Genomic DNA, 72,089 nt, shown 5'->3' with positions numbered 1-72,089 from the left:
TCCACATTGTTTACTTTAGTTGCTTGTTCATTTTGATTGATGTATTAATTGTATAATTTACTCCATCCCTCCTTTTTTGTGATCTACATTTCTATTCTATTTCGTTGGGTTTTCTATTTCATGCATGGTGAATAAAATCTATATTTTTAGTATGTCAGTTTCTGGCTCCAGTTTATTCTGGGTCTTGTGCATTGAGCATCACGGGACCACATACATGTATATATCATTACATTGTGTCAACTGGGCACCAGGTAATGGAATTCCGAGTGCATGAAATCAAGGAATCAGAGAAGCTACAAAGTATCAAATTAAATTAATATCGGATAATGTCGCATAATGTACAAGTAAATAAAAACAGTTGGCGAAAACTGTGAATCTGCACAGAACATTAAGATATGAGTAGATGAGTTGATGGAATCAAGGATTGACTGGACAGGTGAGGTGAATGAGTAGTATAAGGAGGGATCTGGGAGGAGATGAGCTAGGAGATGAGCTAGGAGCAGCTAGCGGCCGAGGGCTCGCTCTTCAACTGGACTTATTCTTCTGAGTGTGTTTTTGTGTGTGTGGCGGGGTGTGTGTGGTGAAGACATGTTTGTGCAACACACACACACACACACACCAACACGCGCATACACACACACACACACACACACACACACACACTGCGCTTCACTGCAAGCTTTGACAATAAAATTATAGCTATCTCAACACCCTCCCATCCCCCACTTCGAAACACCACTGTTTACCGTTCCCCAGATGCCTGCATTCCCGCACGATAAAACATGACGGGTGGGTGGTATTACAGTACTTGAGCTGTAACAGTAAATTATTCAAAAAGGCATTGATCAATACCTTCACATTAATGTGTATGAGCATAAAGAGTACCAGGGAGGAACTTCTGTCTCATCTCAATATGATCCTGTAGATGTTTACTGAGCGGAAACCTGTAGATGTTTACTGAGCGGAAACCTCCGACATTTTATATCTGCCAAAAATAAATATGCTACGTGAGTGTGTGTTCTCTGGATCCTCCTGTGACTGTTAAGTCATATAATTCTGTATCCTCTCGCCTGTGAGTGGGTGAGCGTGTGTGTATGTGTGTGCCTGCGACCATGTTCATATCTCACTTGCTCTTAATTAGAGGAAGCGGTGAGCGTCGCGGCTCCGGGGGGGATTTTATGGCTATATGTAAACATCATATATCATGATTCAGCCCTGTGAAAGGCGAGCAAGCGCACGTCCCCCCGGCCCTCCTCTCCCCGGAGGCTGCCAAGTCTCGCTCAGATCGCTGTCGAGATGGTACGCAGCTCGCTGTGGGAAGTGGTGGCTGATTTGCTTGCTGGGTCAGGACACACACACAGGAGGGGGGTGGGAGAGGTTTGTCGGTATAACATATGCTGAAAATCAAATCAAACAAATGAGTCACATGTTTAATCTTAAAATATGCTAATTTCTTACAGCGGCAGCAGAAGATATAGTGCCAGTCAATACAATCTCAGATCATCGTGACCAAGGAAATACAACTGATCAACATATTACTGTCAAAACAATGATGTCTGAGACTGTGTTGAGACTACGTAGCCTTTATTTCACCACTCTTGTTTTCTTTTTATCTTGACCATGAGGGATAAACCGTTTTTTCGTTTTTTTTCCCATCATCATTCCAGTCCTTTCACTATCAGTCACCGGCACAGACTCTCAAAGCTGTACTTCCGTTTTTTATGGATTATTGTTTTTTTCTTCTTCCTGTTTTTTGCGATACAACAAATGTACAACAGCCGCCACTGTTATTGTGGATGCTGTAACAAGCTTTGACGCTACCTGTATTTATAGAAGCAAAAATCTATTTAGTTTTACGGCATACAGTAAAGCTCCCATTTGTTTCCAGCAATCCCACGATTTCCACTCTAGGCTGTTCATTTCACAGCGAGCGGAGACCCATTCAACCCGCCGTGGCACATGATGGATGTGTTGTGCGTTTGCTATGTATCTGAGGTTGTGCATGCTCTCGTTCGAGAGTGATGGCGAAGATGCAGTATGCATCTGCCGTATCACAAAGTGCTAATTTATCTCACATTACAGAAGAGTTTACTCAGTTTTCCAGCCTACTCTTTCAAGAGGGGAAATTGCTTCTTGTTGTCGGCGAAGTTATCAGTCTTCGCGATGAGCAACCGCTGCTACTGGAAGTATGTAAGGGACAGTCCTTACACCCTCCCACATTGCACCATTGCATTATTAAATGCTTGTGTTCTTTTCATGTGCACGTCTCCCACAAACTACGTTCCCACGCTGCTCTGATCAGTGTGATCTAAGAGCCCAACCTGACATGCCTCGGTGTTGTCAACGCTTGCTCAGCAACGCACCCTCCAAGTGTGAAGGAGAGCCGATGAGCACTTCTCGAGATATTACATTACATTACATTACATGTCATTTAGCTGACGCTTTTATCCAAAGCGACTTACAATAAGTGCATTAAACCATGAGTCCAAACTTAGAACAACAAGAATCAAGCAAGTACAATTTCTTCAATAACGTTAAACTACAGAGTACCATCCGTAAGTGCCATTTAAGTGCTACTAAAGTGCTAAACAACAAAGTGCTATCGGTAAGGGAAATTTAAGTGCTACTAGAGTGCTACTATGGCTCTACCTTCCCTATTCAAGGTATAGTCGAAAAAGATGTGTTTTTAGTTTGCGACGGAAGATGTAGAGACTTTCTGCTGTCCTGATGTCAATGGGAAGCTCGTTCCACCAATGAGGAGCCAGCACAGCAAAGGACATGATATGCGAAGGACACACCTCGTAATCAACGTTGAATATATCGTCACAGTCCATAACTGTTGTTACAATCTAGAAATCGTTTAGATTATTTTCCTTGCCCCACACTGATGCAAAAATACATCGGATTATCTTAATATAGCATTAGTCCAGGGATTAGATCAACCCACACCACAACCATTTCAAGTTTTAAATCAAGTATTTAAGTTAAAATACGGAATCTCCAGTCCAGGGAAATAGTTGCCGTCAAGTACAGTGATTCTATTAATCTGTGTCGAATCGATTAAAGGCCTTTTATTTATTGTTGGTCAAATTCATCTAAAAGGGAGTGGGGAGTGACTTATTTATAGCCTTAATTACATTGAATGTGCTCCAAGTTGGCCATTGGTGAAAAGTGGTGACCCCTCTAACACCCAAACTGTCCAGTCTGCCAAAAACTTGAGTGTTGAGTGTTGAGTGTTGAGTGTTGAGTGTTGAGTGTTTCCTTTGGAATCTTCATATTCATCACAGAATATTCTGGGTTCCAGCAAGCCTTCTAGACACTTTGGAACAGAAGAACGGAACCCAGCAGGCACATAAGGAAAAAGCTCAGTCAGAAATCACTTCAGTGTCATCTGCACAGGAGACACAGAAAGACACATTGCTCTTTGCAACAACAACAACAACAACAACAACTTGACACAACAACATGTCGCTTCCATCTCTGAGAGAGAGAAACCTTCAGTCGACTGGGACCTCCAGTCAAACAGGTGAGAGAGACTAAACACGAAAAGTCCAGATCTTACTGTAAATGTTAAGCTACTTTTTTTGTGATGAAGTTCATGCTAGTTATGGTTAATGTGGTTGAGCCAGCTGGCTTTTGTATAGTGAACTGTAACCTATAGAGGGAGGAGTCTGCAGTATTAAATAGGGACTGATTCATTTGCTCAAACAAATACCAGGAAAGCTGTGAGATTAGATCAGTTTGAGACCCGAAGAAAATACAAATAAGTGCATGGAGCATTTGAGCTGAATGCAGTTGAAGGTCTTGTGTTTGAGCCTGTTTTATCAACAAACAAAAAGAATTACAGCAAGAAACTTGATCTTAACAAAACAATGTACAGTTCTGTGGGAACAATAGACTTGGAGCAATACGTACAATAAAATACTGAAGTATCAGTAATGTACTTTGAGTGCATGGTCGCAGATTCTCATTACATGCTTTTGAATAATGATTTGGAGGATCTTGAAAACCTGTGGATTGTTACTTATCCGATAGTTGGACTATCCTCATACAAAATGTTATTTTACATTTTTCCATGCGTTTCTCTTACGGATGTCCAGCAACACGTGAGATCACCGCGTCAGATTTAATAATTTCTAAATGATATACAAATTATAGTGCATTACCTTTTGTAGTTTTAGGCACAAGCGGTGAATGAGAACGTGCAAAGACGTCGTGGCTGTTAATATCTTCAAGAAGAGGGCCACCGGTTCCCTTGAGCCCGACAGAGAGTTACGTTATTTTTGTCTTTGATTAACTTGATGATGAAAAGGCCTTCTACTAAGAGCATTAACTGCCACGAAGCCGTTGTCTTGTGTTGTCTCCCCAGCTGGCCATGCTGGAAAAGATCCGTGGTCTCGATCCAGAAAACATTGTTAGGTTCTTCGAGGACTTCAAGCACAAGGGACAGACGCATCTCTCTCTTCTAGAAATCAGACCCATCGTGCAACAGGTACCTGAATCCGAGCACCGATACTAACATGTTGCATATCTAATGCTCATCAATGCGTCTCTATTTCTGCTTCCACCTCTGCAGCTGCTCACCGCGCTCGAGTTTTTGAAGACTGCCGGTTTCGTTCATACGAATATCAAACCGCAAAAAATCATGTTGAGGCGTAATGATACAGCCTTTCTCTTACAGGTGGGTTTTTAATTTGTAATGTCTGTCTGTCTGACCTCGTGCCACCATGGTTATCGTTCTAATAATAGATGCTTGTCTCCTGCCCTCTGGTCTCTGAATGTAATTCTGGGCCTTCCTGTCTCAGAAGCAGTAGCCGTGTGGTCTCTGGGTGACATTTTGGCGACCATGTTCCTTGGCTGACTGCCATTCCCTCAGCGGTGCCAGTATTACCAGGTATGTCATCTTCTACGCTTCGGTTGAATACAGCTTTGTGTCGAAAAACCCAAATGGAAACTCAATCTCTTTTTTACATGTACATATATTCTTTATCCAGGTGAGAACTATGGTGGAGACTCTAGCCGGAGGACACACGCACGAGTAGATCCAATGCAAAGTCAATGCACAGACGTGAATGGTCGCGAATGATGCAAATTTTCGCCGGACGGCGCAAATGGGGTGGCACAAAAAATTCGCCAGAGTTGAAATATGTCAACTTTCGCAACGCTTTTGGTGTGAACGCAGCATAAGTGGCGAACCAGGACTCCACAATGCCGGCATAGAGGCTCAACGTACGTTACACTATATTGCACCACACCAAGCTGAGCACATGGTCATTATAACACACAATAATGTCTTATGACATATTTATATTTATATATATTTACGAGTGCATGTCATTATTATTTTATATAATTATAATTATACAGTGCACTTTTAATATGCATAATAGACATTGTTTTATAGAAAGTGTTACTGATTTATGTCTCAAATATATTCTCTGCGGTTTTAGATGGCTGAGGAGTACAAGGCTTCCCGGCACAAAAACACAGAGGCAGCTGAACCTGGTTCAACTGTCTGAATGACTTGGTGATGGTTGGTGGCCCCTTCTTTTCCTGCACGTAGGTAAAAGTGACACTCTGCAGTGCATTCATTTGAACCATGTTTGACCTTCTTTCCAAATGCCGCCAAACCCAGAAGAGAACATTGTGTATAAGAGGAGATGAGTCAGCCTCCTGAGTGCAATGCTGCGCCTGAATCCCCAGAAGAGAATAACGCCCAGTGATGCTCTGCGCCACCTGTTTATAACCCTGACTGAGCCTTAAGGTGAGGAAATCGTAGCCCCTACTCTGATGTCGAAGACGTACCTGCTGTTTGCTCCAATGACGCCTCAGTTGGTTCAGCTGTTTCAGCGCAAGGCCATTCAGGCGATGACTGGCGTTAATGACATTTCAGCTGGTTATGAGGCCTCGGAGAGCACTCCCTCTGAACGTGAAACTTTAACAAGCCAGTCTGTGAGAGCAGTTTCAGCTCCCGCTGGCGGAGACCCAGACGCCATTGCCTCGTACGACCAATCCACATATGCCGCCGCTGGTTCAGCTGGTGATGACGATGAAGCTGTGGTCTCCCCTGCTGCTACGGAGGCTTCGGCCGCCCCTGTGGCGACTGACCTGTGTGACACCGTTTCAGCTGACAAAGCTTCGACCGCACCGCCCGTGACCATATCGGACGAGGGCGCAGTTACAGTCCCTCTGCCTCCGCTGACGCCCGCATCGGCTCTGATGGAGTCTCAGCCACCGGGTCCAGAAACTGCCGGGCAAAAAGGGTCAGTAGATTCTTCGCCAGGATGTTTAAGGTGCTGTTGCTGCTATAACACGAATGTCAAGCTGTCTTTTTTGATATATAGATTTTTTTCTTCCTGTTATTAATCCTGTCTGTAAACAGGTGGTAATACTCACAAAATGTCATTAATTTGTTGATTTACTGTTTTTATAATCTGGTGGTTTATTTTAATCCAGGATATATGGTTCAACACCTCTCTTAACACAAATGTTAACCCACAGTATTGTAAATTAAGTACGTTTTATCAAGTAGTTCATAATAATGTCCCACTGACTGAACCTGCCAGCGCTTACTGTACTGTTACTTTTCACTTATAATATGTTTGTACTTTTACAGAAGTAAAACTTTGAAAGCAGAAGTTTTACTCACACTTTAATTAGTTGTTTTATTTGGTTCCCCCACTGTTCTTTGTTGGCAGGTCACCCACACACACACACACCCCCACCAACACACCCCATGCAATCATAGATTTAATGTATGCATATAAAGTCACCATGTGGATAATCGTTGCTTCTTTTTTATAAAGGATATGAAGGGGATATGATTCCCCTGCACGTCTGTGTTCTATTAATATGGTAATGGTTTCTAGATGCAAAAAGTGCACACATCACAACTATTTTTTTCCAGCCTGAATACTAGATGACAGCAGCTATTTTTACAGTAAAGTCTGCCAAATTGTAAAACTAAATTTAAAGTACGTGTAGGGTGAGGGTTAGGCGATATAGAAATCCCCCGACTGACGATGATGATAGACAAGATTATCGTCCCAAAGAAGCTGAAGAGAGAGACGCGCTATGGACTGGAGGCGCGTGTGTTACATTACATATAAGTAAGTAAGTAAGTTAAGTGCCACGTTACACCAAGGCATGCTGAGATCAATACATGAGATCAATCAACTAGTAGGAGCTGACCACGGACGGTCTCGCCACCGTTGAATTGCCACGTTTATATGTTGATGCCTTTGCTGAAGCCCTGATGATCGAGGGTTGACTGCTTACCGTGGGAGGAACGTTGGTCTGGCTGCTCGTTGTGGATGGAGTCTCTGGCAGACTTGTGTCTTCTGTCGGAGGAGTTTTAAAATGGGAGAGGAGACGGGATACGTGGCGTTTCTATCTTTAGTCCCGACTTGTTTATCGCACTCTTTATAAATCACTTCGTTCTGGCTCTCTGTTTTTTTTCCTACGGTTTCAAACCAAAGAATGGCCAAATAGGGAGAGAGCGGACATCTTTTCTGCTAGATTTAGGGCTACATGGGTGATTAGGAGGGCTGTGACGAATAGTTCAAAGCTTTATTCATAACATTGACATTTTAATTAGTATGAATAACTTCTAGAAAGATTGCATCAATCCATATTTGTTTGTGTTTAGCCTTTAAAAAAATACCACTGTGGTCAAGAACGGATTCCTCCCCCGCACAAACCTTTATTGACAGGGTGGTCGAGCAGCAATCTAACAACACCATAAATTACATTTATATAACCACAGTAACACTAAAGCAGACGACACGATATAACAATGTGGTGAAGCATAGAGAAAGCAAGCAAAAGAGAGAGAGAGAGACTAAATACTTATGCATCCTTCTTACAAGGACACGAGAGGAGCATTATGGTGGCCAACCAGTATTGCGTTGAACCATAATCTTGTCATATTGCCCACGTTTATGTAGGGTTGTGTCAGGTGAATGTATTGGAGACCGTCAAGGCTTTTTATTATATTCTTAACAGGCAGTCTTCCTGTGTCTTGTGTGTCCATCATGTCCATTACACTGCAGGAAGGGGGTTTATTCTTCTTCCTTCGGGACTCGGTGTCCTCTAACGCAATTTAATTAAAAAAATAGATAACAAAAATAAAGACAAATGTAGCTCTAGCGCAAGTTCAGACAGGAAGACCATACCCCTCAGCTCGCCATCTATTCCTCACATTCCTGCCAATCATTCCTCACGCATGCTCACTCATTGTTTACTTGCCGTCATCGTTCCACGCCGTCAATCATCTCTATCCAATAAGCACACGGAAACAATGACACGGCTAGCCAATCATCTTGCTGCTGTCTCATTTAAATGTGACTGTCTCTCTACCTTCAGTTCTTTCATGCTGCTGTTACGCACCCCTCCACCTCCCCATCTCCGCCCAGTCTCCACGGATCCATCAGCTTCATTAACTCATCATTCCATCAGCTCATCAGCCACCACCAGGTCCGGACTCCACGGGGGGATCTATCTCGTTGCTGATCGGGGCAGTCGGCCCTCAATTGCAAATCTCCCCGCAGAGTCCAAGCGCCAAAGACTCTGAGACTTCATCATTTCATATCATCTGTTAACAATAAACATGCATCCTTTCTTTATCTAACTGGTCTGTCCCTGATTGAAATAGTCCGAGGAAGCATCTAAAACCAACCATACAAGTGTTGCTTCCAATCTCAGAGTGGTCTACTCTTTTTCATTTGCTCGACTTGTGCTGTTGCCGTCCCAAAACAGAGGATTTAGACCCATCATGAGCGTCACTGAAAACCAAATCTTAGCATTTATGGCCGTGTTATATGAGCGCCCTGGATATGGGGCCAACATTATCCCATGGGGTCGACTGTAGCTCATGGGGAGAGTGGTCGTCCCGTAACCACAAGGAAGCTGGTTTGATCCCTGCTCTCGCCATAGTTGCATGTCGAAGTGTCCTTGAGCAAGACACTGAACCCCCAGTGCTTCACTGCAGCCCACTGCTCTTTAATAACTAAGGATGGGTCAAATGCAGAGAAGAATTTCCACACAGGTGTAAATTTTTTTCTTCTTTTCTTTCTTTCTTTCTAAAAACCTAGGAGGAGCATTAACGTTTGATTGCGGCACCGTATTAACGAGCAGCACAGGGTCACACATCGAGTCCACGGGGAGACAGGAGACAGACGACAGAGACAGGAGACAGACATCTTCACTTTATTATTTTGTTAAGTACGCAGCCCCGAGCCCCGAGCCACACCACCTCTCTTTCCGGGGCAAGCAAGGTGGTTAATCAGCTGCTGATGTGTTACTTCTGATCGGTAGGGGAATGAAACTTTGTAATTTAACCCTCGCCCCAGCCTCCCTCATCCCTCTCAGTAGTGAGCTGTGTGCAGCTCCTGACCCTCATCCCCAAACCGCTGCTGTCACTTCTTCTTAGCCACTGCCTCTGATGCCTCCTCCAGGGGTATGCCGTAAAAACCCACATTCTCCATTTTCTCCAGCTCAACACATGGAGCGGACTGCCAGCGAAATGTGATATCAGAGATTTCAGGAACATAGACGTTCCTTCCGTCGCTGCTGCTGACACTCTTTGCCCTTACCCCCCTCGTGGGCTGCATTCACTGACAATTTCAACAGCATCTGTGGGGCAACAAAGACACCATATGAATTCCACAGGTGTGGAATTGCTTTCTGTGTTGTTCGGGGGGCTTTTTCTTTTTTTCTTCTTCTCCGTCTCTTGACATTTCACACCTTTCTATGGAAGGAGCCATTTTAAAAGGTTCTTTATGAAAAAATTACATAGGCATGAAAGTTACTGTCACCTCCAGCAACCTTGAATATGTTTTTGAATAGTATGAAGAGTTGTGAATAAAGAATTCCACGAAAACACTCCTCTCTTAAAACGTGTTGCCTTGATCTCCATCATGGCACCATGTCTCGCTACCACAGTTTCCCTTTATGCAGAAAAGCTTTTAAATTAAATAGAAGCTGGGGAAATTACATATTTGTTGGGGCCTTCAAGTTCCTTCTCAACTCCTTTAAAAGGGTCTTCTTAGTTAAACATAATCAAACTTTAAGAGTTTGATGATGCTGGGGGATCCAACAGATCAGAATATGTTCAGTAACCATTCAAGAGGAAGTTACCACAGAGTGGACTGAAAGCTACTCATATGGAGGACTGTTTTTATCCCTTCCGTTTGCCTCTGATAAATCATGGGAAACAACACTTAGAGGCAGAAAATAGAAGCCAATGACTGCATGTGCCATATGGGAAGTAATAATAATAATACATTTATTTATATAGCACCTTTAAAAACAGGGTTTACAAAGTGCTCTACATAGAAGCAAGGTAAAAACACAACATCAATACAAGTAAACATTTCAGAAAATACATGAGGCAAGCGAGACAATGCCATATAGGCAATGAACACAATAGAGGAATAGAACATTGTGGAAGATGTTCCAGATCTAGTTTTTGCAAAAATGCAAAGCGTGGAGGAATCCACTGGAAACAGGATACCATGTCGCCAAAATAATATATGAACGCCAGCTTCGAAATAATAGAGCCGTGAAGCTTTATGAAGGCAACACAGTTTAAGTCCTGTGAAGAAACATGTGTTTAAGGGCTCCCTTTTAAAAGTCTGAGTGTCTTTGATTGGTGCGATAACATCACAGCACCATGTTCATTTAACATTAAGCGATTAGGTTATCTCCAACGTCACGATCCAAATCATATCTGACCTTAACTAGGGCTAAGCAAATAGTCCCAAGCTTCATTAATAATGTAGACATTGCAATAACTGTTAATAACTTACAGAAACTCTCTTCAATCTCTCTCATCTCAAACACACAGCGACTGACGTATCCATAAAATCGTGTTTCTTCCATTGAGAGAAGACATCATTCATGCCGGGGCGTTTCAACAACATAATTGATAACAAAAAGATGCTGATTTGATGAACATCAACCGCAAGAACACTGCGCCTGGAGGAAGCACGTATTCCGGCGGAGAACAAGCTGCAGCCCCCATGTTCAAAGTAATTTTTGCACCTCTGGTGATATCGTAACGTAACGTTACACCATCCAACGCCTCTAGTCGGTTTGCTATAACGGCCGTGTGTGAGTAAGAACTCTGACGTTACAAACTGTTTCAATCTAGAAATTCTTTTGCTCCATTTTCTTGCCTCACACGGATGATGAAATACATTTGATTATCTTAGCTGTCATGACCTTTTTAAGTTTTATGTCAAGTACTTCATTAAAATACGGATTCTCCAGACCATGGAAAGAGTTGCCATAACGTACAGTGATTGAATTAATTCACATTGATCCTTTTAAATTGGAGGTCCAGTCGTTTTTTCTGATCATACATTTAATTTTTTTAAGAGGAGATGATGTTGATATTTATTTCAGAGTTAATGAATTGAAAAATCTTTTTTGAGAAAAATTGATGAATTATTTAATAGATTAACGGAGTCATGAAATGAATAATTAATCATTAATAATGAATAATTAATCGATAAAAAACAAATCGTTTGGTGCAGCCTAAGACAAAAAGGACAAGCGCTTCTGAGACTCTCCATACTGGAACTGAAAGTGAGGATATTTCGGTCTCTGCTGCTTCAATTTAGTCTGTTCTATTTTAAATCTCTCGCGCTCTCTCGCTCTCTCTCTCTCTCTCGCTCTCTCTCTCTCTCTCTCTCATCCCACAACAAGTGCAAATTGCTGAAGCACTTTAAAACCCTAAAGCCACATTTTTGTCTGAGGTTGTAACTTGGTCCTCAGGTGTAGGTGTGTGTGTGTATGTGTGTGTGTGTGTGTGTGTGTGTGTGTGTGTGTGTGCGTGTGTGCGTATGTGTGTGTGTGTTAAGGTGCTAAGAGAGGCGCAGGCTGAAATCCAAGGAGCTTTAAGCTTATTGCTTTCCCCCTACAGTTCACGAAGAAGTGAACTGTATGTTTCTGTATGTTATCCTTGCATGTTCAAAGAAAGTTGTTTACATGCAACCGAGAGTCGACCGCCCGACATTATTGGTGGACGGCATTGTGTTTTGTGCGGGACCGGAAGGAGCCCCGGCTCCTCTACGCCTTTAGTCGCTGGAGGCCGCGTGCAATCAAACTCCCAGGGAGGCTCACATGTTTGCACTCCTTTATTCACCACTTCTGAATATAGTATCACAGAGCTCAAACTCAAGTCATTGATCAGGGGAGCGGCAGGAAACTTGTTTAAGCAGAAAAAAAGAGTCTCACCGCCGCAGAAGCTCCCCGGCTAAACAGTTTCCAGGGTCGTTGTCACGACTACACAGCCGCCGCGAGAGGAAGAGTGGGTGAAAATAAAATAAAAGAGTGTGTGGTGGTGGGGGGGGGGGGGGTTTAAGAAAGGGTTTGCTGAGGGAAGTAGCTGAAAGATACATCACAGCATGCTGTGCTTTTGAGATCCCACTGCAGTTTTGGGAGGTGCAGGGTTGTGTGGGAGAATGGAAAACACACTCTTTAGTCTCAAAGAGACACAACTCAAATGCTGCCGCGGAGAGCGATGGCGAGGGGCGTATATATACCGCAGCGGAAACGGTGATAATGTGGTGGTGGCGCCGGGCATTTTCGTTCACAGCGCCGAATGAAACGATTCAGGCATGTGGAGGGCTCTTGACGATTCCCGGCATCAAAAAGAAAAAGTGCATAAGATCACAGGAACGTCACAGTGCCGCATATTACAGGGATCAGGGTGCGACAATGAGATAATCTGCTGCCGGAGACAATCGCATTATTATGAATAACAATGTCTGTGAGTATGCGTGAGCGCGGGACTGCCAATGAATATTCTCTTTTGTTAATTGGGAGGTGATGCTCGTCTGCTTTCACCTTGTCGAATAGGTTCGCCTTTGAAAACACTCCTTCTGTTGAGATGCTTCTCTAGCTCTCACACACACACACACACACACACACACACACACACACACAGACACACGCACACTTGACTATCGTGTTACTTGTGAATCTCTCCTCCAATCAGCTTCCCCGCTTTCCTGTCTCCCGCATGTGTGCACGTGTTGCTAAAAACCTCCGGAACTGCTCTGTATTCCCGGCTCCCCGCTGTGTTGCAGAGGCTCCAGGCTGAGCTATGACTCATCACGGGGCGCTCAGCGAGATCTCCGAGGTCAGACACAAAAGGAATACAGTCAGACTGATAGACACGGCGAGTGGAATAGGCTTAACGAGCGCGTAAACTGAAACCCACCACCAGGGTCGTGGCCGCCACGCTAACACAACCTCAAACACTATATTCCACTGAAAGGGCAAAGACGCAGAGAATGGAAGAGACAGAGAGAGAGAGAGAGAGAAAAAAGGGCATTTACAGGGAAGTAAAGCTCGCAGCATCGAGGGTCAAAGGTACAATTCATTGCGGCCAACGTCAAAAAACGTGGCCGCTACTGCTGCATCGGAGCCCCCCTAGTGGAGGGAGACAGAACAAAACAACAGAGAGACGAACACTGTTGGTCGCTATCGCACGAAATGCATGTTACATAAACAAGCTTCCAATTTGAGCCCATTTACACAGAGCTCACGGGCCAAGGGGAGAAAGGCAGATCTCAGGGACGGATTAGGGATCTCAGTAGACGGTGAACGCCGCCCTAATGCTGTCGTCTCGCAGATGGGCAAAGTGTGTTTGTGTGCGTGTGTGTGCAGGTGGAAGAGGTTCATCCACCTTCCGAGGCTGCACATGACGACGAGCGAGGGAACGTGCATTCGATAATGTTCTGTGCCGTAAAGCCACATCGGATAAGGCTGTTGTGGTTGATCAGAAATGAGATCCAAACGCATGAAACTGCAAGGCAACGTGAAATATATTTTCCTGAATTTAATTCATATAATACATACTATCATATAGTAAAACTTGACATGCACTAAATTAGTAAATAGGTTTTGTCATTACCAGCTGACTGTTCACGCGGAAGTGAACCCAAACAACACGTCTTCTCTACACGTAATTATCTTCTCTACACGTGATATGTTAATGAGCAAGGCGCTACTTCCTACTACTGCTTTTCCTACTACGGCAAGTCTAAATGATCACATGACTGTATCTGATCACCACGTTATCGCTCTCTCAGCTACCGTGATGTGAGGAAATTGTCGACCGCAAATGTAAGGCAACGTTAACTCTCCCACTCAATGTTATATTTTATAGTATTATTTGAAGGGAAATTAAATGTATTAAAGCGACCCCTTGGTGTCTTGCTTCCTGAACTTCCTCTCAACTGCAAGCAACACAAATAACAACATGCTACCTCACTCGCTCTGCCAATCCCAGGTACACTCATGTGTGCCACCCACCCCCATAGGTAGCGAGGATGATCGACAGGTTGTACAGCATCACAGGTCATGAGACCTTTACTGACCTCTTCTCTTCTTCAACGTCTTCCTGTCAACACAATAACACTTATAACATTAGGCTAACATTACATGGCCCTCAGTCTTAAATGTGTTGCCTTCATAGTTAGGCATCTCGCAGGCCACGATCTGACCTGACGCCGACCATTTTGCATAATTGTGTGAATTACTGTGTATTCATCCGCTTGGTAAATAAAGTGTCGACCAGAGCATCGGGTAAAAATTAACATGGAAAAAGAGAGCTTTGCCGTGTCGATCTTAGTGCTGTCGGACAGTTTCATATGAAGCCGAGACTGATTTTCAGCTTCATGTGAGACTGCGTTGATGAAGACAGAGAGGCACCTTTCACTGTGTCTCTTAATTTATAGCGAAGAGTGTCCCATGTGGGTGCAGCGGTGCGTTCGACAGCTCTGGGGAATGTTGGAAGTTGTCTCTTCCATCCAGCTTTTCTAATCAAGTAATTCATATTAAAATGCTTGGATGGAAACATGCATGTGGTCGAGCGAGAGAGAGAGAGAGAGAGAGAGAGCGAGATGGTGGATGAACTGAGAGCAGACAGGTGGAGGTGATGTTAACAGTAAAGTAACAATTAATAAATGTACAGTGCGAAACCCGGAGTGAGCTTCAGCGTCGGACCTGGAGACAAAATACAACGTCTCCCCCTTGCCTCCTAAAATAAAATAAAATCCCCCCCGCCCCTTTACATTCATTAACTGTCTTGGACGTTACATTAGGTCGGCTTACTCAACACTTTTAGAGCAAGTTATTTCTCAATAAATCTGTGCAGTAGAGCGATCGCATTATTCTAATGAGCGGCCATTTAAATCCACAACATGGATTTAGGATCAGTAGCGAAGGCAAACACAAAGGCCGGCGGCCCTCAGATGTGAGGTGATGCATCTTGTGCACTTTCAATCCTTCAACCAATGGAAATTTAGAGAAAATGGTGTCAAACATGTTACCGCAAAGAAAGTTTTTCACAACCAATTTGTTTACAATTCACAGTAGGATAATAATGAGTTAATAATAAAACATATATATAGCCTTTTAAGTTTCCAGGTCCTGGACTGTGGTCCATCCTATGTCTTTTCCTGACAACTTTTCCTTGACCTTGATGGGAAACGTCACACGGTCAAGGTCAGAGGTGAAGGAGAATTCCTTAGGACTTAGGAAAAGACACCCTGCGGGGTCAGAGAATCCGACTGCACCAACACTAGGCTACGTAATTACATAACATCAGATGTTGACGCAAGAAGCTACTTCCTACTACTGTTGGTCCTATTGCAAGTCTTAAGGACTCTCCTCTCTTGATTGATTGCCTCAGTAAACATTGTAAAAATGACTTTATGGTCTAAGTCGCTAGTTTCAAGTCTTCTTCAATACAGCATGATGGTCATGCTTGATTTAGTAAATGATGGTCCCATTTAGAGTCAAATAGGCCATAAAGTAGGGTATGCTTTAGGGCGGGCTTGTGACAGACAGGTCGCTACCAGAGCTGTATACTGACGGAGTCTGCGTCACTCCTCCGGCAGTCCAAATGTGGACACTTCTGGTCACTGGTTGCAAAAAAACAAGATGGCGACGGACAAAATGCCGAACTCAAGGCTTCAAAAGTGCAGTGCACAAACCAATGGGTGACGCCACAGCGACTACGTCCACTTCTTTTTCACAGTCTGTGGGTGAAACATAGGCTGACAATTTGAAACACAGCTGATACTTTCAAGTAGAAGATGAATATCCTTTTCAATCCATATTAGAATATTGCAAAACAGGTTCCTCGAATCTGTCTCTTCGGCTATTTGAACCAAACTGGAACATTTATATGCAGCAACCTAAACTCAGGTTATATAATGATTCATTGATATTGGTAGGGAGCCTTGGAAAGTTTCTCAAGACAAAATTGGGGAGGGTGTTAAACAGAGTGTGCTAAATGCCGAGTGATTAAAAGGTTTGATTGAAATTAAATTTGCAGGCTCCCAATGGTCCACATTTGCAAAAAAACAGGCAATCTGATTGACAGGGAAAGAGCCGTAAGAAGTGGGTAACGTTATTATTGGCTGAGAGCAGTTTTACTTTCAAGTTTGAACCTAAATTAAAATAATTTCACTGATTAGGAGTAAGTAGCACCGTGTCAACTTTCTCTCATGCTGCTATGTTTTCTAAACTTCCTTTTACAATTTGGTCTTATACGATTAGCGAGTAACGGTAAACATTAAACTAAAATTAAACTGATTTGATCGTATGTCATTTCAAATCTAGAGGAATTAGCACTTGTGCTACTGATTAGAATGATTTTGTAATGTCCGCTTCAAACAGCAATAATGCAATTGTAAAAATATCTTGAACATATCTTTAGAATTTCCTGTTGTAAACCACACCATGGAACAGCTCCCATTGTATTGGTGCTGGAGACATGTGTAATTCTAGGCCCGGGGACTAGTTAGTCTAGTAAGTGGCAAATCTGATTTGGGCTACTGCTTGTGAAGGTGATCTTTTGACACTATTTTTATCAGCAACAATGCAACAGTTTAAATGTCTCCATCTGTAAAACGGGGCACACAAATGAAAAACAGTTCATGTCTATATTTAACTCAACACTCCCTGTTCATTTGAATAATAAGAGCCCCACTAGCATCTTTGTGTGGACAGAGACAAAGGTTGGTAAGTTACAGGTGTACAGAAGAATGAGTGCCATCACACCAATTACAACGTTTCTAATGTAATCAGATATTGTTAAAAAATACAGTAAATGAAACGTGACTTTCTTTAAGGGTACAATTTTATAGTGTTCTTCTTTTGCATTAATCAGTAATGGGTTAGTTTTTTTTCTGTATAACAACCGTAAATATTAGAGTGAGAAATAAATAAATCACTCAGTTTAACAACCTTTTGGACCACTGAGTTGCTTGTCAACACAGCTGCTATAATCTGTCTTTACTTGAACAATCCAAGCAGAACCCTCATTTTGAAGAGCACCGTCTTTGTCCACGTTTCTAATCACATGCAGTGAACGTCCTCGTTGCATCAACATGTGAGGGAAAGTCATCTCTCTCCCCTGCTCTGCTGCACGGTGCAGCTCCTTCGCACTGCGGTGGACTGGGTCGCGTGTACTTGTGGTTCCACACCGCCATCTCGCGGTGACTCGGGGAAGCACAGTGTGCTCCGCGTGGTGCGACACTGAAAGGGTTAAACGGCTGAACGAGTGTTTTACAGAGAGAGACGATTGCGGACAGGTGAAACTTTTTTACCCCGTAATGCTCGTGGGCAGCCACGTGGCACAAAGCAAACAAGTGGGCAACATGGCCAGACACAGAAGTATTCAGATATTTTACTTCAGTAAAAGGAGCAATAGTGAGTGCAGAAATACTTCAAAATCATGCATCTAAAAAATCTTAGTTTAGTAAAGTACAAAAGTGTGTTCAAATATATTTAAAGTACCAGCACGTAAAAGTACTCTTCATGCAAATTGCCCCTTTTTAGAATAATATATATATATATATATATATATATATATATATATATATATATTACATTACTTATAATTAGATCATTCATGTTCATTCATTGATATCACTTTGGAATCATTTCAATTACTTTAAATACTGCCAGGTATAGCTTTAATAAGACATCATCATTTATTAAATTATTTGTATTTTGTATTATTAATCTAAAACTGCAAAGTACCTCAAACTATCAAACAAATATATTGTAGTAAAATGTACAATATTTGCCTCCTAAATTTAGTGTGGTACGAGTATATAGTATATCATAAAGTGGAAAAAGTCACAAATGAACTTTCTTGTGTCACCAGGTCCTCGCATTTTTTTGACAAAGTCTATTCCATGCCAATAATCTCAGCGGGAGAGAAGTTGAACCTCTATACTTTTTGCTTCTGTCCATGTGATTGGACCACTGTTTATATTCCACGGGGATGTGAGAAGAAATGACATGACATTTTCATATTTCCTGAGCGGCAATGCTGTGTCAGAGTAACAGCCTCAGCAATATTACAGTCTGACCAGTTTTCACACAGAAACCATTGAATGGGTGCTTTTGAAAATATATATTCCATATTTTGCAGTAGTTTGACCCTGAAGTAAATCTGATAGTATTTTACACTGTCCATCAATCACTGTATTTGTAACTTTGAACGCAAACTGATCCAAATAAATACTCAGTCCACAGAACAGCATTAGCACACGATGCTAACAGCTCCTTTGCATGTGACATCGCGACTCAGCTCAATGTCCATTGGAGGGCCGGCGACTGGCAGTTTTTGGAAGCAACGACCACCAACACGGCTGCAACGAAGACGTTTTTGCGCCGTTTTTCGGCTTTTCCGTCAAACGCTACTTTATACTCCCTAAAAAAGCAGTACACGAAGAAGACATTACAATTACTCACAGAGAGACGGTGGCAAAACGGAATCAAACACATCCCCAAAGTCGACGACAGCAATTATGATGTCGACTTCCCCATTTTTATTTTAGCCTTTTCTTTAATTAAGGCCATTTCACCAGACTTCTGGATGACCTCATTGGATGGAAGAAAGTAGCTGACGTTGGCTGGCTGGCTAGTACCCGGACACTAGTGGTGCACCTCTGTATATCGTGGAGTGTCTGCAGCCTAGCAATGGTCCAACCCCGCTGCACTTCTCATTCAAACGTTGGACAATTAGCAGATTCTGAAACCTACTTTGTCAAATCGTGATACAAACTATTGTCACAAATGCGTCAGCCAGTAAACACCTTAAACCTCTTTTATTGCTATCATCCATATTTATACACCTAATAAACATGCAAAGTGTTAGTATTCATTTACAACAGGTTAAGCGAAACCAATGCCTATATTAGCATGGCATATAAATACATTTCACATGAACATGTCCCAGGATCTGTGAGGTTGGCAGCCAACGACACCTAAAGGCATTATTAGACACGTAACACAACAGGAAAAAAAAAGGGCAGCTATTTATCTGTTGCCCAAAGTTGGTCCACATTATGCTCTGGCAATGTTGCCCATAATATTTCACATTAAACCTCAAAAGGTCAGTGCTCACCGACTTCCACCAAACATTATCGGACGCCGTCACCGATTGCTCGTCTCTTCGATAAGATTCTGACAACTGGAAATGAGAACAGAAGTTTAACCGTGCTGCACCTCTGGAGACCCCAAATCAATTACAGATTGAATCCTTTCAATAGCCTCAGCTGAGCATTTTATGATTTTTACTCTCCTCTGTCATATTAAACTACAACTAAAATTGAGCAAAGCAGAGTAAACAAAAGTTGCACTTGATAACCATGCGGGAAGAACAGAAACCAAAGTAAATCCTACTTTTCTATTATAATCAGGCAAAGAGAGAAATCAAAATGTTTGTGAGTTAGTTGATGACATGTTCCAAAAGACGTAATCAGTTTAAAAGGCGATGGAATATAAATAGATATTATCAATTTAGCTTATGTTCAATACACATTGAATGGTAGTTCTTGAAATTGAAATGAAGTGAGTGAGTGAGTGTGTGTATGTGATTCTGATGTCACAGTAAGATACAATACAGCAATAAATAAACATGCATCTCTGTTGTTCAAACTGAATCCTGTTTTCTGTCTGAAATGAAAGGTGTCATGTCCATTGACTCCATGCTATTTAAAAATGATCTCATTAATAACAAACATGATATTAACATTTGAAAACTAAAGGGAAACAAAGAGGAATTCAAATTGGAATCTTTGGCTCTTTGGTTCACATCACAGATAGTGAACACACTGTTTGTCCTGAACTGAAATACGTACAGCAAATGATCACATTGGCCTAAAAAGCTGAGGAGGCAAGAAATACCTCAAGCATATCCAGAGATTTCTTTTTCTCCATTTGGATAATGCACAGATGATGGCATCATGTTGAAATATTTTGGCAATTTCATTCATATTCAAATCACTTTACAATGTATAACATCTTGGTCTCACTACTGCTTTATGTTTTTACAAAAGCACAGTGAGAAACACAACCTGGCAGCCCATAAATGGCGCTGCATCACTACTTCATGGTACCTGTTAACCTATTAACAATGTGGCATTACACCTGCCCAATACTGAGACACAAGGTGTTCAATATTAAATAAATAAATACAACATAATGCAATACCCAATAGTGTATAAATAAAGTGAAATGTATCGCCTAAATAGGCCGATAAATTATGAAATTGTTAGATTTTTTAATTTCCGCCGAGCTAGCTTGCTAGCTAGCTCTTTTTAGCTAGAGGAACCAAATAGAACGTTTTTTTTTACTTCTCACTGTGTCTTTTTCAAAGGAACATTGTTAAAACCTTAACACTAATCTAAATCAGCCAACTAGCTAACACTTGCCCCTCAGTTTGAGTCCAAGTAAATAATCAATTTTTACCAACTATCCTAGATAGCTAGCTAACTGGCGAGCATATTAGCGTTACTAAACCAAATAAAAAAGAGAGGTTATCTTCTGTGTCTTTGCACTGTTCACTTGCAGCAGCGGCGAGTTGGTCAATTTAAATATACTTCAGCAGTCGATGCTTACGCTACCAGGAGCTTGCTGGTTTAGGGAATGTTAGGTGTAACTAAGGTTGAAAGTTTGAAAAGTGGTATTCTGAAATTCTTTTTTTTATTAAAATAAAAATAAAGATAAATGATTTCACAATTTGTGATCTATATATTTCACTCTATTTAATCACATGATAATTTTTATATTTCATATTTAATCTTATAATATCATATTTATGCCGTGTAATGTATTCCCTTCCTTGTGAAAGATTTGTGAGATGACAAGCGCCATAATACTGTTCAAGGTGACCAGATATCCAGAATACAACTGAAGGGATAAAAGGCCACTACATTTATAGTGTCTATGAAAAAATAAATGCAAGCAAGGAGACACAGCACTGCTCAGTGAATTAAAAATAACTCGTAGAAGGACACAGAAGAAAGAGAGATTTCAGCTGCGAGCGGAACGTCCGTGGGAGACTGGTTTATAGTTTTAAAACACACTTTCCTTGTAGAGTTATTTTTCCAGCTCCCTGGTCTCTCTCTTTCATCCTTCCTCTCCCCTCCATTATTTCCCTCTAAATGTTGTACCTGGAGGCATAAATTGAAGATGAAGTCCTAAAGTGTCAATAATCATTCCATCACAACAGAGAATTAAAATAGAATTCGCTCTACCTCGGGCCATGACGCTTTAAATCACAGTTCCATCTTCCGCACCTTTGACAGTAACGACCCGCACGCAAAACGAAAACACTACAGCGAAAAAGATGCAGGCTGGATGATATGTTTCTTTAAGCGATGTTCATTTCATCTCAAGGTGTATCAGCGTTATTCGAATCTCACCCAGTCGGTGTCGAATGGGCCTATTATTTACCAGCTGTATAAAACTTGAAGCAATGACTCAGTTTGAGTACACAATATTTAAAAATTGAGCTGTATTTGCAGGCATCACTCCCCACCCCTCCCCCTCTGAAGACAGCCCTACGTGAGCATGCTACTTCGCTCATGAATCCAAATACAGAAATTTTACACACTCATCTCAAAACACACAGAAATAACGCTTACTGTACATACAGTAAAATACACCTCTTGTCAACACACACACACACTCCGTCTCACCCTCTCTCTGGACGCGTGCTGCACTTGAATGGATGCTAGAAGTACAGATAATAAGTCCAGTAGAGCAGGTTGACCATGACAAACGAGAGGGGGAAGGTGACTCTGGAGTAGTTGTCTATGTGGTGGGGGTTCTCCACGTGACAGCAATATAGGGAGCGGAGCACTTTGCGGATGGTGGCTAGAGCGGTGAGGCACCAGTGGGTGCGCTTCGGGGGCGACGCCTCGGGCTTAGGCTCGCTGCCAGAGGGGCTGGACGGGGTGACAGTGAGTTCTAAGGAGGCGGGCGGTGGGGTCGGGGTGGCGGCGGCGGCGGCCTCCTTGCGTCTCTTGGCCCGGTTGTGATTGGAGATTGTGGTGATGATGCCATTCATTTCGTCGTCTAGGTCGTGCATGTGGTGGCCGTACTGCAAGGGACCGGGAGGCAACGAAAAGCTTTAGTTTAGAACAGAGATGAGAACACAAGACACAGTCTTTTACTCACCCCAGAGCTCGTGATGACACGACGATGAAGATGACAATGACAATCAGCACCATTTGTGAGGACAATGACTTTGAGCACAACACTTAACAATAACACAGCACATCCAGCGGGGGGCCTCACCATGAGGATATGTGTGTCGAGGTGAGAGATGGAGCAGAAGTGGGCCACGGCGTACTCGATGAGCGCTCCGAAGATGAAGCTGAAGCAGATGCCCAGGTAAACATCAATGGCCTTGATGAAGCAATTGGCATTGGGCAGTGACGTCCGAGCGCCCATCATCAGAGTGGTCATGGTGAGTACTGTGGTCACTCCTGGCACGAAAGCAAAAGCACACAGAGACACAGGTGAAATAAGGGATTATTTGCCAATTCGTTGGAAATGTAAAAAACAAATGTGACTTGAAATCAAATATAATCAAACACATAAATATGTATAGTGTACGATTTTCTTAAATTAAAATAAACTATTCAGTGAATACAATCTTAAAATCAAACAGACACCAAAAAAAATACTGTATTTTTTTGTGTAACAATAGCGGTTAATGGCATACATGAATAAACTATATTAAGGGATTTGGATAAACAGGCAATTCTTGTTAAAAAGGGCAAAGTCGTGACTGGGTTTTGGTCTTTTCGATGGGATTTGTGGACAATGAGACAAAAACTGCCTTATCCTTTGACATTCACAGAGAACGAATGGAGGTTTGTCACACTGTATGTAACTGTGTTTGAAAAAAATTACGGACAGAGTGGGGTGCTCAAATAGACAGGGTTGCTGAAACAAATCGAAGAATCATTCTAGCCCTTTCTTGCAACCAGAGATGCACTAAATTGCACGGCTTATTCATGATTCCAGTTTGGTCTTTAGTAGTGCAACTTAAGATACCATAGTTCCTGATCCTACATCCACAATTCCCATCAGACATTATCTGAACATCATGTGAAGAGCAAATGTGTGCATAAATGAACGTGTCTAATCATTTTTACTGCCATTTCCACATCAACTTATATTTTCTTGAACAGGTAAACCCACCAGTTTAAAGAGATTTGCATTTAATAAATCCCTACTCTGTTTAATGCCTTCGCTATCGAAACTACCCCTGTTAAATACTTTATAAATGAGACCCATTGAATTCATTTAATTTCTGCAAACTTATTGGGCACCCCAAATGAAATCTCCCTTAGACCCAGTCCTTGTGAATTACTGCTAGAGATGACCAGAAATGAATGCACCCTCATCTGGAGTATCACATATATCCTATGTCCTTACTACATATGAGACAAAAGTCCAGAATGCACTGAGAAACATAATTAGCAACAACACAAGAGATGAGGAGATAATCTGCACCGCCCTTTACATCTAGTGTGTCATGAAGTCGGATATATTGTAGTTTTCTTTGTTTTTGAAAACTTTGTGCCACCTGAAGCCTCCTGCAGTATAGCGGTGGATTTAATTAAATGCAACATCTATGTTTGGATGTCGCCACTAGATAACGACAGGATTCACAGATGCTCTCTTTAAACATCAGCCCTCGAAAAGCCAAAACCCAAAGCAACATCTGTGCTCACTAAAGGAGAGTGAGTGTAAGTCTCTGTGTATTAGTGATCATACAGATGACTGATGAAGGAGAGAAATAAGGCAAACCCATCATCTCAGTTCCTACAGTGATGCACGGTATTTGCATACAGTTTTGTGCGTTATAATAGTGGAAGACATTTACCCACAGAAGGCCAAAAGAAAGCATTGTTTGTACCTATACAGATACGAGCTGGAACAGAGGACAGGGAAATCCAGAAGGAAACCCACGAGAGGACAACGAGCAGGCTGGAGGGGACGTAAGTCTCCAGGATGAAGTACAGAATGCTCCTCCTCAGCTCAAAGTGGAAGACCAGCTTTGGGTAATTGCCTTTGAAAAGGGGGACAGAAGTATGTCAGCGTACAGTACTTGACAGAAGACAACATTTAACGGCTCTGTTAAAACATGAGTGTGGCCCTGGGGGTAACTTGTTACCGGTCTCATAAACGGCCTCTGAGACGGACGTGTAGTGGCCCTCGACTGTGTACTGAGCCAGCTGTAGGGTGTCTAAACCGCTGACGGACTCGTTTCCTCGGGTCCAGTAGAACATGACATCGTTGATGTTGTAACCCCCTGCAGGAGAAGGAGATTACATTTTTATTACAGAAAAAGCTGCACTCATCCAATTTTTTATTGTATTAATAGTGGCTCAAATAAGTATGAATCAATATGCTTAGAGTAAAGAAGCCACGGAGAATTCTCACCCAATTATTTGGTACCGTTACACAAAGACAGTCTGCTTTCAACTCTTTGGTTTTATGGCCAGCAACTTTACTGTTTCGTTTCAGATTTATTGCTCTCATTAAGATTTTAATTTCGAACATTTAAGAAAATATACTTTTTCTTTTTGGATTAGGTTATGGACCTGTACTTGCATAGTGCTTTTCTAGTCTTCCCGACCACTCAAAGCACTTTAACACTACATGACATAATTCACCCATTCACACCCATACATATGGCAGTGACTAAGGTTCCACCTGCTTATCAGCAGTAACTAACATGGATGCACATATTCATACACTGTAAGCACAACTATGGGAGCAATTTTGGGGTTAAGTGTCTTTCCCAAGGACACATCAACATGGGCTAGCGGAGCCGGGGATCAAACTGCCGATCCACTGATTTGAAGGACTACCCTGCTCACCACTGAGCCACAGTCATACATAATAAACTTTCTCTAGTTTATAAGGGTTAGGTTTATGAAAGTTCCCCTCACTGACCACGCCCATCTGATTAAGCCACTGTACATTACCATCCAAGCACCTGACAGCAGTCAGACACCGTTGGTGGACATGTTGGTGGACATTTTGGTAGACACGGCTACACAAACAACGACTAGAGAGACCAGACCAGGCCTGCTAGAAGGACCGTGAATATCTGACTGATTGCTAATGTTTCTCCATGACAGCTGTTTGCTGACATGTGCACTATAAAAAACTTTACGAGGTGATAAAACGCCAGTGTTATACATTAGATAGAACAAATACATTTACTAGCAGTTTTAGTGTTTGTGCAGGTGGAAACATGACGAACACTATTAGACTATTAGCTTGGAAAGCTGCTATAATTCACAATTATTGTGGTGATGGTGGTGATGATGATGATGTAGAAACTGCATTAACAGTTTTTGCTAAACCCCAAAGTAGCAATTGGGGGAACAGCTGGGAATGTTAACTACTCCAGCTATGCTGAAGTCTGGTCCTCTCATGGCTGAGTTGTTTGAGATTGCAACCCATAGTGGGTGGTAAATTCCCTCTGATGCTTCTTATCAGCACAAAAGAAGCATTTGCTACACTGCTTTGTTTGTGTCTTAAATTCACCAAAAGTCATCATTGCATTAGGCTTCATTTGCATATTTAAACAGAACATTTCAGAACTCTTGTAATACTTGTAAGAGATAACTATATTAATGTAAGTAATCAACTGCGGAGGTTTCATGGTGATATATATTAGTTACATTTTGACCCTATTCACCTGTAGTGTCTTCATGTCATTTTACAAAACATATCTTTTTTCACAGACTCAGTAGAATTTACATCCACCAAACTATCCACTTTCATTATCTACATTCTGAAGGTTTTTACAGAGGGATGTGTTTATATATCATCCATAGCCTGATTTAAACAACACGTTATTACTAAAATAATCGCTTTTTTAATGGCTGTTGACAGTATTTTCTGATTTATGGAATGATAAAATGAGCTATCCAAAATCCCTTGTGTAAAAACATTTGATTCTATCATGTCACAAAATTAAACAAGAATTTCCAACCTGTCTGTATCCAACGTTAATATTTCTGTTCTGGAAATCTATGCAAATATTATCATATTTCATTAGATAATGCCTAATTTGCATATTTAAACTTTTTTTTTTTTTTTTACTTGTCATCAAAGTTTCATGATATCTGTGAGTTAAATTTTTTAACCCCATTCACCTGTAGCGTCCCCTCTTCAGATGTCATGTAAGCCTTGAGAAGCTAACGGCTCCGGTCTCCACCAAGGCTAAAGTGCCGCATGTTAGTCGTGAAAATAACACAACACTTTAAAGACTCTAAAATACAACATTAATCTTTCATGTATGTAGCGACAGTCACAGTGGAAACAGAGCGGCCTCCACTCTAACACAGCTTGACTCAGAGATCCAACAGGACTTCGCTAATGGAAACGCATTTGCAGTGCTTCTTCAAAGGGGGGGGGGGGGTAGCAGAGAGTCCTGATGAGGAGCTTAACTCTCGCCTCGTGCCAGACTAATCATGCATATTGCACTGGTCCCCCGAGAGCCCTTATAACCCAAATAAATCTCGGAATGAGACGGCATGCAAAATTAATACGTGTGGCAGCACTTTTAAAAGGTACAAGGATGATATAAGGATATTGATTTAAAAAAGAAAGAAATAAAGGTGTGATTCTCAACCTCTATGGTGTATTTTTCTCATTTATCTGCAGAGGGAGCAAGAGAATAAGAAACATAAGCCGCAGATGGAAAAATACACATGTGTTCTACATAGGAAATGCTCATTAACGCTCCTGATTCCTCTTGAGTCATGTGTTATTGACCGATGGTGAGCCATGGTGCTGGGAGCAAAAGTCCCCTAATGAAGGCCAGTGGTGACTTGGTTGCTGAGAGGTCCAGTGGACTCACTGTCTTTTATTTTTACTTATTAGAAGAACACATTATTCTCCTGACCTAAAGCCCTGACATTACTGTATAAATTAGAGAAGCAAATGGCTCTTGACACATTTGACCTTTCTATTGTCCCCTTGAACACAAGGAGCCACATCCATGATCAAAGAGGAAAAAAGAGTTACAGAAGAGAAGATCACAAAGGACTGTGACGACTGTCCTCTGACTTTTTTTCACTGTCGTTATAACACACTAAATATTTTACCGCAATCCCGATCCAAATGCACCCCTCTCCCACGACGGCGCCCTCTCCTTCCTCCTGTGGGAAGGATAAACTTTTGGCACGGCATTTAAAGAAAAATAAATCCTTCAATATGCATCTTCATAAAGAGAGCATAGAGGGAGGTAGAGATTGAAAGAGAGAGAGACAGAGAGACAGAGAGGGAAAAACAACAGAGATAGAGCAGCAGGATGAGAGAGAAAGAGATTGTTGGAGAGCGTTGGAAAGAGAGAGAGAGATGCAGATATTTAGCCTGGAATTATTGAAGCAGCGGAGGAAGGATCCATCATCCTCTCAGTTACCTAACTTTAACCTCCAGATGTCTTTTTGTCTGCTAAGTGGGACTGGAGTTGACTGCAGCTGACTGGAGCTGCCGCTAAATGTTTTATTTGGCACTGGGGTCCTGGTGGGCTTCTGGCAGGGATCCGACTTAGCTTAGCTTAGCCTGGCTGGCTGTCATTTAATAGCACAGAGCAAAAGCAAGCTGGAAAGCAAATATGGCAGATGAGGGATGCAGGCTGAGGAAGGAGGGGGGTGGGGGGAGGAGGCTTTGTCTTCCTTCCATCCCTTGCACAGCCCCCCCAAAAAAGTGTTGCCATGTTGTTTAATGTTAATTGCAATTTGCTTTACTTATAAACATACTGCCACTGCATTTCCACTTGGAGACATTGACAACATGTCAAAATGAGACAAATCACTGCTCTTTTTTGAGTAAAATTTCAAGAAAAGAAATACTTGGATCATTAAAAGGACTAATTCTGATATTTTTAGAGATATGCTTTCTGGCAGAAAGTTAGAAGATTGATATCACTCTCACCTGTGCTTAAGAGGTGCCATGTGGACTTCTGTTGTAAACAAACAAATGAATATGTGTACACACGCTTGGTTCCTCACCAAACCCAAAGCTGTTCTCATCCAGTTTTCGTATACCTACAAAAAATAATGCGCCGTAATTCGCAGATATCGCACAAAATAATTTCTCCTGTTATGCACGTAATCATAAATGAGGAAGTATAAAAGGCAGGAGGACGATGAATGGGTCGAACACACCTATCTTTGACCCAGGGGACTGCTGTTTGTTACCCATGTGAAGCGAGAAGTCAACACTTATTTATTTGCCGCATTACTTTGCGTATTTCACTAACAGCACTTCCGTGGTTATTTGAACCCAAACAATGATATTTTCTAAACCTAACTAAGTAGTTTAGTTGTCTATACCTAACTTAGTATTTTACAATCTTTTTCTAAACCTAAGTAGTTCTGTTGTCTAAATCTAACGTAGTATTTCACAATCTTTTTCTAAACCTAAAAGGAAGAAGTTTATTTTGAAAAGACTGTGCATTCAACGAGTAGATGATGGCTTTCGTAGAAAAACGCTCACACGATGATGATATGTTGCCAAATCACATCTACAGGAGCTCATTAGCTTAGCTTAGCTTAGCATAAAGGCTGGGAGAAGAGCAGCTTGCCTCGCTGTTCCTTCTTAAGGGGGAGACAATGTTCCAATGCTCACAACGGTAATTTATGACAAAGGAACCCACACAGAACAATTCTCAATTGTGACCGCATTTGCCCCTGCTATTTCATCCTCTGTGTGAAATAAGCATGCAGTCTCTCTCTCACACACACACACACATTACCAGTTTAGAAGATGAGAGAAAGTGATCCGTTTGATCCTTCTGTTTGATGAGATTCATTTGACATTGCTTCCACCCACCAAGTCACTGCCACAGCTTGAAGCTGCACAGTTGGGGTTCTCTTTATTAAGTATGAAGTGTCCTTACAGCTCTCCAGTTGCAGCGTGCAGGTCTGCTTGTCCATGGGATACTTGGTCAGATCCATGTTGCAAGCCACTGTGGTGGTGATCCTAAATAAAATAAAATAAAATAGTATTTATTAAAAGGAACATTCCATGGACAAGTATGGCTATAGTAAATATATTTTTATCTGGAACATTGGTTACATTGTATAGCGTTATTCAAACAAACAACAGAGCAGATTTGTGAATTTTCTCTGGTTGAAGTTCTGAATTTTCTGGTAAATATCTATGAATTGAGACTTCTCTGGCACATGACTGCAGATATCACTTGTAAGGCTTTGCATCGCTTTCATGCTGTAAATCTGGGACAGCGTGTGTGAAAAAGATTCTCACAGTACCATGTTGGTCTAAAACACATCACAATTCTAAGAATGATGCCATTTTGGTTTTAAGTGCTTAGTGTTGCTCCTTCGTGTTAAGACTTGGTCTCAGCTCCAGTTCTGTTTTTTGGATCAAACAGAAACAATTAAACCTGTATTTGATTCACATACCTATTATATAGCTTTGCCTTATAATATTACCAAATTGCTTATATTTAGATTGTGAACAAAACTATAATGGGTATATAGTATATTCTATAAGCTTTGATCTTGCAATCATTCTCAAGTGTTTGAAAAATCTAATGATGGACAGTGTTATGAAGCTCTAGTGATTGATGTGATGCAGCCATGATGCAACATGATGAGGCTTTCTATTGGCAGTGATGAGGGAGTGTAGTTTGGGTCTTACTTCAGTCCATGTTTCAAGCTTAGGAATCAGCCCTTTAGAATTACACTTTAGATTTACACTCAGGAATGTTGTGCATTTCTGTATGAAATAGTGAACATTGTTTAAACGCATGGACTTATGAAAAGGAAAAAAATGGAGGTGGCCCCTTTCCATTTCTGGCTTCACAATATTTTTCATCGGAGGTACAAACTGGATCCTTGTAGTAGAAAGCAGCATTTCTGACTGCTCAACCTTTAGCGCCGATTGCCTTAGTGCTTTCTCATGTATTCTCCCCCGACGCAGAACTGAAACATTTACCATAGCTGTCCTGTCCTCAACACTGCATTTCTCACTCGGCTTTGTCACTTTTCACAGCCCTAAATTCCCCCGAGGTGGCCATCCCTAACCTGACTATCTCTTTCGGCTTGTTTTTCTCTGACTAGGCTCGATTCTCCGACTATGACGCTTTACCCTACCCCACATTTCCTCTGTCAGGGTGAAAGCCCAGAAACTGTTATCTGTATGGAGGCAAAGGTCACACTGCACATAACAATGTCACACACTTGTTAGAAATGAAAGCATGAATTAAAACTCATAGACAAGCAGCTTCGGACTCCAGAGAGCGATGCAGTGCACCATTCATGTTTACAGTGCATGGAGACGTGATTAACTGTGAGGCCAAACTGAGGCGAGGCTGAATACTCAGCCCAATCATCCTCCAACATGCCACCCACGTACATTTCTATTCCCCATGATAGTTACAGAGTTGCCATTAGAACTAGTGGGAATGTCTCCCATGTGCTCATTTTCTCTCTTTCTTTGTGTAACCACGACATAACTTGCATGAAGTTCAAATCAAGGACCAAAAACAATTGAGTGGTGGTGGTGGGGGAGTCAAATTTGAACCACAGACAGCTCTTATACAATCCATAGACAGGCTGAAGTTAAAGTGTGTGACATAAAAGCAGTGGGATGTATACATCTCATCATTGCTGGCTTAAAAGAGCCAAACAAATTCCCTTGCTGGATCATCTATAACCTTTCTATCTATAACCTGTCTGCTTGGCCCGACGTCTAATCGGAAAGCCAAGGTGAGAGGCTTGCCAAGAGCTCGTCAGATGCTAAACCCTCGCACACAGAGCAATCAATGCTGTGAAGGTGCTTTACGGGACTCACCGTTGATTTGTATTGACGTATCGCACGCTGCATTTGTACGATCCAATACCCAAGAAATAGAATTGATACAACTCCCTGCCTTACAATCATATTATCAACCCACGCGTCCTCCCTCAGACAATTTCTCCTCCATTCCCTTGCCTACTTTGCGTCGTCTGATGGAACAAACAACAACCAATAAAGCACCAAGTTTGTGCCTCAATCCCACCTCAGTGCGTAAAGGACGGTCCCGTTGGGGAAGATGCGTATCAGCCGGTTCTCCACGGTGATGTCGTGGAGAAAGGACTTCTTGGAGTCGACGATGAAGGTGTCCGGGACCCAGAGCAGCTCCACGAGCCGCCCGTCCAGGCTCAGGCTCTTGTTGCCCTCGAACACCAAGCGCTCGTCCGTCCAGCGCTGGCGGAGGAATATGGTGGCGGTGTAGTCCTGCAGGGATTGGGGGCTCAGAGGTCACAACAGAGCAAATTGACTACTTTAACAAGCGTGTCAAAAATAAGAGAAGTTTTTGCAAACCAAGCTTTCTCTTGTGAACCTGTATTTCTTTAGTCAGCTTGTGGCTTTTATTGTTTTTTTCTTCTTTTGCATCTTTGGGCATTGATGGCGTCAAGTCCATAAGCTCCCTCAGTGCCTGAAGCAACTGTAATCCACAGCATTGCTTCACATCAGCAAGTCTGTTCTGGTTTTAAGGACAATGAACATATTTTGGTGCATCGAGCAATGCCATCATCCTGACACTGTTTAAGTAAGGCATATCTCTCTGCAAATCAACATGTCAATGGCAAAATGGCTACCATGCTTTGTTGTAATATAACGCCATGTGTTGTTATGGAGATCAAAGTTATACTGTTTGTGCATATCTGGTTTGGTTGCTTCTCAGTTTACATGGACCAACTTTTGAGTTGAAGATTATTTGAATTAGTTCTTTATTAGTCCCTATAAAACATGTTCCCCTATATTCTTCGAAGCCACCATTATGTAGAATTATAATCATCATATAACAGTGGCGGGCCGTCAGGGCCTTCAAAGCCTACACTACATGTATTATACAGCGCATGTCAATGGTCACATGGCCCGCGTGACCATAAACTTGCGCTGTGATTGGCCAATCGGCTACCGTGACTCGTCGTCTAACAGAAAACTATAGCACGGTTCATGTTATTGAAACTGTTGTTTCGAGAAGTAATTGAATTTATAGTATTTTAGTTATTTCATCTATGGCTGAAGGAGAAGTACTAGAACTGGACTTGGTGGTATATTTACTTGCAACACCATTCTCAAGGAGGACGTTTGAGGAAAAGCAGGAAATCGTAGCAAATGGCCGCCCTACCCAACAGCTAACAGCCTTGACCCAGCAAGAAAAAACATTCATGCGTCACTTTCAGTTCGCCAACTACCAACGATATTCCTGGATGACAGCATCGGAGAAGAGTTGCAAACTGTATTGCTGGGAATGCCTTTTATTTGCGACTGAGCGTCTTGGTGTTTGGAGCCACGTTGGATTTGCTAAGCTGACTTGCCTTAGCAAGGCTGCTACGCGACACCAAAGAACGGCAGGACACTTGAAAGCTACGGTGCACTTGAACACGTTTGGAGAGACCCGCGTGGATCTTCAGATCAACAAGCAAGTTCGCAGGGAAACGGAGCTCCACAACGCAAAAGTTAAGAATAACAGGGAGATACTAAAAAGACTGATAGATTGCGTCATCTTTTTAGGCAAACAGGAACTCTCATTCAGGGGACACAACGAATGTAAAGAGTCTACAAATAAGGGGAACTATGTGAAGCTCCTTTCCGACTTGCGCTTCCACCTTTCCATGAACAAAGTGTTTACCGGGACATCGGGCAAAATACAAAACGACCTGATCAGTGCTGTAGCTGGAGTGATGGGCTCAGTGTTACAATAGCGCCGCGGTCATGGCGTCTGGACTTAATAGAGTGTAGGCAAAAGTTAAAGAGAAGGCTCCTATGGCTTTATTTATACACTGCTATGCCCATCGGCTGAATTTAGTGCTGACTCAAGGTCAAAGCTGAAAGAATGTAGAATATTTGTGTTACTTCCTCGTGTGGCACCAACCCAGTGGCAATATAGTTCCAGACTGGTCAACACGGTCTTTGAAAAGAGAGCTGCCCTGCAGGAGCTTTTTGAGGGCATTGTGGAGCACCATGACGAGAACAAAACTTACTCCAGAAACGCAACTGAGGAGGCTCGGCTGTCCTCACTGGCGCCCATGGCCATTGAGAGGGACCTGTTGTTGGAGCTCCAGCGTACTGACACACTTTACAACTGCGTCATCAAACTCTTTCTTCGCAAAGAGAGGAGAATGGACTTTGTTTAAGTGAGCATTTTTTTTAACATCTGCAGTAGCGTTGTGTTTATGTGTCTATGGTGTTGTTTTTATTATATAGTTAATTAATATTGTTACTTCTTGACCTTTTTTTAACCAGGTGAAATCAGTTGAGAACCAATTCTCACTTTCAATGATGACCTGGCCAAGAGGCAGTAGCACAGTCCAGACAACACAGATACAATACAGTATGACAAACACATGAGAAAATGGCTAAAAACAAGGTAAATTAATAAACACTATGTACACACAAAAGGCGGATTACTGGATGTTCTTTGTAAAAAAAAAAAAAAAAAAAAGGGAGAGAGAGAAATGATGGCTGGTCAGCAAGTACAGCAGTCAACTATGACTTGTTGCAGCTTTTGTTTGAAAATGTTGAGAGAGGTGAGAGCTGTTAGTTTGAGCGAGTTTTGTAGTGAGTTAGCAGAGTGTCTGAAGGAGGCCTTGTTTCGATACAGGAAACCCAGTCTAGCTTTGACTTTAGCCAGAAGGTTATTGATGTGTATGTTAAATGAGAGAGATGAGTCCAACCAGAAGCCAAGGTACTTCTGATGTTAATAATATTTGAATGGCTCGTTATTTTCAGTGTACAGTGTTTTAGTCCCCCCATTTTTTATTTTTTTCCCGGCATGTTTTGTTATAAATAAATGTGACTGGTTCTTTTAAGAATTTGTTCTTGTCCTTGTGTTAATTACGTTGATGTGTCTATGCATTGTCCGTTAATAACGCAGCTTCCCGTCATGAGCGTATTAATAGATCTGCAGTTAGTGTATTTGTAGGTGTTGCGCTTCATGTATTTCACTTCACAAATATGAGGTGTTTACACAAAACAAATAATAACCTGTAGCTGTGGCGTCATAATGAGGTGATTAGGATGTTCAGCTCTAGTAGAGACGGCACAGAAGGCCTGGGTCCGAAATGCACGGCCCGCCACTGTCATATAATCATCAATCATGGTTGCATACCGCTGCAGAACATTAGTGTGGCAAAAACAAAACCCGGACCAACTTTGATTTCAGTGGAATTCTGCCTGCGGAAATTAATGTTTGACCAATGAAAACCTTTGTTCCAAGTGATGTCATACCTCCAGGTCTAAATAAGTTTAATGATTTCTTTGTTTTCCTATGACCACCTTGTAAAACATAAATGATGATTGATGACTGTATATAAATTGCTGTTTAATTATTTAAAAAGCGTGCAAGTTTACATTTGAAAGTCCTACAATATCACATTTGTCACAAAGTTGCAAAACGTGGTGTGTCTACTGTTGTAAAAAGTTGTAAATGAGGAAACATCTCAGCGGGCAGGCTACGATTGTTTGGTCCAAGAGCTTTTTTAGACAGAGCCTGGATTAATCAGAAGATTACTTCTGTGGTATTTGTCCCACCCCTCCTGGACGGCTGATAGAAAACAAGTGAGTAATTAATAAAGCTTTTTAGCAAAAGTTGAACATATGAGCTGTTGGCGGCCAGAAAAAAAAGTATTGTCTTACCATGTTGATCTCTGAGATAGTGTCAATGCTGGCGATGTCCAGGCTCATACCCACTGTTACAGGACCATCTAGTAACAAAGAACAAACCAATAATACATTTGACATCTATTCTATGCTTACACACATAATCCCCACCATTGAATATGAGTCTGTGAGTGTTCATGCATACATACAGATGGCTTCGACTGTACATGTGACTGAAAGAGTTATATGACATAACAGGGTATATTGAGAAGGCAGGGATACCCAGTGTTCCATAATGACGGACAGCACATTTAAAATGATAGAGAGCCCACATTGCTGCATCAACAGCTGTCTTGCGGTGCCTGTGGCTGTCTGGCCAGAGGATGACAGTGACAAGCAGTGAAACCTGCACCGAAATGTTGAAAATATTCTAACTCTCACTGTGTGCAGCTGGAAAAGCCAAGAAAGCACGAGAAGGGGATGAGTTACAGCTGTCCCATATCTAGTGAAGCATTTTTAATTCATCAACAGTTGAGGAATGAATAAAAACAGGAAGTTCTCACAGTGAAATGCATATACGTGGGTGTGTGAATGTGTGTGTTTGCAGAGCTTCTGCTGCCAGTGTGTGCAAAGCTCATGTTCCAAGGCGGGGAGGACTGATGATTATGCTGAATGGCATAAAGTCAGGTGTTATTACTGATGAAACAGCGAGTAAACAAACCATAATCATATTGTGGTGGATTCCTCGGAGCCCAGAACAATGACGGCGGCGAGGGATTTTGCGGTGGAATGACATAACACCATTCCCCTGAGAGCATAACACTGAGATAGACTCTGCTTCTCTATTGGAAGCAAATTAGTCGCCTGTTGAAAATTGGAATCTAAATCACAATGTATTAGCAGCCCTGATCTTGGTTAAGCTGCCGCTCACAGCGCTGTATTTTCACATTTGTAAAGATATTAGTATTTTAACGAGAAGGCACTCTTTTACTGGCCTCGACCCCGAGTTAGCTTGTTTTCTTCTGCATGTGTTTCATTCTTACCATTTCATGACATCCAAATGAATTAAGGGACAATATCAAAGATAAGCTCCATCTCATATCATTTTATACATATGCAGTCAATTCAAATGTCTGTATGCCAGCATATATTACCCCTCTCATTCTCTGCCAAACACACATTTCCCCTGAGTGTGGTTGCATGTGTCTGCAGTTTCCTTACTGTCAAAGAAAGGCCTGAGGTACTTGTTGTATCCTTTCATCAGCTTGTGAATGGTAGGAGGGAGAATCTCTCCCTCCTTCACTTCTGCGTTGAGCATCGAGTTCTCTAACAACCTGAAAACAGAGAGAGAGAGAGAGAGAGAGAGAGGAATAAACACAGAGACAAAATGCTGGGTGGAAGAAAAGGTGGGAGATTAAAATGGCAACTGAACAGGAAGAGAACGAAAACACTGCTTTTAATTATTTGGTTACCTGAAATTGACCCGGTTCAGTATATGTTAAACACCCCCTTTTTTTGTCAATCCAATGCCTTTAAAATTACCATTCGCTTTCATGAGAATTTTTTACGTTGTTTTTCGATGCTATCCTTAAAAGGCACATTGAAGTGTGGGAAGATGATTATATTGCTGGCAATTGTGGCAGGGGAAAATAACCACTCATTGCGCCTTCCCCCGTGGTGTGTGTGTGTATAAATCGGGACCTAAATACGAAAACGCATGCTCTGTGCCGAAAGCCCTGGGGCACGTGCCATGATGTAAGAAGGAGCAGAGGCAAGACAGATCAGGCCATGTGCAGAGGCACAACACATTCATCTCCGTATGCTGGCAGCGCTTCCGGGTCCCGGCTGTCGTCAAATGAGTGACAAGGAGAGCAAGAATACAGAGGCAAGATGCTTTTCTTATCATTCATCAAAGGCCAACGCATTCAGTTATTCATCGCTGCTAGAGTGAAGACGCTACGTGTTTTAAAGGATCAGTGTGTTACTGAAAATGAATCTTGGCACGTTAATTGCTGTAAACAAGTTAATCGATTTGAGTCGAGATGATTGATAGTTTCAATCACGCGCCAGTTTTATTTTATTAACCCCGTTGCTTGTTGTCGTGACAAAGGCAGAAAAGCAACGCCCTCTTTTTGTTTTGTGCTATAAAAAAGAACTTCTGTTGCGTTCCACTAGCTTTCCTGCTGTTTCTGACCCAGTGGAATGCTGCTGCTTCCTGGTGAGGATGACCCTGTTTGTATAAGCGTCTCAGGGTTGATGCAATGATTTATTGATGATAAAATGCTGCATATAAGTTTTGTTTTCTGTAAGGAGACACAGCCGTTGCACTTACCGTTACATCTCTGTGAGGCTGTAACAAGGAGCAGCAGTGCTTTGAGCTCAATGCCAATGTTACATGGCAACATGCTCACATATGACAATACTAACATACTCATGTTTAACAGGTGAGGCTTAGGTTAGTCTGTGAGCATGCTAACATTTCCTAAATAACACTATACACAAAGCACAGAAGAAGGTGATGGCAGTATCTACTTTTTATTTTTGGAGGTCTTAAGTCATACGGCGTTCATGTCCCATGTGGCACCAACGGTTTAGTTACCTTTACCGACGTCGCTGAATCACTTGAGTTACATAATGAACTTCCTTAATTAAACAAAACCCATTATATTTGTTCAAAAACCTAACCAAATACTATTGTTGACCTAACAACGACTGTTTCACAACATTAACATTACAGTTAAAACCATTGTAAACCATGTGCGAAGATTCAACATCAACATACTACGCGAAAAACGTTTCCCCAGACTGCCTAAGCCGCAAAATATGAGGAGCAGGCATGAGATCACGTTGGTCAGGGGAGCTCCAAAGTCATTAGCATGTGTGAATCTGGTCAATAGCCACTGATGAATGCATCAAACGGCCTGAGAGCCAAACTTAAAACAAAAAGAAGCACAGAAAATGTCTCCCCGCGAGACTCAGAACTTGTTTTATCTGACTGTCAAACCAGCTTAGACTGTGGGGTAACTCGCTCCCAGTGCACTGTTGCTATGCCGCATAAAGTCTGATTCACATGGCTCGCAGCCTGTTGTTTCAGCAGGCCACATGGAGAAGCCATGTTAGTGGCGGTTGTGGCAGCGCGCTGCCTCCGGCAGGCTGCATTATCAATCTGGATCGCCCTGTGTGACCCTCATTACATTCACAAAATAGTTTTGCATCTGTGCAATGTGGTTTTGTGTACCCATAAATGTGTCTCTGCAGTGGCAGAGATGAGGGTAGCAGCGAGAAATGAAAAACATAAAAAACAGGGGGAGGGAGGGGGTGATAAAAAAATTTAAAAAACAGTAGCATTCAAGGCAAATACAGAAAATTGAATTGTTTAGCGCTTACTGTTAGCGACAGAACTACTCATATTTGATGTTTGTCTGGTTTTCACAGTCTGACAATGAAACGCAGCGTCTAAGAGCTTCCGGCTCCTCTCACACTATCCATCTCTGCAAATCCCCAGGCTCTCGAACTTTTGGCTGTCTAAACCTTCACCTGCAGACAGGGATGAGGCCTGAGTTTTACAACCTGCCAAAACAGTTGCTATTCACTGAACCCTGACAATGGGTGGGGGGAGAGAAGAAAAGGATATTTAATTCCTCCCAGAATCACACTAATACTATCAATTCATCCTTTTTATGTGTGTGCAAGGTGGCATGATGTGAACACAAGAGGACATTTAGGCTGCGAGACGTAGTGGGAACCACACGCAACCCTCACCCTGACACACACACAAACAAACAACACTCACTTTATGTACTGTAGGGTACCTCTCCCACCCCAGATGAAAGCACAGCATGCGGAGTGCACCGTTTCCCAGGATGCATGCTGACAGCATCTGACACACCTGCCCACCAGGCTGCCTATCAAGAATAAGAAGATGACACGTCGAAGGTACTCAACTGAGCAGAGGAGGGTCTCTGCCATACTAAGTCCCAAGCTCTCAACACAATCGCAATAAACATAAATACAAACATATATGCCTCCATATTATGGTACGTAAGCTGCCATATTATACTGTATATTATACAGGTTATTGCGGAATATTTGAAAGTACACTCGTAGTAAACTATGACCGTAGTAAAGTAGATATTTTATTTTATTTTATTCATTTATTTTGCAGGGACAATGCACACTAATCAACAGTAGGACTGTAAGTGAGCCAGAGTGGCTAATTTCCATCTGCTGTCCCTGGCCAGATGTTTGTAAGGCAGCCTAAAATAACAAAATCTCAAAATAAAATGTAAATAAAATTCATAGACAAACTGACAACATATAAACAAAACCAATACACAGCATGTATATATGTATAGAGAGAGAGAGAGAGAGAGAGAGAGAGAGGGAGATTATGCAGCTTAGCCTTACACTTGCTTACTTAGAAGGCACCAGCTGGGTTTCCGCCCACAAACTAAACATGCAGGTTGCGCTTAAAGCGTCCAAGTGTCTTTCTGCCCACGCGGTCTGACAGTCTGTCCCGGGAGCCTCTGTCCCGGGAGCCTCTGACCCGGGAGCCTCTGACCCGTCGCTTGCCGAGATGGACTCTCGCCCATAACCTTGAACGGAGCAAGCTGCATCCGTCAAATGGATGGACCGGTGCATAGTTTTTTTAACATTACATTTGACGTTTATGACAAGCTAATTAAGTACTTAATTAAAGGCCAGCAAAACCCGGTGACTGACAAGTGCTGGAAGGCGATGGCAAAGAGACGCGAGGTGATTTGAAGAACGCATGCAGCAGATCAGCACTTCGACTACCAGCCCACGCGGGAGTGTCGGCGTGAGCAGCAGGTGATATCTGAGGGCTTGATCTGTCACGCCGCTTACAACAGTTCTACATTATCTGCTCAGACACTTGACACCTTGGATGGAAACAGCATCTTGTAATGTGCTAATTGGCCAGTCCTCACCGATCGCTTCTTGGCCCCCTGAACTCGGTGGGAAGGAAGTGCCAGCAGGAATCAATGATCGGTGTGTTCCTTTCGGTCGCGATCAGAGTCTTCTGTTATTCTCGCTAATGAGCCCTTTGGTTTGCTTATTGTGCTCCTGCTTCTCTCCTCGTTCTTTCACTGTCTCCCCCATCATCTCTCATTTCTCTCTCTCTCTCTCTCCATGATGAAGATAATTAGTCAAACCATTATGACTGCTGGCTATACTGTATGAGAAATCTGCATGAAAACACCAGTAACACTTATAATTACTCAGTTGTCACCAATTGAAGGAAGAAACAGCCAAATTAAACGGGCCAGTGGTCCCAGCATAAGGCAAAATTCAATACTGCGTAGGTTGAAAGATTATCATTCAACATTTTGAGAATCTTTTAATTTTTTAAATTTTAATCCATATGGACGTCCTTAAAGTCACTACGAGGAACTTACATTTTGTGTTGATGTTGATGGCCCCTGTAGACAAAAGCGACAGTGTCTCCAAGCAACAAAGTCCCTATAGAAAATGTTGAATGGATGTATAGTGCGTTTCTAGTCTTCTGACCACTCAAAGTGCTTCAACACTACGTATCATCATTCACCCATTCATACACTGATGGCTGTGGCTAAGGTTCCACCTGCCCACCAGGAGTAACAAACATTCATACACACATTCATACACCGTAGGCACAGCTATGAGAGCAATGTAGGGTTAAATGTCTTGCCCAAAGACACATCGACATGGGCTAGCGGAGCCGGGGATCGGACCACCGATCCTCTTCTTGAAGAAGAACCCTGCTCACCACTGAGTCACAGTCGCCCAGCAATAGCGGGACGAAGCTCTGCTCCTGGTCAGAAGGGGAGACGCCGCTGCCAGTTGTGGAGCACTCCTCAACCCGCCGGAGCTTCCGACTGCATGTCAAAGGCGGCAGCAAAGCCGGATCTGGCTCTGTTCGTGGTGGGCTGGAGTCTGAGCTCTAAGGGTTTCTCAGTGGACCTGCACACTTACGTCTGTTTTCGCCAGAATCGGTCCTGGTGGCACCGGTGACGAGCATTAAGAATAACTGAGATTGTTTCATAACTAGTGAAACGTACCTGGTAGTAACTTGAAGAGATATGATGGTGCATCACCTACAAAGCCATGATTGGTGATGCACCATCATATCTTAAGGAGCTTGTAGTACCATATTGCCCCACTAGAGAGCTGCGCTCACTAAATGCGGGGCTACTTGTAGTTCCTAGAGTTAAAAAAATTAGGATGGGAGCCAGAGCCTTCAGTTATCAAGCTCCTCTTTTATGGAACCAGCTTTCACTTTCAGTCCGGGAGGCAGACAGTCACCTCATTCAAGAATAGACTTAAGACTTTCCTGTTTGATAGTGCTTATAGTTAGGGCTGAATCAGGTTTGCCCTGGTCGAGCCCCTTGATATGCTGCTATAGGCTTATAGGCTGCTGGGGAATATTTTAGGATACACTGAGCACCTATCTCCTCTTATCTCTCGACTTATGGATGAATTTACATCACTCGTTTGCACCTTATTAACTCTGCTTCCTCCCCGGAGTCTTTGTGACTTCACATCTCATAAGGTCCATTGGACCTGGCGGTGTCTGATGCCTGGTGAGCCGGCCTCCCGCGTTGGCCATGCTGATGCATCTCCCCCCCCCCCCTCCCCTCCCCTCCTCTCTACCTCCTTCTGTTTCATGGATTGGAGTTCCATTCATACATTGTCATATTCATGTAATGTGTTTAAGTAACTCTGTAATGCTGTTCATTCTGTACACATGACATCTATTGCATCTATCCATCCGGGGAGAGGGATCCTCCTCTGTTGCTCTCCTGAAGGTTTCTTCCCTTTTTTCCCTGTGAAAGGTTATTTTTGGGGAGTTTTTCCTGATCCGATGTGAGGTCCTGGATGTCGTATGTGTACAGATTGTAAAGCCCTCTGAGGCAAATTTGTAATTTGTGATATTGGGCTATACAAAATAAACTGAATTTAATTGAATTATGAAGCAGTGGATATGTTGGGTAATGATATTTCATAACACAGTTATTTAGTTTGCTGTTTAATATCTAATGTAGCAGTGTTCGCTAATGATAGGACATATGGATGTAAAAAAGTCTTCATCTTCATTTTAATGAGTGAACTGTAAAAGACTGTAAAAGTGAGTAGAACAGAGGGCACACAAAACATCTGGCTGGCCATGAGCAACCTCCACCACCACAGGAAGGCCTTTGTGCCGACGTGCTCTACATTCTATGGCCTGGAGGTTTGTCTTCAACCTCCCGAAATTTACCCACACTACTCCGCGACCTTCACTGGTTACCGGTGGCCGCCCGCATCCGCTTCAAAACATTGGTACTTGCGTACCGTGCTGCGAACAGATCGGGTCCCGTCTACATCCAGAACATGGTCCAACCGTACACCCCACCTCGTTCACTTCGCTCGGCTTCTGCCAATCGGCTTGTAGCTCCGTCACTACGAGCTAAACACTACGGCTATGTCCGCCCACCCCTCTCCAGGAGCTGCCTCCGTAGTGCATGGCCATCTTGCACCTCCCCCTCCCATACACCCCCCCCCCCCTCCCCCCCATCACCCCCCACTCCCCCACCATCAAAAGCGTCACCAACCCCTATCTCCAGCCATCAGCCACCGACTGCAGACATCACCTCGTATCATGGATTACCAACTATCTGACAGCCACAGTTTGTCAGACTGAAGGACTGCCTGTCCGACACTGTGGTCTGCAGCACCGGAGCACCACAGGGAACTGTGCTCTCCCCTGCTCTGTTCACTCTGTACACTTCTGACTTCTGTTACAATACAGAGTCTTGCCACATGCAGAAGTTTTCGGACAACACAGCAATTGTGGGGTGTATCAGGGATGGCCAGGAGGGGGAGTACGAGAGTCTGGTGGAGGACTTTGTTCAATGGTACAAACACAACCACTTACAACTCAACACTGCTAAGACCAAGGAAATGGTGGTGGATTTCCGCAGGTCTAAACCCACTATGCTACCAGTCTCCATTGAGGGGGTCAATGTGGAGGTGGTAAGCACATACAAGTACCTTGGGGTAATTTTGGACAATAAACTGGACTGGTCTGCCAACACGGACACAATCTACAAGAAAGGGCAGAGCCGGCTGTACTTTCTGAGGAGGCTGCGGTCATTCAACGTCTGTAGCAAACTCCTCAGGATGTTTTACCAGTCTGTCGTCACCAGCGTCCTCTTCTACGCGGTGGTGTGCTGGGGAGGAAGCACTAAGAAGAAGGATGCAGGGCGACTGGATAGACTGGTGAAGAAAGCTGGCTCTGTGGTTGGTGCTGAACTGGAGTGCATCACTTCAGTCGCCGACAAAAAGGACCCTCACCAAACTGCTCACCATCATTGACAATGAAAGCCATCCACTCTACGGTACCATCACTCGACAGAAGAGTCTGATCAGCTGGAGACTGCGCTCGCTGCCATGCAGAACTGATAAACTGTGTAAATCATTCATCCCCAGAGCCATACAACTGTACAATAAATACAATCTGTCAATCAAAGGTACCTCACTAGAAAACCTCAGTTGACAGACTAGGAACAATGTTTACTGGCTATGTTAGCCTTTTGCACAGCCCCCAACTTACTTACTTACTTACTCACTGTTTACACTGACACTTTTTTTCACTGACTACTGACTATGTTGGCCCTCTGCACAGTCTCTACATCTTCCGTTGCAAACTAAAAACATATATTTTTCGACTATATCTTGAATAGGGAAGGTAGTAGCACTTTGGTAGCACTTAAATGGCTCTTACTGATAGTAGTTTAACTTACTTTTTAGTTTAACTTTATTGAAGAAATTGTACTTGCTTAATTCTTGTTGTTCTGAGTTTGGACTCATGGTTTAATGCTCTTATTGTAAGTCGCTTTGGACAAAAGCGTTGGCTAAATGACATGTAATGTAATGTAATGAGTGTTCTGTATGCCCACAGGGAGCAATTTCATTGAATATTCCCCTATTAAGGAGGATGTGAAAATCAGCTGAGCATGCTGGGGTTTAATAAGGTGGCATTCTTTTTTTTTTTGTGGTGCCCCAAGAGTATTCACGTGTTCCCGAGATGTATTTTCATGAGAAAAGTTTGATTTGTTGCAAGCAAATATGTTCTATAGTCATATTAGTTGTGTTTCTTTCCATATATTAGTAAATGGTAGAATTGGATTGGATTTATTCTAAATATGTGCATTATGTCTTTCATATTTAAATAAATATCTATGGAATATGGCCCACCCTTAGTTGACCTTCAAGGGCAGATAATCAAGCTTATTCATATACATGTTACAGCTAATGACATTTGCCTTTTATTTCACAGCCGCAGATCAAATGGGAAGCCATAGAAATGGCTTTGTTTTCTCTCGTGGCTTCCTTTATAGAGTAGGACATAAGTCTGAGGAGGCATCCATTGTCTAGTGACAGGCTGCCGGAGAGAAAAGGTAGCTCACTCCTCAAGGTGTGCCGGAAACGTTCTCCCCTCACTGGATGCTTTGCCTGTCAGGTTGCATTAAGCCTCTTCTTTTCTTCTTTTTCAGAGAATATATATTTTTTTTTTCGGTGTGAAATGGGATTTGAGGAAAGTTGCTGGTGCTCTCATAGACAGAGATAATTCTCTCGCTCATCAGGGACTTCCAAAACGTCCCGAGGCCCCTAGGCAGCCGCTGCGGCGTCGGAGATTCCCTAGGCAGACAACCAGCCACTACGAGAACAAAAAATGAACCTCCTCCTGAGTTCATGTCGCAGGCTTTTCGTGGATAAATACAGCTGTTTCTCCTTTTCATGCTGTCCCAGGAAGACCCCTAAGCCCCTACACATGGGAGAATAGAAGAACTCCTCCCTGCCAAATACAGAACATTTACTGTCTTCATAAGCCCACTGAAGTTTGAATCTCATACAAAATGTGTGACTGTATTTCAGGCAAATTGGCAAGTGTTGATGGTACACTTTCACATTTCTGGCTTCTTTAGTCTTATTTATATATATTCAGTATATAAGTCCTGCACCAGGTTGGAAACAGCAGCAGGCCCATTCGTTTTTTTTAATTTATTTTGCAAAAACTGGAAACACTAGAATCTATCTATTGCAAATATATTATTATATATTGCCAATGTTGTACAAAAAATTAGAGGCTCTACGTGCTATAAAACATTTGTACATTTCTACATTCGTACAACCTCTACTTAAAGTCTCTCCGGTCCTCTCCTCAAAGCACTGTGCTCAGCGGCCTGCAGTTTAGTCGCAGTTTCGCAGAATTTTTGTCACGGCTTCCCAGATGGGCTGAGGAGCGCAGAATTTAATGTTTTTTTTACACCTGGTTAAAGCAAAAGGTTTATTTGGGGCAAAATTTTAAGTGAGACTTGTAGACTAATTTGACGAATTTAAGCGTTTCTGGCATCATCCTCATACATGATGTGTTCAAGGACCGTCGTTGAAAATCTGGCAATAATTATGTTTTTTATAAGCTTCTGGCGAGGATAAAGGGTGTAACTTTGGCGATTATTTAAAGAAAACATGCTTTTAAATCCCGCCCTGTGGGTTTTGGGGTTCAGAGAGTTAAAAAGAAGGCGCCTGCTGTAGAATAATCTTGGCAAGTTAGTTGTAATTAACCAGCGGGAAGAAAAAGAAGAAAAAAAAGATCATCAGTGTCTTCCAATTTGCCTGGATTACAAGGCGTCGTATGCTTAACAATCCTGATAGGTTTTTCTTTAATGCTAAAGTACAATTTCTTAATCTTTACAGATATGGATGTAGCGCTTTTGCTCATTCCATTATATTATTCTGACCTCATTTTTATTAATAATACATGCAGGCCTGGAAACTCTGCTCTGCTGATTACTGAAAGGGAGATTTGTCAATGAAGTGCTTTGCTCCATCACCCCAAGCCAATTAAGATGAAGTATTAGTCACTTTTCACTATTAACTTGTCATGCCCTCTTGTGTCCACGCGGCGTTTAATCAATTACAGCGCCGGCACAATCAGAAATGATCCGGTATCCTGAATCAGTGCTGCGACAAAACTGGATGGATTATTTGAGTGAGCTTCACGGCATGTCCATTTGTCAGCTTTGTTGTTAACGCTCATCAGCCGCTGCTTTTATACCAGACTACTCACCCCGGAGGCGGTTTGTCCCTCAAGGAGCCGCAAAGTTGCATCGGTTGAAATATGTCGTCGTACTGCTAAACTGCATCTTGAACAAAAATAGACAACACAAAATGAGACGTATGGCTGTCGCAGCAACAAGCGGTGCGTGGATTGACAAAATGAGTTTCTCGGAGTGATTAAACACAGCATGTGTGATCCCGCTGTGAGACAAATGCAGCAGGCATTAAATCAGCTGGCCCGCTTTCAGTGTGATGTTTATAGATCCAAACTCTTGCTCACCTCTCTGTGCAGTAATAGCGAGTCTGACAGTCAGCCATGAGTAATTGATGGAATGTGTGCACAGTCTCCTGAGTGGCTCAACTTGGGCGGGGTGCTGGTTGTCATGCAGACCAGTGGGTCCCTTACTGCTTCCCATCAATGCTAAAGAAAATTATGGCCGGCACTGCAAGATAATGACTGAAAAACACTGATGCAAATTTAAATGTCATTTAGGAAAATGACTTCAGATTTCCACAATACAATATGCAGTGCATAGAATCATGAGGACAACCGCTGTGTGGGATCTGACGGAGCTCATCCCTCACCCACTGGTTTGGAAGACGGAATGTGTACCGGTTTTAATTAGAGACAGTGTCACACTCGCATGACGGCAATGTTAGAGAAGAGTAGCCAAGCAATTTGTCCAAGTTCCACATGCTACTTCAGTGCAGAAATTAGGAAAATATGTATATATGCTTGTATGGATGCCAGTGCATCAACAAGACATTACTGCTAGCAAAGACATTGTTCTTCAATTGCCATGCTAGCAACTCTAGGTAACCTACAGACTCTTCGAAAATTGGCAAAAGGAATGCAAATGAATGTGCATTTCCATCCATTACTGTTCAGCAAGTATTAGGAGTTGGTTACTTTTACATCTGTAATTATGACCTTTTTTTTTAATCAATAAATGTGTCAGAAAATGTCCTTTGTGTAAAGGACATTTTCTGGAGAAATGTAACTTTCAAAATCTATAAGTATGTGTCATTATGTTAGAAATGCTTAAAACAGTGTGTAATAACAAAAAAGTTAAGAAACATATTTTAATTTTCATCAGGTCTCACTTCATAAACAATTTAACATGAAACTTTTGAGATTACAACCTATTTTACATCTTCTCAAACAGTTGTGTTTGCCTGGAGCTTTCAGTGTGCATGTTACAGGTTGTTATATTTGTCCATATCCTGGTGATTTAGAGATTTTGTTAAGCTCCCTGAATCAGTTCATGTCCAGCTGAACACAGAACCCAAAACTCTCAGAAACAATACTAATACTATTATGTACAACACCAACATATTATTTACAAAGAAAAGACCACACAAACACTCTCCACTGCTGCTCCCCTCACTTCCACCCCTCCCCCACAGGCAATCTCGCAAAATGACCATACCTCTCTCTTAGTAAACATTATAAACAGCTTTATTGTCTCAATCACTAGTTTCAAGTATTCTTCAATTCATGGATGTGAGGTCCTGGGTCAGGGATGTCGTATGTGTACAGATTGGAAAGCCCTTTGAGGCAAATTGGTAATTTGTGATATTGGGCTATATAAAATAAACTGAATTGAAAAATAGATGACAAAGCAGGGTTATGGCTACCTTGTGATTGACAGGTCACTACAATGACGTTGTATCTTAGAACTTCAACCCTTTCAGCATCTAAAAATGTCTTATTCAGTGTTCAGTTGTTACTTAGCTCTACCCTCTCATGTCACTTCAAGTTTAAAAAAATAAGATTGCAATGACTAAAAACCAAGACTGGCGTCTTGGTCCTTTTACAAGACACAAATGCAACATGGTCAGAAGGTAGTAACAATACATAGGTTTAAATTGGTAGGTAATGTATACATTATTTAAAAAGTTATTTGAATTTGAGGTTTGTCACGTTGGTGTTTTCAAAACTAAAGTTCTTAAAAACAAATGCCATTCTTTTAACTAAAACATAAAAAAATGCATGTCAACAGTTATAAAAGTAATCTAAACATATGAATGACACTGAAGTTATGTTGGCAGACACCCAACGTCATCCTGCCAAGACTGCGATCAACAATTTGGCTTTTCATAAAGGAGGAGACACATTTTATGCCTCCGAGGGTAATCTATAAGTACACTTGGCGTTTTCTTCCTGCCCTTTACATGCAGAGTTAAGTCATTACTGAAGAAATAACTCATTAGTTATGAAGAAAAACATAACCATCCAGAAAAATCCCATCATAATTAACTGTTTTCTTGTCAACGCCAGAGTAACAAGCATGCTAATGGAGCCTCCCCCGAACCGGTCCACAAATGGCATGCAAATTCAGAACGTATACAGCAATGTTATTGTACTGACAACAGTGTTTCATGTGACATTTTTATCCAACCGAATATGAAATTAAACATCATGCCAGCATCTTGATATGTGTTAGGATATTGATCATTATTAAACATAGAGCTACTGCACCAAAATATGGTTGCAAAACACGCTGGCATTGCATCTTAGACTTAATAATAACAAAAGTGTATTTTAAAAAGTGTATTCTTTTCTTTTTTTACAGGGCTATAATCACTATTGTTGGGCCAGAAATATCTGATGATCAACCATCAAACCGACGTTTACATTTCCCCACCTCTTATATCACCCCCAGCACTCTAATGAAAGACTGTCAAAAGTGAGTCCGTCAAAGAACATAACAGTGGTGGAGAGTTGGCAGCAGTTTCGTCACATCTATAAGAGAGCACATTAAATCAGGTCCGCGGGGTATTCCAGTTAGTCAAGCAGCACTTAATAAAGTGAGCTGAAACATTATGGTATGGAGAATGAAGATATCTGCAGGGCGAGTATAATAAAAGGTTATTATATTCTGAAAAAGCCTCTAACCTACTATCATTGTGCAGATATATTTCTTTAGGCAGGGATTAGAACTGCAGAATTTTGTTTAATTCATTTATTTATTTTTTTTATGTCAAAGCTTCGATGCATTCCTTATTGTGGAAAAAGTTTCATCCAAGTTACATGCTTCATTAACGTTCCATGCTGCACAAAGCGTGCATTTGTATTCTGTAAGAGAAACCTTGAGGGGAGAACATTGGGTTGAAAACAGAAACGTGTCTGTGTTTCCCAGCTCAATATCCTCCTAATGTGACCCATGAAGGAGAGCTTTTAAACTCTAATATGTTGTCTGCATTGCTTTTGCCTTATATCAGATTTTCACTGTATGTATTTGGTCATCATGTTGAAATCGCCCCAGGCCAGGGTTGGGAGGGTTACTAAATGTATTCGGATACAATTAATCCTGCCATGGCCCTGCTGATGCCCCTCTTCTATAACTCCTTCTGTTTAAATGGATTGTGGAAATCTACTACTCATTATTCATAATTTCTGTCATATTCATTGAATGTGTCGTAACTCTGTAATGCTGTTCATTATGTACACATGACAACTATTGCTTCTGTCCATCCGGGGAGAGGGATCCTCATTGGTTGCTCTCCTGAAGGTTTCTCCCCTTTTTTCCCTGTGAAAGGTTTTTTTCTGTTTTTTTGGGAGTTTTTCCTGATCCGATTTGAGGTCCTGGGGCAGGGATGTCGTATGTGTACAGATTGTAAAGCCTTCTGAGGCAAACTTGTAATTTTTTATTCTGGGCTATACAAATTAAACTGAATTGAATTGAATTACGAAAGGAAATTACGTAATAAAAACTATGTAATAAGTAACACTACACAAGTATCACAATGGAAGAGTACTGCAACTTGATAACGTTTTGTTAGTTTTAGATTACACCGATGCCAAATATGCAAATAAAGCAAAGTAAAAAAAGACATTTTATCATTATTTTGTATTTAAAGCAGAAAAGAGGAACAACAACATCATCATCATCATCAGTATAGTGCCAGTTCAGCTGTCAAAATGCTGGCATTGGCCAAGGACTCGAGGGGTTTAAACCATAATTTGCGATAACTTGCACTGTACTGTGATGTTCCCCTTTCTGCTTTACATACAGAAATTATTAATACCCAGTGGAATTATTTTTTCCCTAATGTTAGAGGCCATTGTTGTGAGGAGTTGGAATGTGTAGGAAAAAACATCAGGGTTTGGCCTACAAATACTGTTTGTCTTGTTATTCATCCTACGGAAGTTAATTTAGCATTGAATTCTGGTTTCACACGGGTCACAGCAGAACTGTGTTGACTTCCGCACAGTATTGTTAGAAACTTATTCATAGTCAAAATCTGCAATAAAATTCACAATGCAGTTTCTTTGTATGGTAAAACATAATTTTGAGGAGGACTGCATGGTAGTATACCATTCTTTGTTTTTCTTCTTTATTTTTAAATTCTAAACCTAATAATCCTCATATTTCTTTATTATTAAATAATTACATGGTAATGTGTCACAGTAATTATAAAAAATATATGACATTTTAATAAAGCAGTGTTATTGGGGAGGTCATTCTGTGTTGTCTTTCCAGGATTTACCTTAGATTGATGGTTGACATCAGGTTGGTCGCTCTGCATTGAACAGACTGGTCCAGTAGCTATTTGTTAGCTTGGAGCAGAGGCTGGATGTGTGTGGATGGCAGCTATCCTCCACTAAATAGCCATGCAGTAACTCTAAAAGCGGTCGAAGGCCGTGGTTACTTTTGTCTCTTCAATGCAACTTTTGCGATCGGATGTGCCCACGTGCTGTACACACTTCAATGCCATCATTCACTGTAGAATGTCAACGACTTCTTTGAGATCATAGCAAGAACATGCTTGGACTGATTATTCAATATTGAGTGAAACAGGAATGAATGCCCTAAGACCATTCAATTGCTGTGCTCCTCTCGAACTTTATCCTTGCATCATGAGCCTGTATAGCTGTGCTGTATGCGACAACTGTACACAGCGATCAGAGTTTTAGCTTTTAGCCGTTAGAGAGAAAGGTGAGGGAGAAACCAAGTAAACCTCTATGATCTTGAGTTTAGCTATAAGAGAACATCCCTCTTAAGGCAAGCATGTTTCTTTATTAAATCTTCTTTTACAAGAGCTCTGAGATTTTAAGAGCTCAAAGGAAAGAAAAAATGAGAGCTTGGTTAGTATTAATTAAAATCACACTACAAAGCGTTATCGTGGTAATAAGAGCCTTATCCCAGCTCCAGCATTGTAGTCTTGCAATGTGAAACTGACCTCAGAGCTTTGGAGGAGCTCATGCACAGAAACTGAAAATACTGTACAGGCTTATTTCTTTAAACTTACAATGGGTACACCTTGTTTTTTTTTTATTTAATGCTGGCTATGAAATGTTGTGCTGACCTTTCCAGTTCTACATCAGAGATGAAAGTTTCTAACCATTGGACGTAGTTTAAGATATGACAAAATACGTATGTTGTATTCAATTCCTGCGAGCATTGCATTTGTCTAAATGCAATGAGTAAAATACTCTTGGGGGCATGATAATTAATGTAAAAGGGATAATTTGCAGATAAATTAAGAAATTACATTAAATTGCACGCAAGAACCACTCGTATGAAGAGTTGTGTCATGTATGAGTGATTTAAGGCAATCCGCGGCAAATGGGAAAACAGTTTGATTTTTAATCATTAGCTGAATGAATTTGGAGTTCAAGTGTAACACTGAAATGTGACTTGCCAATATACTGAGGGCTTTTTTACATTTAATTTCTAGTGGCATATTTCCCCACAGCAAAATACAGTTCAGAGTGAGAGAAGGTTGCTGCTCTACACCTGACAGTGTGACATCATCCACTCTAGGCTATAATATTCATATGTCTAATATCTCTGCGATTCTAAAACCACTGAGTGAGGTTTAGAAAAAGTATTGTGGTAGGGCTTAAAATGTAAACATCACATAAGTACAGAAAACACATCATAAGCATCACAAACTTAACTTCAAAATAACCCAACAACACTAACACCGGTCTCTTGGGTGTAAGTCCTGGGTTTATTTGACCCACCGATAAGTAGTCTTACACAATTTTTATAGTACGTCACTTGCTCTGAGCTAACATATTCACATGAATGCTGATTAGTCATGCTTCAGAACGATGTTTTGTAGCGTCAACACATGTTTGTGGGAGTCTGGTGCATTCAACTTGGAACACAAGCAAAACCTCAAATACTAAAGTAAGAGTTTCAGATGAGGATACAAAAATGTTCTTGCATGAAGCCAAATTAGTTTTTTAACGCCAATGATTACTTAATCCCTTCTTCCTACAGTACCTGTATAGGGCAATAGTGTGGTTATGGTTAGAGAAAGGCCATGGTTGTGACAAATTAACTTTTGTTTAAGTTTAGGCAGCACTTATTATTGCAGCTAGTGTTCCACAAGAAAGTTAGAAACACTGGTCGTCAAACTCACTCTCAAAATGACTACATAATAGGCACACCTTTTCCTACATTGGTATTGGACATAGTATAATTGTGAGGTGCTGAGTTGTCCAATATGAACAGAATTCCTTAGGATACTGGGATGTACGGGGAACGGCAAGGGGGGGGGGGGGGGGGGGGGAAAGTCAGAAATAGGATCAGGCATGTTAATTAAATTCACAAAATTCAAATGACTTTCATGGTTAAAATGTCTAAAGACTCAAGTCACATTTGTCATCTACAGCAGGGAGTGAGACCAACTCCACATGCAAATTTAATAATATATCATTTGTGATAGAAGACTCAGCTTGGAGGAATATGTTTTAAACCTGTCAAGAAACAAAAAAAAGGTTCCCTATTCTTTGACGAATCAGAGCGGTGGTGTTTGTATTGTTCCCCGGTAATCTTTTATGAGTTGCTCTCACAGAAATGAAGAAGCCAATGAACACGTGGAGCAATAGTGTAGAATAATCAGGTCTCTAATGAGAAAATGTCTCGCAGAGGGAAAAAGTAAAAGTGACAATGGTATCATGAGAAACCGCTGTGAAAATGGAAATGGAAGAGACACCCAACAGAGACGAGATATTGCTCCAGTAGGGGAGCTACAATTAAACTTAATGAACATGAAAAACTGTTTTTCAATTTGCTCTGCTACAGAAAGTGATAAATGATGGATCTCAAAATAGCCGAGGAAAAGGGAATTTCTAACAGTCGCTGTAGGAAAAACAAAAAAGGATCTTGTGAAATTAAAAAGAACCTCAATTGCCTCCTTAATTAAATCTAAGGACATTTTCTTTTCACCTTTATCAAAGACCTCTTCTTCGACCTCTTGAGGAATTTCTTCAACTGTCAGAAACTGTAGCTCTATTTCTAACACAATCCTGGAAGCTTTTAGGAAATTACTGAAACTCATAGATATAGTTGCATCGGTTATCTGGCGTTTCCATGTCAACAGCTGCAATAACGGCACCGGTTTTTACCCACTTTAGTATGAGAGTTAAGGTCAGATTTTTGGTGTGTTTTGGCTTTCAGCTGAGCATTAAATGGGCTGTGGCAACGCCTCCGAAGCTTCAGCGGTGTTATATTTGGGCAACCCTTGACAAATGACATCAGCCTGAGCAGCCACAAGCATTAACTTGTAAAAAGGAGTCTAATCAAGCATCACTCTTTCAAATCAACGAGCAAACGCACATGTTGGAGTCCAATCTCAGTTTTTGTATAATCTCCAGTAGGCACACAGTTCAACAAAGCTTCACTGTCATTGTCTGATTCTGTATTGTTGGTGAAAATAATACGCTTTCCCCAAACCCAAATTTATTTTGAATCAACAACTTTAACAACTCCTCAGAGACATCATAAACAAATCTTCTTAATAAGTGACAATAAAAACACCATGTATTCCATTTGCAAGTGCAGGGTATAATGATCTTAACAGCCAATAATTTCTCTACAATAGAGTCACAGAATCATCTGACCATATGGGGTACGCTAATCTCTCCACTGACAATCAATACAAATTAAAAAAACGCTGACATGAAATAGATTTCTATACAGGAAAAAGTCATGCATCTCCAGTAAAAGCAAGAAAAAGCATACTGTAAGCCTTTAATATGCCTGTAATAGGGCCCAGAAAAAAAATGTTATCCATGCTTTCTGTAAGCGGTGCTGTCAAACCATCGCTTCCTATATGCAGTCCTATGGTGTTACTTTATGCCTCTATTGAGAGAGATTAAAATAGAAATCAAGCCTTTGATGCTGCTGCCTGGGTTTATACATGACTTGCAGAGGAACGCAGTTCCGTGTAGTTACAAAATTATGAGTGGATGCATTTTATAGCTTGTGGTTGACAATATCAGGTCATTATCAGGTCAATTACAATTGCCTATATGGCATGGTCTCCTTTGCCTCATGTATTTTCTGAAATGTTTACTTGTATTGATGTTATGTTTTACCTTGCTTGTAGAGCACTTTGTAAACCCTGTTTTTAAAGGTGCTATATGAATAACATTATTATTATTATTGGACTGGATGGAATACTTTCTGTAGATAATGTTTTGACTGCATTGTGGATTGTCTGCTACGGCTGCTCATAGTTTAGAAACCGTAGCCATGGCAAGCATTACGCACTAGTGAGAGTGACAATTAACATTTGAAGAGTTTTTGTAGATTATTCTGGTGAATGATTATGTTCGCGCTCTGTATGCACGCTACGAGACACCGTACTCGAGGAAGTGCACATGCGCAGTTGATTTCGGGTTCAGCGCGCGCACCTCCCGCCAAGTTAAATGTTAGCCTGATATACTCGGCTGTATTCAAGTTCATATGGTTTCTACAAGTTTACGAAATAAACAACCGGCTTGGATTTAAAATAAGTAAGGACTCCTCACTCATTTCGACAGTTTTGAAAAATTGTGTCTTTTTCTTTTTTGCCTTTCCACCACCAGATGGACAAAAGCAAAAGTGTTATAGAATGGATTTTACTCTGTTTGTTTGCATTGAATATTAGCCTCAAACCTCAGCGCGTATAGCTAACTAGCTTACACCCAGACAACAGGCGGTCAAGGAGCTGTAACTTCCTGCTAGCCTGTGCATGATGCATTTTCCATTTTATTTAGAAAGACCGACATCTCATGTTCGGTTCCTCCTCGCAGCGTCAACTTTGTGTACGTACGTCCACGATTTCCCCCGTTCCCCTGCCAGATTGTCTTGGTCTTGCTGTTAGTTTCTACGGTTTGTGACTTTGCCCTTTTCTATGGTTTCTGGATTTCTCACTACTCCCTGCATGGATTCGTTTGCATTATTTCAACTGCTCCCCTGTGTTTGACGGCCCGGTTTCTCAGTATAGACTTTGCTTTTGAACTTTACCTTATGTTTGTCTCTGCGTTACCAATTGTTGAAAAAAATTACTAAGAATTGAGAGTGGTAAATCTAAAACCATTATCATTTTAAACTGCTTAAAAGATGTGCAAGAACTTCACGGGAAAAACAAAGGTGCATTAGATATTACAAAAGCCACAAGACACCAGCCTCAATGTGAACATCTAGCTAAGTTTAGAGCAGGAGAATCAACAAGTGCAAAAAATGTGTGTTTGCTGCACCATTGCAATGCTTAGAAAACAATCTGTAAATACGTAGTATGGTTTACTGCCTCATATGAAAATGTGTCTATTTTTTAGATGCACCAACTTTTTGTGCTATTAGATCCTTTCTATTTTGTACTTTTGACTGATGCTGGCAGAGGGCAAGCGGCGTTTTCCTAATCACTAAATCAACAAAGCTATCCGGCTCTGGAGCTGAACACCTCATGTTGACAAGGTTTGCTGATGGGCTGCGGGCCATGATAAATCTACTTTCCCAGGGTCATATCATGCAGCTCATATAAATTACATACTGTGTTATTTATTACCATTGGCAATCATTGGATTTTCATCATTACATTGCACAAGATTAGTTTACTAAATTAAACAGACCAGATTGAAAAGAACATTTTGATTCATTACATTGGTGCATTTGTGGTAATAATGTATATATCTGGAATTGGAGAGAAGATTAGAGGACATCCAGGATTTTTTCTTTAAATAGCATATACCAGGGTTTGGCATGTGCCATTTTTAAAAAGGTTGAAAAGGTCAACAATCAGTTTATTATTAAACCACATCGAGAATAAATCTCAAACAGGTCTATAATCTTATCTCATCCATCTGGCAAAGAGCATATAACATTTTTAAAGAACATGTTCTCCCATAATCCGGACATTGCAATCATATATGAAAGCTCTATGAAAGCACCCAAACAACTTTCTATGGGGTCAGGTCAGTCTCAATAATTGCAAATGCACACAGAGAGACTTACAAATGCAAACACAAAGATTTACAAATGCGCACAGAACAATTTACAAATATGTTTGATTTACAAAAGGCACACAGAAGGATTTACAAATAAATTAGACTCACAAATGCACGCACAACGATCCACAAATACCTTTCCAATGCACACATAAATAAATTACGATTTATATAAATGTAAAAAGAAAAACCACAAATACATTTCTGCATTTCTATGTGGATTTGTATGTATTTATTTGTAAATCGCACTGCATTTGTGTGTGGATTTATGAGACTCCCCTGCCGTGGCTAGATTTGCAAATGCTTTTTTTTAAACAGACCTATCTGTAGCCAATCAGATGTCGCCCTCATTTTCAACAAATCACATGAGCGCATCTCCCCCTCCCCTCCCCACGAGGCTGCCAGCGTTACAGTTGCGCAATTTGCAGAGGGATACACAATTAATGTACACCCCCCCACCCCCATTGATGTAAGTCATGACAACAAGGAAGTTGTTGTAAGTCATTGAAAGTTTGATTTAATCTTGTAAACAATCTTGGCGTGGCACGAATGACGCGAATAGAGCGAAGCAAAAAGTTTGCCCGCATTCATTCAGACGTAGTCGGTGAAATTCACCGAGCTGTGTGAGCCCACGGGTGATGTTATGAAACCCAAACACGAGGGCGTTAGATGTTCCGACGTTTAACTTACATTTTTTTTAAACACCCCTTGTGATAGGTGGGCTGCCTGTCAACACGACGGGACAGATAGAAAAATTGCACCGTTACCTGTCGGGAACACAAGCCAAAGCGTCGGAGTGTCGCAGAGTGAAGCTGCACGCCAAGCTAACTAAAAAGAGAAAATCTGAAACAATTGCATGAGAATCTATGGAGCAGAGCCGCTTGGTCGTCAGACTTGGGCCAAACTGTCCGATGCTACTCTATGAATGGAAAGTATGCGTCTGAGGGCGTAACTTAGCGAAGGATCAATGGCATTTTACCCGTTGATTCCAACTTCTCATGATGTACTCGATAAAGTTGTATCTAATGACTTCATATTCTTGTTTTCTTTTTTTAATAAGCACTTTAAAAAAAAATACCAATGTATTGGGTTGCTGGGGCACCCAAGTCCACCTCTACAGTTTAAATAGAGTCCTTAATTTTAAGCATCCAACACTATTAGGGACACTGTCAGTCATTTTGAAGGAGACAGAAACATATTTCCTCAGTCTATCTTCGTTGACTCCATATGCAAATGATCCCAAAAAAAAATGTCGACGTGCGTTCGCTCCTTTGAAAAATAAACCGTGAGAAGTGGAGAGGCTTCTCTTTCCCGGTGACCAAAACATCTCATCATTCTCGCCGTGGGACCTCTGCAGGGATTATAACACAAATTGTATGCGACAACTGATACTAGTGGAGCTGGCTCCTCCGCTGAGCAGCCCTTTGAATGTGCCGATGAGATTTCAATGCTTTCTAGTCTGATGTGTGGGGAGTTGTTACTGAGTATTGACGATCAGGGGGGAAATGATACAGCCGAGATGGACGAGATAGAGAGCACCTCTATTGGTGTTGCTGCAAATTAGAATGCGACGCGACTTGATTATGCACCCTGCCTGTTGAGACAGCTGTGTGTCTGCAGTTCCCGGCGGTTGCATTGCTGCAAGCGCTCTCACCTGCTAATGAGGAGGATGGTGAACACGGTCCCTCCAGACACAGAGAGAGCCATGGCTGCCGACGGAGTGGAGACGCCAGGTGGAGTTTATCTGCGATAGAAAGCACACAGAAGGACAACAACATGCAATTTAGAGAGACGCAAGTGACAAATGCAAATTTAGGAAATATGGATTTTGCCCCCTTTTAAAAACCAAGATAGTTTGAATGTAAGATCGTACCAGTGACTCCTACATCCTCCCCTTTTTCCACCTGAATCAGCTGGCACACATAACAGACGGCCTGTGGCCCCCCCTTTTTCATTTTATTTCTACAGTTCCTCAAATATTGATGTGGTCAGCAAGGTAGCGGTGGTTTTATGGCTGCTCCTGGTTTGGTTGTCTCTGTTCGAGTACTGACCAGCCCGAGGGCCATTCTCTCAACAGCACAATGACCTCTTGTTACTGACTTTACCTGACACTACAAGCTCTAAAAGTAATAAAGCATTTCCTTCAAAGAGTCTCTCTCTCTCTCTCTCTCTCAGGGTTTACAAAGTGCTCTACATAAAAGCAAGGTAAAAACATATGAATACAAGTAAACATTTCAGAAAATACATGAGGCAAAGGAGACAATGTCATATACAATAGAGAAATCGAAAATTACAAATACAAAATAAAGCAGAACGGACAAACTAAAATAGGGGAACCAAAGAACTGCATAAAAGGACGACATATTGGAGTGTACCAGTCCGGTTTTGGGGAGTGGAGTCAGCAGGAAGAGTAGAGGGTGGTGGGGGAGCTGTAACAGTTCCTAATTTCGTTGCCACCATCTCGCTCTTGGGGACTGTTGATGTGATGACGAGCTGCAGCGATGCGCTCGGCCGAATAGAGGCAGGGGATGGAAAGCGTGGAGCGATCAGGCCAGGAGCAAACAAACCCTCCGAGGGAGGCTCTGTGGAAGCAACGGGGCCGAAGGAGGAGTCCGAGCGCCCCGATGGCCGAGACAAACGGAGGAGCAGAGAAGCCGTTGAGCCCGAGGAGCTGCGAGGTGGAACACTGCAGAACCATGCCAGCCGGGGAGGATGCAATCGCCAACCACGGACCGGACCACCGGAGCACCAGGACCACTGAGAGGCGACCAGCCTCAGAGCAACAGCATGGAGCAGGGATTCGGCCGGCTCGCTGGCAGCCGTCGGCCAGCAAGAGACCGTCGGCCAGCCAGCAAGAGACCGTCGGCTAGCCAGCCAACGCCAGTTGTCCAGATCGCAGTGGTGGAGAGCAGGCGCCAACGGCAATTACAAAATAAAAAATAATCCAAGATTTGCAGAATAATTAAGTCAGAAGAATGGCTACACTGTTAAATACAATTTTTAATAATTTAAATGAATGTTAAATCGTAAAAAAAGGTAGAAAAAACCCCAAATAAAAACAGTCCTAGACGGCGCTGCATTAAATTTCGCCAGCGTCCCCGTTGCCAGGACTACACTTCAGTAAGACCCATTGGTGGTCACTGTATCTCTGTGGTTACATAATACACAGTGTGTGGTTCTAAAACATGGCATTATCACTGACAATTGACAATAGACTTATCCACCCTGCCTTTAATATCTTTATGTAATCATGGTATAGTTTAAGCTGCTTTGGACAGATGCAGACCACAGTAACAAAACAAGTAATTTTTTTTCAGCTCTGTGGTCAGAACTACATTTCCTGACATTAAGTGTCAGTGCTGCGGCTCTGCACACAGCTACAAAGCGACTTTCTGTTTGTGCCGTTAATGCCAACTTTGTCAAAGTCAAATGGACTGCAGTTAATGAGCGTCCCTGAAGAAGTACAGGAAGAATGTTTCAAAGTTTTTAAATGCTGCAGATCATTCAACAACCATGCATTATATAACATTGATTATATAATATAATAACGACTCACTTCATGTAAACAACGAATGCAATCTAACATTTCATTAAAATTACCCAGATATATTCTTACATGTATCCACATTTAATCAAACCTTTCTTTATTTCTTGGATTTATTTGGTAAATATACATAATTTATCCCCTTGTGACAGCTTTGCATTGAAAATAATCACCCATGTGAGGCTACGTGCCGCTTCAGGAAAGCTAAATGAGTAAGGCAAATCATTTAAACTGCGTTCAAATTCACAGCTGCAGCTGAAGCAATATTTTTGAAGAAAGGAAAATAGGTAAATCATCATATTTCCGTCTGTTTCCTCGCCAGCAAATATGAATTGCGAGGTGCTGATGTGTACATTAAATATTTCATTACATGTATTAGACATTCGGTTCATCTTCAACAGCACCTTATGCTTGGACTCCTACTGTAGATTTCCATTATAAATGATTATACATGCAGCCTGGTAAAGCAATAAAAGGACTAAATGACACCCACTTTTGTGGAAGCAATTCAGTCAGTGCATTACAACGCATAACCCGACAAACCCTGTCTCCAGCAAAATTACGTTCCCATACACCTCAACTGCACTCTCAATTACATATCGTCTCCCAGATACTGGTTGCAGTTTTAAACAGTTTCTAACACGTGGCGAACATTGTAATTTGAAACTAAACCAAAAGTGTGTGTGTGTGTGTGTGTGTGCCTAAGTTACTCAGTGAGAAGATCTGGTGGACAGTAAATAAGAAAAAACAACATAATCATTTATTTTTGGTTTTGTCTCTTCCATGTGTAATTGAAGTCATCTGTCACTGTCCGTGGATAACGTCTTGAGCCATGAATAAAGTAAACAAGTTACGCAAAGATTTCAGACCAGTCTTTGTTGCCTTGTTTGACATTTACGGAACCCAACCTCGGACCACACCATCTTTAAACTCATGTGCACAGTTTTTCATATGGATGAAAAACTGTGCACATAAAAAGCTGGCTCTTGACTGCTGTTTTCACCCTAATCTTCAAAGTACCAAATATTTGCTTACTTGTTGTTTTAGGAGATGAGGCAGGGATTTATCAGCGCCACAAGGTTAGGCAGTGCCCCAGATAATGTACGGATAGCCACTCTCCATTCTTCAGACCATGTTTCTCTTTAAAATTTGCTCAGGCGTCAGCCCGAGCTCAGTGACCATCATGATGAAGCTCCAATGTGGGAGGATGGGTAACAGCCCTCCAAAGTGAAGCCTGTCTTTCAGCTGTGACTCTCACCGCTGGCAGTTTGATTTAAGCTGACTTGAAAAGGGCAGTAGGAAATGTAAAAAGATGTGTCAGGCAGAAATGACTCACTTCATCTAATTCTCTGGCTTTATTCTCCTTTTGTCGCTCTCCGAGATACTTATTCGAGGCACAATGAGTCACGTCAATAATATGTCAACCTTTGTGGCCTTCGAACTGCTAGCCCGTGCCAAAAATATTCAAAGAGTTATCCTCATTTATCTTTCATCTTCAACAAAGGTTGGCATACATCATTGTTTACGTTTGTTAACAGGTGAATGATGGCTAGCTCACCAGATGCCAGACTTAGATGAGATAATTACTTTTTTTGTTGGTGTTCATTTCATGGTTTTGATAAACTATAAGACAAAATGACAACATATAAAAGTATTTTACCAAAGTGTAACCAGCAGGCACTGAAGCCACCAAAAAGAATATAATTTTATACTACAAACTGGTGTCTGGTTAGCTAGCCATCTGCATTCATTAGCCAAAATATTTCCGCTAATGTTAGCTTACCATGATACAACTATTTTAGAGACTTACCCGATAGGTCAATATGGCTTCCCTGTGATATTTACTAATATCTGCATAAAATAGACAAAAGTAGTTTACTCTAGGTAAGAAGTGGTACTGCTGCAAAGCTGTAACAGGTCTTTTTCACAGCAGACATTTTGACATGTTATAGCTGGAGAGGCACAGGTGTAAAGAGTTTAATTAATGATGTTTGATTTCCATACAGTCTGGTCATGCTGTTGAGGACGCTGCCTCACTGGCCTTACAGGGACACCATTAATGTTACAAAATCAAAAGTTTTGCTGTGAAATAGATTAGTAGATCCCCCTTACAGATCTACCAAAGCAAAACATTAGAGTGGGTTCTCATTTTAAGCTAAATTAGTGTAGTAATTAGAATTCAGGCATTTAATAAAATGGCATGAAGTAAATATCATGAATCATAAGTACCCTACTAATTAGGAAATTGTGTTTGTGACCTTCAGTCCAGGGTTTCACAAACCCCTTTGGATGCACAAATCCAACTGAATCAGAATTATAAATGGTTTATTGCCAAGTACACCTACAGGGAATCTGGCTTTGTGATTTGTGTGTGACAATAAACATGCAATAGGAAAATACATCATTTAAAAATAGGAAACTCTCTTTCCAATGTGGATTTTGACAGCTCAACTCAGGGAATTAGCTCATACTGAGTATCAATCTGACAGTGCTCTCGTACAGGAGCCATCTCTGACTCTGCTTTGGATGCATTTTGAGCACATTATTATCTGGTCTCCTCTGCCAGCATCGGCCCAACGCCATCTCTGCCCTAACAGCTTTAGCTCCTCTGAGACCAAGCTAGAAACACATAAGTGTGACAACATCATAATATGCATCATACACAAGATATTAAAGCATTCTTTCTTGCAATGCACTTTCAATCTGGTTCAATTATTTTAGATTTCTTTTGAGGTTCCACAAGTACATCAACAATATCTCTTAAAGAATCACTAATGTGAGAGTGATGGAGTGGAGTAATGAAGTATTCACTGTCTGGTAGACTATCTTCCTCTCTGTCATCAAATGATCTTAGTGAGGTCTTCATTGGTGAGAGAGAGAGAGAGAGAGAGAGTCTTTAAGGTTTTTGCCACATGTCTAACCAACATTTCTTGTTATGGAAAAGTGACTTTACTCTGCGTACTTCCCGACAGAGACCCTCTCCGTCTCGCTTTCTTCCTTGCTCTGTCTCTTCCTCTCCCTTTCTACCAAGACAATGTCTCACAGAAACATTAGGGGCCCTATGGACTTCGTCTCGGTGGAGGCCTCTCCTCCCCTGTTTCATCTGTGGGTTCAGAAGTCTCGATGCAGGCTCTGAGAGACTTCTACTTCTCATCATCTCAGACAGGTCTCTGGTGTCCATCACGCATTATTATTGGGATGAGTCAGCAGTGTTGCCGCGCAAAGATACTGTACGGGAAGGAGATCTGTAGGCGTGCAATTACAGCAGTGGTGAGGGCGATGAGGAGGAGGAATCGGATGAGATGGAAAAGCCATAACAATGAAAGTTCTAATGATGAAGGAGGGATTGTGTTTAAAGGAATAGTTTTTGGGAAATACCTGTGCCGGTATTGGCATTCTTGCTGAGAGTTATCGGAAGAATGTTACCGCTCTGATGTTCGAATGATTAATATGAAGCTACAACCAGAAGATTATGGGTCCACATCAAAAGCTCACTAATTAACACTTTTACTTCTCATCCTACCTCACCGACCGCACTTACCGGGTAACCTGGAGAGGATCTGTGTCTGAGCCTTGTCCTCTGACTACTGGGGTCCCTCAGGGCTCAGTCCTCTTCTCTTCTCTCTGTACACCAACTCTCTCGGCTCTGTCATTCGCTCGCATGGCTTCTCCTACCATAGCTACGCTGACGACACCCAATTGATCCTCTCGTTTCCCCAATCTGAAACACAGGTAGCAGCACGAATCTCTGCCTGTCTGACTGACATCTCTCAGTGGATGTCCGCACACCACCTGAAAATTAACCCGGACAAGACTGAACTTCTCCTCCTTCGAGGAAAAGGCTCTCCCACCCACGACCTAACTATTAACTTCAACAACTCAGTGTTGGCTCCGACTCCGACTGCCAGGAACCTCGGTGTGACACTCGACAGTCAACTCTCCCAACATTACCGCAATAACACGCTCCTGTAGGTACATGCTGTACAACATCAGGAGAATACAACCTCTTCTCACTCAGAAGGGGGCACAGGTCCTGGTCCAGGCTCTGATCATCTCACGGCTAGACTATTGCAACTCCCTCCTGGCAGGTCTACCTGCTAATGCCATTCGACCTCTACAGCTCATCCAGAATGCAGCTGCTCGACTGGTCTTCAACCTCCCGAAATTTACCCACACTACTCCGCTCCTCCGCGACCTTCACTGGTTATCGGTGGCCGCCCGCATCCACTTCAAAACATTGGTACTTGCGTACCGTACTGCGAACAGATCGGGTCCGGTCTACATCCAGGACATGGTCAAACCGTACACCCCACCTCGTTCACTTCGCTCGGCTTCTGCCAATCGGCTTGTAGCTCCGTCACTACGAGCTAAACACTCAAAGTCACGACTTTTTGCTGTGCTGGCTCCTCATTGGTGGAATGAGCTCCCCATTGACATCAGGACAGCAGAAAGTCTCTACATCTTCCGTCGCAAACTAAAAACACATCTTTTTTTACTATACCTTGAATAGGGAAGGTAGCACTGAAATGGCTCTTACTGATAGCACTTTGTAGTTTAACTTTATTGAAGAAATTGTACTTGCTTGATTCTTGTTGTTCTGAGTTTGGACTCATGGTTTAATGCACTTATTGTAAGTCGCTTTGGATAAAAGCGTCCACTAAATGACATGTAATGTAATGTATATGTTTTTTGGTTTTTTTTAGAGTTAAAACTGCAAACGTAGAGAAACATTGCTTCCCTTTTTTTTAAGCAACAAGGCTCATGGGAATTGTAGCATGACAAAACTTTAGAGACACAATTAAATAAAAGGAAGGACAGCACTCCAATCAGACAAGACGCCCTTTCTTCATCATGCATTCTGCCAATCAGAACCTAGGTTGAAATAATTATAACGCTATAACATTAGCCGAAAGGGTTGTTATGTTATCTACGCGAATGCTGTTTTAAAATTGAGGTTTCTACATTTGCTAAAAAGTAAAAAAGCATAATTTACCAAAATGTCAAACTGTTCCTCCTTGAAATATTGACAAATTAAGATATACTGGACTTCACTGCAACATATTGGGTAAACTGCTTGAAGAGCATCTATTACATCAAGACCACACCTCTGGGCTTTGGCCACAGTTCAAATGTAATTACTAGCAATCCTTGGAAAAAAAAAGAAAAGCCTGAGGGAAACCAGTTGATCTGAAGACACATCTGGACACTGACAGCTCGAGAATAGACAGTACCAGAAGGACTCGGGCCATCAGATTATATTACCGATGACACGTGACCCTGTGCCACTGAGTCGAGGCAAGATCCTGTCAGACAAAAAACAGATAGGGTGGCTGTCACGATGTACCTGCAGTGCAAACTAACCCGATGAGGTTAGACATTTTTTAAACTGATAAAAGAAGGATATCAGAAAGTGGGGTCATAAGGTCTTCCACCTGACTCAAGGGATGTGCCCTAAAATAGATTGTTCCGGTGGAACAACGCATCGTTCCAACACCACAGAAAGCAGTAAATAAGCAGGTAGAAGAAGCAAACAGAAAGGAAGACAGATTAATACAGAGAGAGACACAACTGACAAGGTGGACAACGCTGTCATATGTCCAAAGAGGCACAGACACTTCAATTTACTGTTCTGGAAAAATGTGTATTATTCTATGTAGATGGAGTTTTGATGATAACAGAGAGCCTTTTTCCTTAATCTCTACACATGTAAATCTCTCTCCTCTCTCTTCCGTCTAGTGCGTCAGCCAGCCTGTGTACACTGCGAGAGCTCAAATGTGAATGGGCAGCAGGCGTTTATACCCAGCTAGTGAACAAAACTAAATCTGCACCAATTAAGTGTGCCTTCACTCGTCTCAAGGCTTCACGGAGCATTGTTTGTGATTTTTAATTTTTTTTTTAATCACAGTTGAATTGGAGGCATCGCTTGGAGCATTACTGTGTGTGTGAGTGTGTGTGTGTGTGTGTGTGTGTATTGACTTGACAGCTTAACTGTCTTTATCTGATGCAGAGCCGCTGGCTGAAGGTTGGCCAAAGTAAACATTTGATTAGAACTATAAATGCAATACTAGCTTGTTGGTGTCTGCAGGCTGTGTGGTTTAACTCTGGATTCATTCTGCATGCATGTCTCTGCATCAGCCTGAGGGTCTCCATTAAATTCAGCCCTGACCTTCACCTAAATAACTGTCATCCTTAAAAATCACCCCCGTGTCCAATTAAAGGCTGCAGGTCCTATTATAAACTGAGCTCAATTCTCCTCCCTCCCCCAGAAAGAAAATCAAAAATAAGTAATGGCCCTGTGGGGAAAATACTTTACCGAATAAAGTGGCTGACGCAGTTAAGTAAATATGTGTTAACCTTCTAACCCTCGTTGACACCGAGAGAGAGCTTCATTTATGTGTTGCTGCAGCAACAACAACAACTTCCACAGTCAGAATTAATTGAAAGCAGCAGCATTTAGGAGAGAGGACACAACCACACATACGCGCGCACGCACAGGCATACCATGTTCTGCTGTTAAGTAACACCGACACATGACGAGGCACGAACATTTTCCGAACAGATTTTAGAATATTTTCGGATTTAATAAAACAAATTATGATCCCATACTTCAAAGTTGGAAACAGAGTATTCAAAGGCGCGCTGGTGAGAAAAGGCGCACGAGAAGGCAACAAACGTCTCGGAAATTCGACGCGCTGCAAACACCAGCTTCCACCGTTTAAAACAACAAAGGAAAAAGAAAGTCATCAAGGGTTATGAAGTAAAAAAATCCGAACTTTACCTGGAACTGCCGATCGCCGATCGCATGTCACAGAACTCAATGCATCCTGGAAATAACAGTCCGTATACAGGAAGAAAATTCCCCGTCAGATCGGTGTGGTCGCAACCGTGACTTTCCATCCAGTCTTTGTCGGCGAAGGCAACCTGCTGATCCGCGCATACACGTGCCCGCCTGAACAACTGGTTGTGTTTCGTCAGCGGATTCCCATTAACCACTGTGGGTTGGACGCGTCGCTGCGCAATGACGCACGCCGTGGACTCGCAGCTGATTTGGAGTCACCAAAGCTGTCCGAGATGAATGTTCAACATGTCTTTTGTGATGGTGATGATGATGATGATGATGATGGTGATGATGATGATGGCTTTGCATCAATTGCTTCCATTACAGTATGATGTTTTTATGCCACAGCTACTACAGAGGAGCTTTTAGAACCACTTCACAAAAGAAAAAGAGCTATTCAGTGAATACGCGAAATGTCATATCATATAGGGGAATGATATAGCATCCACACTGGCACACCACACATTCAGTTTATTATCATTCCGTCTCTATGTTGGTACCTTGTAGAAATAAAGTGGCATTATTCCTTTTGAATGCTTCACAGCAGCACTTATATACAGCTATTATACTTTCTAATCATCTTTGCAGTAAGACAAACACGGGTCACTGGATGACTTGTAGCCCCAAAAGGATGCTTTGGGGCTACAAGTCACAATGGAGAACCAAGGTGTTCCCCTCAGATGGATGGAGCTCGACAACCCTCCCCAGGCCTCAGCTCTTTTCCTCTGCGTGGGCATGCTGGGAACACAGTCAGGCGGCAGCTGATCCAATCTCAGCTCACGTGTGCCATAACCATTGCTGCTCAGTGCCAATGTTGTTGCAGAAAAAGGGGCTCAAGCCATTTAGCTGAAGCATGCTTAAAGTACAGCAAAATCTCTTTCTGCCCTTGGATGTATTACGATTTCACTTCCAGGGTGGCTGGTGCTCTCTAGCCGACCCTGACCCCTGACCTTAGGATGGAAGAGAAGAGAACCAAGAGGAGGGGTTCATTATGGGGATCGTTGAGGTATTAGAATGGAGCTACAGCATCCCTTAAAAGAGGCAGATATACTCTTGAGGCATTCTAATTGTTACGTTAAATCAGGAGTGGACACATTTTTGTATTGGCCATAAGTAGAAAATATAAGGAGCCACAGGCCGAACTCATAGTAAATGTATGTTTTCAACCAAGTAAATCAATGTTTCTAGACCACAAAAATAAACAGTTTAACGTTTCACATTATTCTTTCTTGTTGTGCACAAAAATATTACATTAATTCAATACGAGTTAAATTAATCAAAATTGCAAATACAATCTAATAAAAAAAAGTATTTTGTTCAGAAAGAGAGGAACTGTCACAGGAGAAGGGCAAGAATCGGACCCAAACGCCAACAAATAAGGAACAAAAGGAAACTTTAATTCTTTCAGCAAAAATCCAAAAGTACTACCTCACCCCCGTGATCTATGGTGATCCTAACAGGACAAACTGACAAAGGGGAAAGCCACAAACAGGGATTAAATACACAGGGCTGGTGCATGTGATTGGACACAGGAGGAAACAATCAGGGACATGGCAGACAATCACAAGGACAGGAAGAGGAGGGGAAAAGAGGACAGGAGAGACAACAACTTCACAATAAAACAGCAAACACAAAAAAAACTACAGATCCTGACAGGAACTGACACTTAGCGACCTCATTCACACGTTGTGGTCTTTTAAAAAACAAATTTACACTTGCCAAGGGGTGCTAAAAAATCTAAAGGTCAAAGGGATTTGACCTAGCAGCTCATACTCAGTAAAGGAGATATCTTTAGCTTGACTTTGGCCCCGCACTTTTGTTCCATGCACCCTGTCTGTCAGTCAGTGCTCCCTGTCCCCACTTTGAGTTTCACTTTGCCAACATGACACAACAAATGATGCATGTTTACCACTAAAAGATATTAGATGGTTATCTCTAAAGAAAGTGACTCCCAACCATGGGGATGGCGGCCCTAAATGATAAATCTCAGTCACAAATTGACTAACAACGTAGAAAAGCAGAAATACTAAATTACAATACCAAACCTATATTTTTCTACTCAAATATTCAATTTATTTTTCTTGGGAATAATCCCCCTGATTCCACCTCCTCAGGCATCTGCTTGTATTAGTATTATATTAGTATTATTAAAATAAAATTGTTTTAGGGTTCACTAGCCAAAAAGTGGGGATAATTGTAATTTTGTTGTCGGGAGCAAAACATTTAGCTGATAAGTTCGTGTGAATATTGAAATCTTGTTATTGCTTTTATAAAACCCGTCTCTCCATTCATCCATCTCGCTGGTCCACAACACAAAGAAATACAAATTCATGTTCAGAGACGATGACACCTGCCATGTCTTGCTGTCCTCGTCGCGTGTTCCAGGCTTAATAGCTTCTGAAGATCCTTGAAGATCCACCCGAGGACCCATCGCCCTATCATTCTTTATGCAAAGAGGAATAGACAGGTGAAAAAGATGAGGCTGCTAACTCCAAGGCCATCGTGCTCTCAACCTTTTCCTCCAACGACAGGTGATGAATCTCTTATCTCTCTTATATCTTTAACCTGTCTCATTTGAATCCCGGTATGTGCCACGTCCACCTGAGCCCTCATTCATCTGCTGCTGCATTTTACCTGGGGTTATATGGCCATGCGCATTTTTTGCGCTTGATTTATGTGGGCCGGTGTTCTCGGAGTTCGATCATTAGACTTGGATCAGCAGTGGAGACCGGATAAAAGATGCACCCTTAAACCAGAGCATTAATGCATTTGTCCAGTGATCTCTTGAGCTCTCATGGGGTCAAGAGCGTGATCCGTTATTCATATTAAGGGAATTACAAGCTTCTGCATTTGTAGAGTAGAAGATATTTCTCCTAGTGCGGTGGTGAAGTAAGTCTTTGGAGCATTTTGGCTGCCACTGAAATTAACGCCGTCTCCGTCTCTTCCAACCGTTTAACGTTCGACCACAGAGCCAGTCGAGCTCGCTAGTGATATTAGCAAGGCCATACATAATGCAACATTCCAACAACCACAATCTGTTTAACAAAAGCATTTTCAATCATTTACAAAGGTGACCTCGCCCCCCCTCTATTTATGTGCTGTATTTCGATGCAAATCCTCAGAAATCAATCATCCAAAATGTATTTCCCGAGCAGAAGAGCAAGGGCTTTGCAGAGCTGGTTCCATGTCGTCAACGATGGGATCTACTGCCCTTGAGTCATGAAGGTGAGGATCTATATGGCAACAATTTGTGTACTATAAAAGCAACATTAATTGGAAAATATACCTTGACCCTGTACGTGATTCAGAACCATGGACAGCAAACATTTGTCTTTGTGAGCAGCAGGGACTACAGCTGTATGGAACCCAGTGTTAGTTGTGTAAGCTAGCTCCTGTTGGCTTGAGATTGCACAGAGAATGTGTTGTTTGTCGTTCTCTGAAGGTCATCTTTCGATTTAAAATGTGTCAGGAGTGACTCTGAACAGGTAAATGTTGGCTGCTACTGTAAACACTGTCTCTTTGCTTTGATGCTGAATAATACACCTAGCTACTTAGCTAGCTAATTAAGTAGCATGTCACTATGTGTGCCATTATGAAATGGTCCTTTGAAAAGGGCATATTTGATTGAAAATTGACAATGAAAATTCACATTATTCAATACAAAAATAACTCCATAAACCTCTAAAGGGTGAATTTGAGTAATACATATTTAATAACAGAAAGTTGAGTCATAAATTTGACACACTGTATTATTGTGATGATTTATACTATTGAACACTTTTGGCCTCCATTCAGCTGTGCGCATTCAGAATCTGCCTTCCCAAGTGCCGCCCCTAGCAGAGTCAGAAGGTTAAAAGTAGTTTGCTTAAAGGGCCAGTGTTTCGGATCCAAGCGGTGAGGTTAAAGACGTGACAAAAAAATGGAAAAATACAGAAGATGCAAATAGCCCAATCAAAAGCCAGGATTTGGTTTGTCCACTCTGGGCTACTGTAGAAACATGGCGGCCGGCTCCCTGAAGAAGACCCACTCCGTATAAAGATAAAATACTTGTTCTAAGGTAACGTAAACACAAATAATTTAGGTTATTATACACTAAAGAAAACAAACTTAATATCATATTACCTTCCTGCCAATAGAACCCCCTTAACATGTCCATGGGTCTGCTGTTTCATAATTTGCCATGGCTGGAGGCTATGTGAGTGACACATACAGTTGCGGCTATTTCTTGATATTATTACATTTTAGAAGAAGTTATTTATTTTCTTATTAAAGTGGAAACAATGTATTAATCCTATACAGTTTTAAGATTCTAAGAAGCGCACATCAATATTTAAGCTCCACTTAGATTAGTTTATATTTAATGAGAGATGAAGCATCTGGATACAGATTGGCAGAATTCATTAGATATCGCTAACAGACATTGTTTTAGACATCCCAGACGCTTTAGCATTCAAGAGTTTTTTTCCTCATTGTGTCTTCATGAAAAGTTGCAAACCTCCTGGTATCAAAGCGCCGTTATGTCTAGCTTCACAAGAACTCCTTGTGCACCCTCATTAGACAGATGCCGCCGCCAAAGGGGACCGAGGAGTCTGGGGCAAACTGTCAGTGAAGTTCCCCGCGTTTCCTTTCACAGGAACAGCTGTCAGAGGAAGCTATGCAGCATTGTCATTCCACCTGAGGTTTCCGTCCTTTCATTTGTTTTTGGCGCGTCTACGTAAAAATATATTTTTTTTGTTCAGCGTTCCCCGACACTGGAACAACCAGCCATGCATGTCGCAATGGAGGTTCATTAGCTGAGAAGGTGATTACAGAGCGAAAATAAATAATCACTTTTTTTTATTCTGCGTAGCCATTGGGACATTAAAAGTACATGCTTTCTTATTTTGCTTTTAAAGATGAGGAATTTTAAACAGCGGCATTATTATTTTCTGTAAAAGAAGACACTAGCACAACCAAATGTAACCGTCAGAGCAGGTAGAAGCATAATTGGTTCCCACAACCTTTTTCCATTTTTTCTTTCCCTCTTCTCTTTAAATATTTTCCCCATTTGATCCATCGCTCATTTAACAGCGCTCTCTATCTTTATCTTCCTCTACCTTTGTTTTACTCACATATACCCAGGAAAAACTTGCCGTTGCTTAGTGGGCAGAAAGAGAATCCAGGCATATTCAGACTGGCAAGCGTCAAATATGAAGATTCGCTAATATTAGACACGTCTACGTTGAGGAGGTTGAAAAGAGGGGGAAAGAAATCTTTTATCTTCGTCAAAAGTGACATCCTTTATTAAATCATATTTCCTGTTAAAATAGCCTTGAGGTTGCATCATGTCAGTCTGTCAGCTTATTAATTTGATTAACTGGATTTGTATCTTCAAGCCGAGATTGCAAAAA

At 41.8% G+C, this 72,089-nt stretch overlaps 1 protein-coding gene across 1 annotated transcript; it reads right to left on the bottom strand.

Annotated features, from left to right (window-relative positions):
• Positions 1-22,054: 22,054 nt before the first annotated feature.
• LOC117744059 (gamma-aminobutyric acid receptor subunit pi) lies at positions 22,055-60,950 on the bottom strand. Its single transcript, XM_034552142.1, has 10 exons — positions 60,897-60,950; positions 57,972-58,061; positions 36,205-36,317; positions 35,020-35,087; positions 31,391-31,608; positions 29,264-29,346; positions 24,512-24,649; positions 24,254-24,406; positions 22,621-22,811; positions 22,055-22,423 (listed from the first exon to the last, which is right to left on the bottom strand). Exons 2-10 carry the CDS (start codon positions 58,022-58,024, stop codon positions 22,055-22,057), a joined length of 1,386 nt encoding a protein of 461 aa, XP_034408033.1. The 5' UTR covers positions 58,025-58,061; positions 60,897-60,950.
• Positions 60,951-72,089: the final 11,139 nt, after the last annotated feature.

Source organism: Cyclopterus lumpus, chromosome 15 (genome assembly GCF_009769545.1).
Source record: "Cyclopterus lumpus isolate fCycLum1 chromosome 15, fCycLum1.pri, whole genome shotgun sequence".
Classification (NCBI taxonomy): Eukaryota; Metazoa; Chordata; class Actinopteri; order Perciformes; family Cyclopteridae; genus Cyclopterus; species Cyclopterus lumpus.
The sequence above is the reverse complement of the archived record's forward strand: the minus strand, read 5'-3'. Positions and strand labels throughout refer to the sequence as shown.

Excerpts from the sequence above, each read along its gene's own strand:
- LOC117744059 (XM_034552142.1), bottom strand. The coding sequence starts at position 58,024 with ATGGCTCTCTCTGTGTCTGGAGGGACCGTGTTCACCATCCTCCTCATT. Across the intron at positions 24,407-24,511 it reads AGAGGCCGTTTATGAGACCG|GCAATTACCCAAAGCTGGTC; the intron begins GTAACAAGTTAC and ends CCCTTTTCAAAG. Across the intron at positions 22,812-24,253 it reads TCCAGCTCGTATCTGTATAG|GAGTGACCACAGTACTCACC; the intron begins GTACAAACAATG and ends CTTTCGTGCCAG.